Below are 72,089 nucleotides of genomic sequence, written 5' to 3'. Positions count from 1 at the left end.
CCAAGATGGCGCCTGCCGCCAGAGAGGCTGCCCCCCCACCCAGTTTCCCGCCAAACAAAATGGCCACCAGGCCACTTCCGGAGGCAACTTCCCCCAAGATGGCTGCTCCCCTGGGCACTTTGCCAGCACCACGAGCCAGGCCATCCCCAGCTCCACAGCCCAGGCCTACAACGCCAGCCAGTCAGTTCAGCATTCCAGCGGCCCAGAGGACCACTCCGAACCCACAAGCCCCTTGCCAGGCCCCGCCTGCCATGGCAAACATCAAAGAGGCCATAGAGGCCCTGGTCGCTGCCCTGGAACTTATGGAGCAACCACCCACCGGCCCCCCCGAGGTCCCAGACCCAGCTGCCCACTCAAGGAGGGCCCCAAATCCAACCTCCCACCCCCGGAGGAACCCAGATGGACCTGCAGCCTCCCACCCCCCACTGCAGAGGCGCTCACCATTCACTGAATGCTCCAGGGAGGCCCAGGCTGAGGCCTCCGCACCTTTCCGGCCCTGCTGGGATGATCCGGAGCTGCAATCCTGCTCCTCTGATGGAGAAGAGGAGATCCAGAGACATTTCCAGGCCTACCCAGCCCATGGACCTCATCTGATGGGCCTCCAGTCTCCAGAAAGATCTCCAGGCCTTCTTCCCACTCCTCCAAGGCTTCCCCGCCACCCAGATGATGTTCGGGCCTACCCTGAAGCTCCAGCCAGACCTGACTTCAGAGCTCAGAGAGGGAGATTGGAGCTCCAACAAGAAAAGGCTTTGGAGCATGCTCCATTTCCTGCACGTGCCCAGTTGCTTCAAACTACAGAAGGACTACAAAAAGGAGCCAGACCTAAGCAATCGATCCCAGGCTTAGGGATCCCAATGCCATTCACAACAGGCTCTTTTCAGCCATTTGAACAACTCCCCATGCAGTTTAATGGCAATAATTTTGTAACTTTGCCAAATAATTTTGAAAAATTACATTTAAGTGGTCAGAATTTTAAAAAATGGTGTAAAGAGATTCAGATAATTCTCTTAAGAGAAAATACTCTGGACATGATCAAAAGACCACCCCCTTTACCTTGGAGCCCTGAAATTGAGTTCCTGCATAAAAGAGCTTACACAACCCTGTTAAGTTCTATAGACACTGCTCTGTATGCCAGTCTTTCAGACGGCCTCACAGCTCAGGAAGTTTGGACTGCCCTATATAATTTGTTCCATAGTGACAATATGACTGCAACCAGCAGATTGTCAAGAATTTTCCACAACTATAAACTCAAACCTGGTGTCAAAATGGGGGAACATTTGGCAACGCTCAAAGCCATGAGGGATGAGCTTATACAGAGGGGGGAGCCTGTTTCTGAATCCACTTTAATTAGTGTGATGTTGAACTCCCTAGACAAATCCTGGAGTCCCTTTATTATTTCTCTAGAAGGGGTTTCTAGGGAACAAAGAAATATAGAATACTTTTCTGGCCGCTTTATTGAGGAAGATTTAAGACGCAGAGATGAGGAACAACAAGAAATGAAGGAGGCATATCACAGACCTAGGCCTCAGAGGAGGCGCCAGGACACAAGTGAAAGGATTAATACCCTTCCCACCTGCTTTGACTGTGGCATACAAGGTCACTTTAAAAGGGAGTGCCCTCGCTCTAGGGCCAACACGGCTGGACTTAAGTACAATAAAAATAAAAGAGGCCGTGGAAGAGGGGGAGGTGGTCATAAAGGATACCAATCCTGTAGTGTCACTAGTGACAATCACACCTCCCAGGTAAAGGATGCTGAGGGGCTGTGGCTTCTTGATTCAGGTGCATCAACGCATATAGCCAACACGAAGCCACGATTTAAGGTTTTACACCCACTCAAGTCCTCAGTAAAAGTTGCCACTGGGGACAAGGCAGAGGTAACTGGGGAAGGCGTGATCAATGTGCCTGGTATAGGAGATGTCACAGGGGCACTGTATGTTCCCTCAATCAAGAACAACCTTTTAAGCATCTTAAAATTGACTGAGGATAAAAATGTAAAACTGGTTTTTGAGAAGGGTGGAGGTTATGTTTTCGAAAATGGGGGTGTTGTTGGCGATATTGTAAAAATCAACAATTTGCCTTATTTTTCCCCAAAAGCAAAGGTCAAAAGGCACAAGAAACCTAACAAGAGGGCTCAGGGAGCTAACGCCCAGATAGAGCAGAAAGGTTCTGTGCCAGCCCCCAGGTGGTCCAAACCCAAGGACCCTGGACCTAAAACCAATGAAGCTTTTAAACCAGCTCCTAGGACATCCAAAGCCATTAAGGCTGAGCCCATTAAGGTCACAACTCCTCAGCCAACCCTGAGGAACTCTAAGGTGACCATTAATCCAGTGCCTACTCTCATTACTGAACAGACCAAGGCTTGTAATGGTAAGATACATAAGGTTGACAAAGTATGCATGGGTAAACCTTTACATTTGGATTGTGCTCATATATTACACCGCAGGCTCGGCCATGCCAGCTTCCCGGTTATTAAGAAAATGCAAGATTTTTCTGATGGGCTTAAGATAAAGAATTGTAATACCTACTTGGAATGTGCCATCTGTAAGGCAGCAAAATCTAAAACTGCTGCTATACCTAAGGTCTCTTCCCGTCATGCAAGGTACCCTTATCAGCTGGTACACATGGATTTGGTTGGTCATTTTAGACCATCCCTTGGTAGGGGGCGTTATTTTTTAACAGTAGTAGATGATTACTCTCGTTATGGCCATGTATTTATTTTAAAGGACATGTTATGTCCATATAAGGGCATCCGCCCTGATTGGCTGCCAGCCATCGGGCGGGAGATTTGAATCCCTGTCTAGGGGCGGTGCGTCTGCCGGGAGCGAATATAAGGAGAGCTCCGGCAGCGCGCCAGCAGTCTTCTTTTACTTGTTACATTGTAAATAAAGTTGTTACATGTATCGAGCTGGTCACGTCTTCTGTTCCTGCGCCTGATCTAACACTGGCGACGAAGGACTAGAGAAGAGAACCTGAGAAAGACTCACGGCACGATCGCCCAAAGAGCTGAAGTCACTTCACCACAGCGACTTCCAGAATGGCTACCCCGCAAGCCCCGATGACCGCGCTGAACCCGTTCGACCCATCCCGGGAGAAGTGGAGGTCATACATGGTCCGATTCCGGCAGTTCCTGCGAGGCAATGGATACCAGAACCTCGATGATGAGAGGAAAAGAGCCCTCTTCCTGGCTCATTGCGGATCGGACGTCCTAGAGATGGCGATGGACCTCGTGGCACCTAGGGACATCGAGGAGATGTCCTGGAACGACCTGCAGGACGTCTTACAGGAGCACTATGCACCTACAGGCACCCCCATCGCAAACAGGTTCACCTTCCAGCAAAGAAACCAGCGGGAAGGTGAATCCATCAAAGAATTCGTGGCAGCGCTCCGCCAACTCGCTGCCAACTGTGAGTTCGACAATGTGGACAACGCCATCCGGGACCGCATTGTCTTTGGAATGCGAGATGTGGGGCTGCAAAAGAAATTCCTCAGCAGGAAGAGGATCCCGCTTAAAGACGTCCTCGACGAGGCAACAGCGGCGGAGACGTCCGAACAAGCAGCCGCTGCAATGGTAAAAGCAAGAGGGATCCATAAGATCCACAAGTCGGGCCCAACCTCATCAGACGAGGCAACCACTCAATCCGAGTCTGATGAGGAAATGGCCGTCCACAAGGTGTCCCGCCCTCCCAGGCGGGAAACACCACAGCATGGCGACCGGGGAGAGCGATGCGGCAGCTGCAGAGGCGACCACCCCAGAGCAACCTGCAGATGGAGGGACGCGACCTGCCGCCGATGCCTGAAGAGGGGCCACATCGCCGAGGCCTGCAGAGCCACAGACCCAGCCCCGGAGCCGCCCAGACCGCGATTCCGGGAAAATCGCAAAGATAACCAGAGGACATCCAAACGGTCCTCAAACCAGTCCCGGCGCGGGGAGGAGGAATATCCCCGAAACAGAACGGTGCACCAGACCACCACCATCGCTCACACAAGCGACGAGGGAACCACCAAGTTCCACGTGACGCTGCTAGCAGAGGGGTCTCCGTGCAAGATGGAGGTAGACTCCGGATCCGCTTTCTCCATCATGGACTGGCAGCACCTACAACAGCTGAAACCGGCATACAAAAGAACCCAGCTGAAAGCCCCGAAAGACAAACTTGTGGACTTTAACGGAAACCCCATTGAAATCCTAGGCAGAGCAACCATCCATGTGAAATACAACGACTTCGATGGAAAGCTACCCATCACCATTGTGCAGCACAGCCGACCGAACCTGTTGGGCGTGGAGTGGTTCAAGCCTCTAGGACTTTCACTTCAGGGCATCCACGAGATCCGCAGGGACGAACTCGACTCCATCATCGAAGAGTTCAAAGAAGTCTTCGATGGTAAGCTGGGGAAATTTGTGGGGAGGCCAATCTCCTTTAATCTGGACAAGGGAATCACCCCAATCAGGCTCAAGCCCCGCCGAGTTCCATTTGCCCTGCGGCCTAAAGTAGATGAACAGCTGGATAAGCTGATCGCCCAGGGCGTACTGGAACCGATCGATCATGCCTCATGGGAGACCCCCATTGTGACCCCACTGAAGCATGATGGGTCTGTGCGCATCTGTGCTGACTACCGTTGTACCATCAACAAGGCGTTGGCACAGAGCGCATACCCAGTCCCAGTGGTGCAACACCTGCTGCATTCCCTGGGATCTGGATCAATTTTCGCGAAACTGGACCTGGCCCAGGCTTACCAGCAACTGCCAGTGGATGACAAAACGGCGGAGGCACAAACGATTGTCACGCACAGAGGGGCATTTAAATGTAACCGCCTCCAATTTGGAGTCAGCGCTGCCCCTGGCATTTTCCAATCCATGATGGAACGCCTTCTCCAAGGCGTTCCAGGGGTGGTGCCTTACTTCGATGATGTGCTCATCTCCGGTGACTCGAGACCCCAACTCCTTGAAAGGCTCAGGCTTGTCCTGCAGCGGTTCAAGGACAAGGGTTTGAGGGTCAGGCGGGACAAGTGCATCATAGGAGTACAGGAAGTCGAGTTCCTGGGCTTCCTCATTGATAGCACAGGCATACACCCCACCAAATCAAAAGTGGAAGCAATCCATGAAGCTCCAAGCCCAAAAAACAAAACGGAGCTTCAGGCTTTCCTTGGGTTGCTCAACTTCTACGCCATTTTCTTAAAACAGAAAGCCACAGTTGCTGAGCCACTCCACCGCCTGCTGGGGAAATCGGCTTCCTGGAAGTGGGGCCAGGAAGAGGAAGCAGCATTCCGGGCCATCAAGGGACTATTGACGTCCAAAAAGCGTCCTCATCCAATACAGCGAGACGCTCCCCATCAGACTGACCTGCGACGCGTCGCCATACGGGGTGGGGGCAGTCCTCAGCCACGAACTGCCCAACGGCTCGGAAGCCCCAATCGCGTACTTCTCAAAGACAATGTCCGGCGCAGAACGGAACTATAGCCAGCTGGACAAAGAAGCCTTGGCAATCGTGGCTGGAGTGAAGCGCTTCCACGAATACCTTTACGGAAGACGTTTCACCATAGTCACAGACCACAAGCCTCTTCTGGGACTCCTCGCAGGCGACCAACCAACCCCGACCTTCATGTCCCCAAGAATGACGAGATGGGCCATTTTCCTAGCTGGCTACTCCTATCGGCTCCTGCACCAGCCAGGCACAGCCATAGGGAACGCTGATGCTCTCAGCAGATGCCCATCGAAGAAGCCAGTCGAAGACCCAGCCCCCACGCTCCACCTACTCCACATTGATGACGACGCCAGCTGCCCGGTGTCGTCCGCAGATGTGGCCGTCCACACCCAAAAGGACCCCACACTCCGCCAAGTGAAGTCCTGGATCCTCAGAGGGTGGCCAGCAGAAAAGCCAGAGGAAAGATTCAGCCCGTTCGCCAGGAAGCAGGAGGAGCTGTCCACCATAAAGGGCTGCCTGCTATGGGGAGACAGGGTGCTGATTCCAAGCACTCTGCAACGGCGGACGTTGGAAACCCTGCACAAGGGGCATCCGGGCATCGTCCGCATGAAGGCCCTGGCACGGAGTTACGTCTGGTGGCCCTCCATGGACAGAGACATTGAACAATGGGTCTCCAGATGTGACCCGTGCCAAGAAGTTCGCCCAGCGCCGCCGCAATCCGAAGTCGCGAAGTGGGAGACCCCCAGCAACCCCTGGTCGAGGATCCACATTGACTTCGCGGGTCCGATGCAAGGGCGACACCTCCTCATCGTGGTAGATGCCTTCTCCAAATGGCTCGAGGTGGTGCCCATGGCATCTACCACAACTGAAGCAACCATCCGAGCCCTGCGCCGCCTTTTTGCCACACATGGCCTACCGGATGTGCTGGTCTCAGACAACGGCCCCCAGCTCACATCCCTGGCCATGGAGTCCTTCCTGGCAGGACTGGGCATCCGCCACGCCCTGTCCGCCCCTTACAGGCCGGCCGGAAACGGACAAGCCGAACGCATGGTCCGACTGACCAAAGAGGCCCTCACCAAGATGGGCCCGGGGGACTGGCAAGAGCGCATAGACAACTTCCTCCTCACCCAGCACATCACGCCACACGCCACCACCCACAAGAGCCCGGCCGAACTGTTGATGGGCAGAAGGTTGAGGTCACCCTTGGACCGGCTGCACCCCCAATACAGCCCGGAAGTGACCGCAACCGCCAGCCGCCCGCTCCGCGCCTTCAGCAAAGGAGATTCAATCTTCGCGCTGAATTTCAGCGGCTCCCCTAAGTGGCTGAAGGGGAAAATTGCCAGCACAACCGGGCCCAAATCCTACATCGTTGAGTTGGAAGATGGACAGTTCACGAGACGCCACATCGACCAACTCCGAAAAAGGTGGGGGGGGGCACATGAAAACCAGCCTGACGAGGGAGGCCTACAACACCCCGACGAGGTAGGCCTCCAACACCCCGGCGAGGCTGGCCTACCACACCCAGACCAGGTAGGCCTACAACACCCCGACGAGGTAGGCCTACAACACCCTGACGAGGTAGGCCTACCACACCCCTGCGAGGCAGAGCAGCACCACCCCGACAAGGTTGGCCCTGCCCACTACCAAATGCTGTCACACCGGCAGCCCAGCGAGGTAGACCGGGGCCAACCGCACGGGGGATGGCAACACCAACCCAGCCAGGTGGGCACCGGGCACGGCAAGGCCAGGGACCACCAACCCAGCCCGCAGGTAGACCGGGACCTGCCCAGAGGAGGAGCAGCGCACCCCACCAGTTACAGCAGCCTATGCCAGCCCAGCCAGGGAGACTGCAGTTCCAGGCGAGTAGACCGGGACCCAGCCAAGAGGGGCACCCCACGACCCACGGGCGAGGGTGGCACACGAATCACCGACGTGGGGGACCCCCGCCCATCACAGAAGACAGCCAACAAACGACACCCCGACCCGGATGACCCCAGGCACCACCCGACGGTAGACCAGGGACTAGGGGGAAGGGAGAGCCGACAACAACCCGGCCAGGTAGACCTGCACCACCCCGGCAGGGGAGACCTCCGCCGCCCCGCAGAGGTAGTACCGCAACAACAGCCCGACCAGGTCGACCACCACCGACCAGACGGGGTAGACCAACGCCAGCCCGACCTAGCAGACCAACGCCACCCCTGCGAGGTCGGACAACGCAACACGGGCCAGCACCACCCGCAGCCGGCGGGCCGGTCCAGAGGGCACCAAACAGAACCACCACCCACCCGGCACCAGGCCGAACCGCAACCGAACCGCAGCACCCGGGAGACCAGGGAGGAGCAAACGGTGGACTTACCGAGACTCAGACGCTCTTCCCGGGTCGGAACCGAGCCACCGAGACGAGGCAACAGATCCACAGGCCAGGAAGAAGACCATCAGAACCAGCCATCCAAGGTCTGCGGTCCGGCCGGAGGCGCTGGGGGTGACCCCGCTCACTCGACAGCCGAACCAAGCCCGGTTCCGGAGAGGGAGCCCGGAGACGACAGAGCCCCGTCCATCCAGGTCGGAGACGGAGAACAAGTGAGACTGCGCAGGTCAGCTAGGGTGCCGAGGCGTCCTACGTACCTGCGCGACTACGTGACTTTTGTAAACGAGATTGACAGTTCAGACTAAGGGGGGAGGAGTGTTATGTCCATATAAGGGCATCCGCCCTGATTGGCTGCCAGCCATCGGGCGGGAGATTTGAATCCCTGTCTAGGGGCGGTGCGTCTGCCGGGAGCGAATATAAGGAGAGCTCCGGCAGCGCGCCAGCAGTCTTCTTTTACTTGTTACATTGTAAATAAAGTTGTTACATGTATCGAGCTGGTCACGTCTTCTGTTCCTGCGCCTGATCTAACAGGACAAAACTGAAGTCTTTACCAACTTCAAATATCTTTACAACCAGATCCAAACGCAACACAAGGTGTGCATCGCCCAGGTGCAGAGTGATAGGGGGACTGAGTTTACATCCAAGATTTTTGAAAAGTGGATGAAGGAGAGAGGTATCCTCCATTTTAAATCATCCCCTCGAACTCCGTCCGAGAATGGTATTGTAGAAAGGAGAAATGGCGTGCTGCAGAATGTCATGAACTGCCTACTTGCAGATGCTGACATGAGCCAAGTTTTTTGGGCAGAAGCGGTCAAAATGGCTAATTATCTAGTCAACAGGACGTGGAGTAGTGCCATTAACCAAACCCCATACTTCCTGGTCCATGGAAGGAAACCTAGCCTCTCACACCTGAGAATTTTTGGTTCCTATGCCTGGGTCCATATTCCCAAGCACCTCAGAAGAAAGGGGGGCAAGGCATCAAGGAGGCTCAGATTTATAGGTTATGCAACCGACAGCAAGGCCTCTAGGTTTGTAGACAAAAATAACCTTGTCATTGTCTCTAGATCAGCTTCCTTTGAGGAGGGGTCAAATTGGTCAAAAATTCATTCCAATGAACCCGGTTATTCCCCTATTAGAAGCGACACTGAACAAGCAGCACCACCTGAAGAGGATGAACCAACAAACTCCAAGCAACTGACCAGCGAAGATCCAGATGGTGATGAATCCCTACCTGACTCTGACGATTCAGACAAGGAATCCCTGGGTGACTTCACACCTCCTGCCTCACCTAAACGACCATATCTTCGCAGCGCCTGGGACAGAGGCCCGCCCCATTTTGATTGGAAAGATACCTCCGGCAGCTCCAATTCTGACACCGATGCTCCGGATATCAATGATGATGGTGAGTGGCAATTTCCCAGACGGTCAAAACACTCCAATAAAGGGGTGCCACCCAAAAGGTTGGACATTGGCTGTGTTGCCTCGGTCAACAGCGTTACCATGGCCCCTAAAACGTACTCAGATGTCCTCCAGCTTCCCGAGGAAGAACAGCGCAGGTGGAGGGTGGCAATGGAGCGGGAAATGGACAGTCTCAAAAAATTGAAAGTCTTCATCCCCATGGAAGTCCCCAAAAAGAGGAAAGCAATTGGCACCCGTTGGGTCTACAAGGTCAAGCCAATGCCCAACAACAAACTCCTCTATAAGGCCCGGCTGGTAGCACAAGGCTACGCACAGCGCTACTTGCAGGACTTTGATGAAACATACTCCCCCACCGTGAGAGTGGAAAGTGTGAGGGCTGCTTTGGTCACCGCAGCAGCACATGGGGAACACATTTTTCAATTTGATGTGCAAACTGCTTATTTACACGCACATCTAAAACAAGAAATTTACGTCAGAGGTGCCCCCGGATTTCAACGGCAGGAAGGCCACACCTGGCTTCTGAAGAAAAGTTTGTACGGCCTCAAACAATCAGGCAGACTGTGGTACAAATGCCTAACTAAAACTCTCTAATCACTGGGTTTCCATCCATCTCCAGCTGATAAATGTACCTTCACAAGGGATACCAAAGGGGGGCTGGAGAAAGTCCTAATGTATGTCGATGATCTTTTATATATAGGGCCTGACAAGGGGGGAAGTATTATATTTGCCAGGACCCTACAAAAAAAGTTCACTCTAAAGTCTTTAGGATATGTGGACAAGTACCTAGGCGTACAAATCATCACTACACCAAAAGGTTTTGCTCTCTCCCAAAAGGAAAAGATAGAGGAACTCTTGGTGAAATGTAAAATGGAAGATAGCAAGCCAACGGCTATCCCAATGCAGACCGACTATTATGGATTGGCACACAAGGATAGCCCAGAGTTCCAAAATAATACTCTATTTAGGTCAGTGATCGGCTCATTACTATATATAAGTAACTGGAGCCGTCCAGATATTGCCCTGGCCGTAAACCTGCTATCTAGACAAGTGGAACATCCTACCCAGTTCCACTGGTTGGCCATTAAAAAGCTATTAAGGTATCTCAAGACCACAGCAGATTACGTGCTTCGCTTGGAACCTGAGAATAGAGACAAGGCCCAATTAAAATGCTTCGCGGATGCGGACTGGGCCGGAGATACCAAGACACGTAGGAGTACTTCGGGCTTCTTGGTACTATTAAATGAGGCACCCATCCATTGGCATGTGGGGCAACAGAAATTTGTTTCGTGCTCCACCGCTGAGGCCGAATATGCATGCCTATCAGAGGCAGGGAACGATCTGATATGGTTTGATGCCTTAATTTCTAGCATCTAGACACCACCGACTTTGCCCATCCAAATTATAGAAGACAACACCGGGGCCATAGGCATTGCCAAAGCCTATGCAGTGGGAAAAAGGTCCAGACATATTGATATCCGCTATCAAAATGTTAGGCAACTAGTAGAGATGGGGTTTATATCTTTATCACATTGTCAGACCAAATATCAAACAGCTGATATTTTCACAAAACCTCTACCAGCAGATAGGCACAAAGATCTGTGTAAAAAGTTATGTCTCACAGGGTAAAATCTGTTGTGCATTGCATTTGTATGTTTGCATGCCATTGGCTCGCAAGGAGGGGAACTGTCAAGTATTTGCAAGCCATTGGCACGTGTATCATACGGACACTAGTGGAGGCAGAAAGTGCCCCCACCCCTATGTGGAGAGGAGGGGCTTACACTGAGTATAAAACCCCCTCTAACCTTTCCACCTTGCTCTCTTTTACGTTTGTTCTCCAGGAGACATGATCTTTGATAGGGGTAGTCACACATGCTGTGTGCCCCCTATCCTAATGGATATTAAGACAGCCTTTGTATATAGTTAATATGTTTTGTTATATGAATAAATACATTTACCACATTTATTCATGCATCTGCCTTTGGACTCTTCTATGCTCCTGGGTGTTTCTACGATCCCAATTTCCACAGTTCTTTCGCTGGCCACGGAAGCCCTGGCGGGGAAGTGCTACACCCTGTGGCATCTCCAGTCGTTCAACACAGTCTGCCCCCCCCCTCCCGTGGTCTTCCTCTGCCCCTTTTTCATTCAGGCGCGCCCCACTCCCCAGAATCACTCTGGAGACCCTCCTGCCTCGAGTCCCGGCTTCTCCTGCCCCCAAAGAGACAGAGGAGGCAGTCGTGCTTCGAAGTAATCCCGGGGCTCGGACCTCGGAGGAGAAGCGTGTTGGTTTTGGAGCTGATCATTGTTTCCAGTGGCGGTTTGACCCCCAAGTGCCCTTCCTCTCACTCGGGCTGGGTCTCCTCTTGTGTCCCGCCAAAAGGAGACCCCCCCCTTCCTGGGCACAAGGGAGGCAGCGCTGAAGCCCCCTCGCCCGCCCGATTGTGGACCTATTTGGAGAAGGGGGTTGAATGCCCAGTCTGGTCGGGGCAGTGGGCAAACTGGTGGAGGCAGCCTGTGGTCGTTACTCTGTTCAGGGTTGTTGGGGTTCAAGGGGTCTCATCCTTTCATGGTGTTTGCGAGCTGCCCATACCGGCACTCTAAGGCGAGGGTCCCTAACTCCTGGACCACGGGAGAAACGGGCAAGTAAGCATGCGCGAAGCTCTCTCTCTCTCTCTCTCTCTCTCACACACACACACACACACCTGCTCTAGGACTGGGCGGTCAGGTTGGAAAGATTGGGGGCTGCTCCTCTAAAGGGGGGCGTACAAATCTTCCAGCTGAATGATTAGAGGGCCAGTATGTGGGTCAGTTTGGTTCCTTCACAAAACCTCCTTTGCTCGACCTGTCCTAAGCTGTTCCCAGGATCCACAGGAATGTGGTGTGGAGACTTTGGGGAGCAGACAGATGTGATCTGAGAGTAACAGAAAGCAGAACAGGGGAGCTCTCTGGTTTGGCTCTGAGGAGGGGCAGTGGGGGGGGAGGTGTTGGTGCTTTGGAGTCCCCCAATAGCCTTTCCAAGTGCTGTTGTGAGGCTGTGTGTGTGGACCAGAGTTGTAGGGAGCAGCTGGACTCCCTGTAAGCCCTGCCCAGGGCCCTGGACTCTGGGGCAGCAGCAGAGACCCTCAAGATGAGGGTTTAGGGGGGACTTCAGCCTGCCTTCCCTGGGCCCAGAGCTGGAGCTGGCCTGGCACTTCATGGGCTCTTTGGACAACCTCCCTCTCCAACTGCTCCTTTTTCAGCAAAAAGAGGTCATTGGGAGGGGGGCAGCCAGGCCATAGTGCTGGGACAGCATGGACCACCCATCAGTCCTTTGGAAGGCTTGGCATGGTGGCACTTTGTCCATCCTGGCTGTCAGCCTCCGCCTTTACTGCTTTGGCTGTCATGGTAACGGGGGGGAGGGGAAGCTAGCATAAAGGAGTGGAAGCATGCTGGAGACAGAGAAATGAAAGTGATAGTTAAGCTACTGGGCTGCGTCTTTGAAGCTGCTATCGGGTCAATGGTCGTGGCATTCCTGATTGATGACACTGCCAGACGTGTGCTCCCACCTGACCTCTGGGAGACCCTTGGATTGGATGATTTATGATGGACAGTGGGAGGGAATGCTTTCTATCTGTAATTTTCACGCTTTTGCCTCAGATCCTGCTTTTCTTTGGTTGCAATCACTTCATTTTCCAGTAAAAGTACTTGCTTCTATAAACAATGGAGTCTGGGTCATTCTTTCTTGGACTTTGAAGGAAGTATACCTGACATTAAGCAGGATCTCATTTCTCTAGCCATCCCAGATAACTACCGAGGGGGCTGAACCCAAAGTATGTCTGATCAAGAGAGTGATGGAGATCAGATGGGGGCTTCTGGCTCTACGATAACTTCACTTCAAGCAGAAAAGGAAGCTGTGGAGTGGATGGAAAAAATTCGGCTGAGAGAGGAGCCAGAGGAAGCCAGATGGTCCAGGGGAGTAGGAAGGCTGCCGGACCTGGCGAGGACCCCCTAAGGAGTAACCAGCTCCAGACCTCGTAAGGGAGAGGCAGTGTGGCTGCAAGAGCAAAAGGAGAGCCTCATGATTGCTCAAGCTATGCAACTCCTCCACGATGCCGAAGAAAGACAGAAAAACCGCGAGTCTTATGTATTCCCTGTGGGGAAGGGAAGAGACTACCCCAGAGTGGATCCAGAGGAGACTGCTTGTGGGAGAGAGGAAGAGGAAGCTGGGGAAGGAACATCTCAGGCTTCTGGGACCCAAGCAAGGGATGCAGCAGCCCAGGGACCCCCAGCCTTGCAGGCCCCACCCCGGAGACGCAAAAAGCCAAAAATTCCCCCCTAACCGAAAAGTATGGAGGGAATCTGAAGACCTTGGGGCTTTTCCTGACCCAAGTGTGGAACCACATGCAGGAGTGGGGGGAGGACTATCTGTCAGATGCGTCACGAGTGAGATGCGTCACAAATGCCCTAGAGGGAGTGGCAGCTGAATGGATGGTGGTCCTCCACAATAACAACTCCCCCTTGCTGAGAAACTACAACCTGTTCATGGGGGCTCTTAGGAGGTGGTTTGAAGACCACCTAGCTGAGCGGAAGGCGAGACTCCGAATGAAGGGTATCCAGCAGGGCCGGAGATCGGTGGCAGAATACACCCAAGAGTTCCGCGAGCTGGCACCTTTTATGACAGGGTGGTCCGAAGCGGCCCTACTGGAGAGCTTTAAGGATGGGTTGAATGAAGACGTCTACAAAGACTGTAGAGCACGGGGGGTCCCCGAAGATTTGCAGAGTTGGTACGTAGTAGCTGAGGACGTGGAGATCGATCTGGCCCGAAGCCGACTCTGAGGGGGCTGTACAGGGGACCTGTCATCCTCCTACTACCGCAAAGGAGCGCCAAAGATGGCTGGGGGGAGAGTGGAATTCAAACCCAAGTCAAAGCCCTTTACGTGCTTCAAGTGTGGCAAGGAAGGTCATCGGGCCGCTGAGTGTTTCTCCAAGCCAGTGCCAAAATCTACCGGCTCGGGGCCAAAGAAGGCTGATAAACCGCCCGCAAAAGCCCACAAAACCACCCTGAAAGGGGAAGTCATTGAGTTCGCTCCCTGAAACCAGGGTGAGTTGGGAACTCCGACCACCGCGGACGACAGCGAGACAGACTCCAACTCCAACTCCGATGATCTGGTGAGTCACTCAGAGGGCCCCATGCTCGTTCCCGTAGAAATAAGGGTGCCGTCCACAGGGGCACACGCGCAGATGCTAGCCCTATTAGACTCTGGGTGCACCAGGTGCATAATCAGCCCGAAAGTGGTGGAGAAAATGGGCCTGAGGCTAAAAACGTTAAGAAGGCCCATTGCGTTCTGTCAGCTGGACGGATCGATAGCAGGAGGGGGCCCAGCCAGTTTTGTGACTGAACCCATTGAAATGCAATTGGGGGATCATGTAGAGACTCTCAGTTTTATTGTGGCCCCTGGCATGGAACGACCCCTCATACTTGGACTGCCCTGGCTCCGTAGATGGAACCCGCGTGTTAACTGGAAGACGGGGGTTTTGCGCATCCGCACCAGAAACCCAAGACCAGAAAGGGAAGAACCCCCCCTTGAGGACGGAGTAGAACATGAAGGGGCGGAGGTGGCAATAGGTCATATTGAAGGGGAGGAGAAGATTCCAAAGGAGTATTGGGATCTCCGAGAAGTTTTTAGTGAAAGGGCCTCGGATATGCTGCCCCCTCCCCCATAGAGCTACGGACTGTACCATTGAAATACTCCCTGGGGTAAAGCTCCTTAAGCCAAAGATCTACCCTATGACCCCTCGAGAACTGGGGGAGTTACGAAAGTTCATCGACAAAAACCTAGAATGGGGTTTTATCCAACCAACCAGACCAAGGGTGGCGGCGCCGGTACTGTTCCGGGAAAAGAAAGATGGCTCCTTTCACCTGGTAGTTGATTATAGGAACCTGAACGCCATTTGCGTGGAAAATGTCTACCCCCTGCTGCTTTTGAAGGACATGCTAGCCCACCTAGGGAAGATTTTCACCAAAGTCGACTTACGAGAGGCATACTACAGAGTGTGAATTAAGGAAGGGGATGAATGGAAAACAGCATTTAACTGCCCACTGGGATATTTCCAGTTTCGAGTGCTCCCTTTTGGACTACAAGGAGCCCCTGCTGTGTTCATGCAATTGATCAATGAAGTACTGCATGAGCACCTGTATAAGGGGGTACTGGTCTATTTGGATGACATTCTTATCTACTCTGAGAACATGGACAACCATGTGAAATTGGTACGGACTGTCCTGAAAAAACTCAGGGCTGCTGAACTGTATGCCAAGCTCTCCAAGTGCGAATTCCACCAAAGAAAAATTGACTATCTTGGATATCGCATATCGCATGAAGGAATAGAGATGGATCCTGTGGAGGACTTCCGGTCTGGAACCGCGGCGACACAGTCGGGGGAATGGCGGGCTCTAATGAGCCTGCAAAAACCCCAACTGACGATCCATTCTCTGATCGGTCTTGGACCGACCCCATCCTGTAGGGATGGGGGGAGAAGAGGAGCACCTCGCTGGGCCAAGAGGAACAGGAAAGTTCCTCGGAGGTCAGAGGAAATCCTCTAAGTCGGAGATGGGGGGAGGCAGCCATGGCGGCTGTCGCAAAGCTGAGGCGGACCGGGAAAAAGATTGTGCTGGAGAGAAGAGGAGAGAGCAATACCTTGAAGCCAGGTGAGTGACACCAACCCAGGCAAAGCAACAGAATTTAATGGATTGAAAAATAAGACCCCAAGCCTTAAATAGCGGCTGCAGATTTACGGGGCTTGAAGATTAAGGGGAAAAAAAAAACTTTTGGAGACAAAGACTCATGACAGACTTTGAAATTCGATTTGGAATAATTGACATTTAATAATTTTAAAATTGGATTCTATCTTTTTTTACTTATTTGGAGTTGATTGGAGAAATGTTTTTCTGGGAATTTACACCTTTAGAAAGTTAACGAGGCTAATGAAGAGTGACAGACGGGTGGCTACATAATTTCCATGGAGTCTGCGGTGACTAAGCAGGAGAGTGGATTAAAGAGATTTCCCTTTCATTTGGAAAAGAAACATTGTAAATGGCTTTATACCTTGGACTATTTTGAAATTAACATAAAATTTATGGATTTTGAAGATTCCTACTCTGTCCCTGGGTGATTCTATGAAGAAAGAAAAAATATTTTGGATTTTTCACAATGGAATTTAACAAGCCTAGCAAAAAAACTGGGTGCGGCGTAGGAACAAAGACAGGAAGTTGATGCATCACACATGGACTAGACATTCCAAAAGCATTAAAGTGACACACACAATTTTTAAATTGAGCAGATAGACTTTTGAAGTGGAACAGCTGGACAGAAAGGAGAAGGAAGGAAAAAGAAGATAAAATCAAATGTAATTAAATTGAAATGTAATGTTTAAAAGCTTAAAGGTATAAATGATTTTTAGATAAAAACTGGAGGGGTTTTGGAGTAATAAAAATAGAAAATAAAAGATGGTAATCAAAATAGAGGATTGAGACAAAGGTGGCTAAAAATATTAAAGAAGAGTATATACAAATACGGGATAACTTTAAGAAAAATAAATGTTTGATGTAATATGTTTTGACTTTAACTTGTAAGCAATGTTAGATTGGTAAATGTTTAATTATGGTTTTATTGAATGAAACAAGAAGATACACAGACCTTAGTAACAAAGTGTGATTTAATCTAAAATATGCTGGAAATGATTATTATGAAACATATTGAGAACTAATTTGAAAAAGTATGTTGGGAAACTGACATGAAATAGATAATTATATTGCAAGGGAAGATTAAAAGAAGAGGAGAGTAGGAGGAGAATAGGCTGGAAATAAGCCAAATAATGGTGGGAGTTTTGGAGGAGACTATGCTGGAAATCAGCCAAATATAATATGCTGGAAATCAGCCAATAAAATGCTGGAAATCAGCCAAGCAACAGGAGGAGAGTTGGAGGAGATATGCTGGAAATCAGCCAACATAAAATGCTGGAAATCAGCCAAGTAACAGGAGGACAGTTGGAGGAGATATGCTGGAAATTAGCTAAAATAGTGGGTGCTCTGGGGGAGATTAGGCTGGAAATCAGCCAAACACAACATGCTGGAAATTAGCCAAATAATAGAAGGAGGTATGGAGGAGAACATGCTAGTAATTAGTTTAAATAAAATTTTAGGGATGAATGTGGGAATAGTAGTATAGAAATATACCTACATATTAGAATTATCCATAGGCCTTGCCACAGCACGTACAGGGAAATAGGATGTCGACATCATCTGGAAAGTCCCAACTGCTCAGGCCAGGAAATGCCTACCTGATTACTCTCGTACCAGCCTGTGAAAGGCTTATGTAATTATTATCACATGAGTGTACATAACCCGATCGTGTATCCACCCCCAGCCCTGCCTTGCTATGATGCTGTATAATGAGCTTGATGAATTTCTAATAAAAGAGGGTCACGGAGTCAGCTCTGGGCTCTCATCCCGAGATACCTGTTTGCGTGTCTCATTTCTCTCATGGGAGACCACCACAGATGAATCTGTGTAATTTGAAATGTCTAAAAGTAATGATAAAATTTAAGATATCAAGATTTGATGGAATGGGTCAAGAGTCTAAGAAATGTAGTTAGAATTTTGTTGTATAAATGGTAAGAAAAATGGAGATGTATTGAATTTGAAATTAAGATTTGAGGTGATAAAATTGTGGTTAATAATTAGAATAAGAGATTAGAATATTGTTAAAAAGTATTTTGCAACTGATGGTAAAAGAGATGATAAAGACAATGTGGAGAAGAACCAGATATAAGCAGGATTGATACTTAGACACAAATGAGCTAAAGTAAATATGAAATTAAAATTGTATTGATATAATATATATATATATATAGATAAGGATGTTAGAATGTATGTTAAAATTTATTCTTCTTATGTTTTGAACTTTTACCTGTTAAAGATGCAATGGGAAATTGTGAATGGAGTTTGTCAAAGAAATGTAAACGTGGTAACCATCTATGACCGGATCGAGTTTTTGCTCTTGAAAGTTATATTTTATGCTTATGTTTGAAAAATAATAAAAAATATTTACAAAAAAAAAAAAAAAAGAGATGGATCCTGGAAAATTTCGGGCTGTATTGGAATGGGCCGCGCCACACACCCGCAAACAACTACAGAGTTCCTTGGGATTTGCTAACTTCTATAGACAGTTCATCCCCTCATTCTCAAAAATTGTGCTACCAATAACAAATCTCCTGAAAACAAAAGGTGAAGTAAAATCAAAGCCCTCCCGGGCCCTTGAGTGGACTATGGACTGTCAGGTGGCATTCGAAAAGCTAAAACGGTTGTTTGCTGCTGAACCAGTCCTCAAACATCCAGACATGGAAGAGCCTTTTGTAGTACAGGCTGACACGAGTGACGTGGCAGTAGGAGCAGTACTTCTGCAAAAGAATGCAGAAGGGAAACCCTGTGCCTATACATCCCGTAAATTGTCGGAGACCGAAAGGAGATGGGCCATATGGGAGAAGGAAGCTTTTGCAGTACGCTGGGCATTGTTAATGTGGAGACAATTTCTTGAAGGAGCTAAGCATCCTTTTGAAGTTTGGACTGACCATAAAAACCTGGAGGCGTTGAAAACACCGCGTAAGCTGTCACCAAAGCAAGTTCACTGGGCTCAGCACTTCAACCATTTTAATTTCACTCTACGCTACCTTCCTGGTGGAAAGAACTTCATGGCTGATGCACTTTCCAGATTGCCTCAATACAACAGTACCAAGGAGGAAGTGGTTCGCCCGATCATCCCTTCGACCCAACTGGCAGCACCAGTGACTACCAGAGCGCAAGCGAGGGGCAATCCAGCCCTCTTGGGCAATTTGCGTCAGAAACTACAAGAAAGATGATGCAGGAGATAAAAGAAAGAGGAGGCCTGGGCTTACCATGTTGGGAGAATTATTATTCAGCAGCTCTGTTAGTATGGGTAAAAGAATGGATTACCCTAGGTAACAATCGTCTTCTTAAAATAGAAGGTTATGACCTACAACAGGGCTGGCATATGGCTCTCTGGCGAGACAGTAACCCACAAAGTAAATGGTTTACCAGACATTACATAAGAAACATTTTAATTCGAAACTGGGAAAAGGTCAGCAAAAAATATTATATTAAAACACCGTGCTGGATATCACCGGTGGAAGCACTGACATACCCTAAAATCTACAATCCGACAAAGAAATTAATATGCAAGGAGTTATTGAATGCACAGGGAAAATTAAAATCTAAACAGGAATTGAACTCTCTAGGACTACAAGTGGACTGGTGGACCTATCTACAGATTCAATCCAAATTTAAGAAAGATAGAGATGGGAAAGGTATACATGTGGACCTACAAGAATTAGATAAAATTTTGATGGGCCAAGAAAAAGGCATGATTTCGAAAAGTTATAAATTGTTAATGAGATTAGAGATAGGTGATGAGATAATCAAAGATACAATGATCGCTTGGGGGAAAAACTTCGGTTACTCAATTCATTTAGACAAATGGTAAGGGATTTGGTGGGAGAATATGAAGTCAGTAGTATCCACGGCATACAAAGAGAATATTTATAAGATGATATACAGGTGGCACCTTCCCCCCGATAGATTGGCCAAAATGTTCACTGGACAATCGGCTGAATGTTGGAAGTGTGGGCTGGAACGAGGCAGCTACTATCATCAATGGTGGACATGCCCGGAAGCAGTTAAGTTCTGGGGAAAAATAAAAAAATGGCTTAATGAGATTTTAAACCAAAAGATTGATTGGGCACCAGAGACATGCTTGCTCGGCTCCAAACCGGATAATATAAAAAAAAGACTTATGGTACTTAGCCCTACACATTATCACAGCAGCAAGATTGATATACGCACAATTTTGGAAAAACAAAAATATCCCATCGGAGGAAACAATTATAAAAAAGATTTTAGACTGTGCGGAAGCAGATAAATTGACTAAAAAATTAAAAGATAAAGATCAAACTCAAACATGTTTATCCTGGGAAAAATTATATACTTGGCTAGCGAAGAGAAAACTACAACCCAATTGAAAAGAGGAAAGGTATCTACTGAGAAACCTATATTATACTAACAAAGTGAGGTCGGATAGACCTAATTGATGTATAAAGAGATATAAGTTGTTCTGTCTCCCTCGGAACATAATGTACTTGCAGATATATTTGTTATTTGTTATGCTGTCTTGTATGTTATTTATATGGTGTGTTGTTATTTTTTGTTTTTTTTTATGGAAAATGTAAATAAAGATTATTTAAAAAAAAAAAAAGAAACTACAAGAAGCTCTGAAAACTGACGAGTGGTTTGAAACCCACTCGAATGAATGTACACTTTGTGATGGACTAGCTTGGGTTGGAGCCAAATTGTATGTTCCTGCCAGTTTGAGAGTAACAGTATTGCAGCATGCTCATGATGCCAAGGTGGCGGGACACTTTGGATTTGTTAAAACTCTCCATCTTGTTAAAAGACAATTCTGGTGGCCCGCACTCAAAAAGGACATAGAGGCATATGTAGCTAGCTGCCCAGTGTGTGCCTCAGCTAAGAGACCTCCGGGGAAGCCACCTGGTCTACTTCAGAGTGTGGCAAGGCCAAATGCCCCTTGAAAAGAGATATCCATGGATTTTATTGTAGACCTGCCGGATAGTGGGGGGTGCACAGTCATATGGGCAGTAACTGATTTGTTTTCCAAACAAGTGCATTTCATCCCATGTCCTAAGATCCCTTCAGCTAAAACCCTTGCAAAAATGTTTATTCCACATGTTTATAGGTTACATGGTGCTCCGAAACGTATAATCTCCGATAGGGGTGTACAATTTACATCCAACTTTTGGAAGGAGTTTCTAATGTTGATAGGCTCTGCCCAGGGGTTAAGCTCCGCCCACCACCCCCAGACAAATGGGGCTTGTGAGAGAACCAATTCCGTGTTAGCACAGTATCTGAGATGTTACATAAATTATCAGCAAGATAACTGGGTGGACTTATTGCCATTTGCGGAGGTGGCGTATAATAACTCCATACATAGCAGCACAGGGTTCACTCCGTTCAAGGTGGCTTCTGGCCAAGAGTTTGTACCAATCCCAGAGCTACCTCAAAATGACCCACAGAACCCCTCTTTGATTGATTGGATCGACCAGTTACGAGGGACTTGGGCAGTAACTCAAAAAGCCCTAGATGAAGCGCATCAAGCACATAAAGCCCAAGCCGATAAAAAGAGGTGCCCGGCACATGCTTATAAAGTGGGGGACATGGTTTACCTCTCTACCAAGTATTTACAAACACCCCAAAAGTCAAAGAAGCTGGGACCCAAGTATGTGGGCCCTTTCCCAATTACTCAAGTCATTAATCCAGTCACGGTTGAATTGGAATTGCCAAAAAAAATTGCGACGAATTCACCCCGTGTTTCATGTCAGCTTGCTGAAACCGGAACATTCATCCCCTTTACATCCAGACCAAGAGCCTCCTCCTGTCCCCATACTGATTGAAGGGGAACAACATTTTGAGGTTAAGGAGATCTTGGACTCCAGGAAGCATCATGGTAAAGTGCAATATCTGGTGGCCTGGAAACATTTCCCATTGTCTAAAGCTGAATGGGTGAACAAACGTGATGTCTGAGCGCCAAAGAAAGTACAATTGTTTCACACCAAATATCTTGATAAACCTTAATTTATATGTTGTGCTATTATCTCCTTTCCCCTTTTCTTTTCCCTTTTAGGACTAACATCTCTTCTGAAGGGGGGCCGAATGTCAGCCTCCGCCTTTACTGCTTTGGCTGCCATGGTAACGGGGGGGAGGGGGAGCTAGCATAAAGGAGGGGAAGCGTGCTGAAGAGACAGAGAAATGAAAGTGATAGTTAAGCTACTGGGCTGCATCTTTTTTTTTTTTTAATTGAAAAAGTTTTTCAAATACAGATTTTTCCCCCTTTTTTCTCCCCCCTTTTCATGTATTCAATCATCTTTTAGATAACTGGCTTTGCTGTTGCCTAGTTTAAAAATTTTTGTTTTTGTGAGACCTATTTCTTTTTTTCTTGACTTTTTGTGGGTTTGATCTCCATCCTGGTTTCCTTTCTATGAGTTGTATATCAACTGTTTGGTTTTCATTCTGATCTATAACTTGATCTTGTTGGTTTTGCTTTTGTGGCTTAGATCGCCATTCATGTTTCTTTTCTATAAATTGTGTATCAACTGATTGATTTCCATGCTTGTCTGTGACTTGATGAGTCATCACATTAGAATCCAACACCGCTTCTCTCTTATTTATAGGTAGTCCAACTGAAACATCTAAAGGATCCAAAGGCGATTCATCTACCAAGACCTATGTAGCTCGATATTTTTCCATTATTTCCAGCTCCTTCTGCTTATCTTGTGTTGTGCATGAAAATGTTGAACTCATTTTCAAAGTCTTATAATAAAATTCTTCCGCTTTTTCAACAGTATTTAATTGGTATCTTTCTCCTTGATATCTCAATATTATTCCAACTGGAACATCCCACCTAAATAAAATATTTTGTTTTTTAAGCTCAGTCACCAGGAATCCAAATTTCTTTCTATCTACTAGCATCTTAGGCGGTAGTTCTTTATATATCCAAATCTTTCTTCCATACAGTTGTAAAGTAGAATTAAAAGATTTTTGCACAATATCATTTCTTATTTCTTTGTCTGTAAAATAAATCACCACATCTCTAGGCAGTTGCCTTTGCTTTGCAATCCAAGAATTTATTCTGTAGACTCTATCAATCCTGCAAAATACTTCCTCAGGATGAACCTTTAAAATCCCAGCCAGAATTTCAGCAGATATTTTCCTTAAATCATCCCTATTATTTTCCTGTACTCCTCTCATTCTGATAGCAAATTCTGTGAACCTGTGTTGCATCATTAAAACTTCTTTTTCAATCCGTTGTTTTATATTTTCTACATTGCAAGTCTTATAATCAACTTCCATTTTAAATTTTTCTTCTGAGCTATTGTCTTGAGTATTTATCAAATCATTTTCAATTCTTTGTATTTTATTATCCAAATTATAAATCTTGTCATCAACTTCCTCCATTTTAGACTCTAATAACTTAATATTATCATCCATCTTTATAAATAGTTCTGAAAAGGCATGATATAATAATCACTGTTATAATATTTTGTTTCAAATTGTCATACTTTGATTGTATCAATTCTTTAATTTCCTGCTTGAATTTTTCAAGATTCTGGTTCACAATCTCATCCCTTCTTACCATCTCCTCCAAGAGAAATTCAATTAAGTTAAAATCATTTTTCTGAGTCTGTAGGTTTGAAACTTGTTCACATAGTTTGTAAATGGGGGAATCCCCCCCCCCCCCGCTGCTTGTTTGTCTGGCTTTGTTAGGTTAAACGCCATCCTTCCACACAGACAAACTCTATTTTAAGAAAAGAAAGCTTCTTTCCAAACAAGATCAATATCAAATCTCCAGGAAGAAAGAAACATAAAAGTAAAACTTTTTCTTCTCAATTGTAGCCAGCAGTATTTATTCCGCTACTTTGTGGCTTGTTAAACTATTGAAACGGAAGGACTTTCTCTTTCAGCTTTCCCTTCTCAAGCCTCGGCAGTCGCCATTTTAAATTTCTTTTTTCCTTTCTTCAATATCATTTATAAAGTCAATGAAAATACTTGCGATTTAGGGTCCCAGGTCCAGATCTCATCCTCTTTGATTAAACAATCTGTTAGTTTTCATTAAAAAGCTTGTTCTCGTCGCCTGGCTCTGCAAAAAGGCAGAGGTCTCCCGAAGCTCGGAGCGGCGGCGAGGGAAATAGGGAGCCTCATCTGCTTCGTCCCCAAGAGTAAAAAAAAACTCTGGGGGCTTCGCAGAGAGCTCTACCTGCCCTCACCTGCTCTGTCTCACATTTCCTTATGGAAATGGAGTTTTTCAAGCCGCCTTTCAGATGTAAAGGCGGCTCTTTACAGGCGACGGGGCTGGCGATCCCGAGGGACCGTCTGGCAGCGACAGAGAGCAAACAGGAAGTCAACTGGGCTGCATCTTTGAAGCTGCTATTGGGTCAACGGTCGTGGCATTCCTGATTGATGACGCTGCCAGACGTGTGCTCCCACCTGACCTCTGGGAGACCCTTGGATTGGATGATTTATGATGGACAGTGGGAGGGAATGCTTTCTATCTGTAATTTTCATGCTTTTGCCTCAGATCCTGCTTTTCTTTGGTTGCGATCACTTCATTTTCCAGTAAAAGTACCTGCTTCTATAAACAATGGAGTCTGGGTCATTCTTTCTTGGACTTTGAAGGAAGCATACCTGACACTGGCCCTCTGGAGTCCCTCTGCAGCTTTTGACACCATCAGGCTTGGGACCCCAGCCAAGGGCAACCCCGAGACTCATCCTGCATGTCAGTGAATGAATACAGCTGCTAGTCTCTCTCCCTCCTGCCTGGCATTCAGGGCTGGAGTGGAAAACCGGGGAGACCTCCTGGCACATCAGAATCCCAACCAAGACCTCAAATTAGCCCCCCAATTATTGATCTAAGCTGGAGGCGCTTGGAGGCTTTTTATGGCCCCAATTGCTCCCGTACTCGGATTTCAGGTTCACCCTCTCTGTACCTCAGACTTTGTCCTTGGGTGTATGGGCATTTGAATCCTTTTTGAGGGACCCTGTTTCCTACCCCACCTGTTTTGGGTCTGAGTTCCCCTTCTTCCTTATCATTTGTTTGATTAGTGCACACAATATCAAAAGCCTGATTTTCTTTAACTGCAGCCTCAATATTCTTTCCGTTGATTTACCGATGGCCGCTTGAGAACAAGAGCCTGAGTGGTGCAGCAGACTAATGCTACTGTTAAAGGTAGTATTTAGCTTCCAGCTGCCTGCAATTACTGCGAGTTCAATTCTCACCAGGCTCAAGGTTGACTCAGCCTTCCATCCTTTTTAAGGTAGGTAAAATGAGGACCCAGTTTGTGGGGGCAATAAGCTGACTTTGTATAAAATATACAAAAGTATGAAGGCTATTGCTTAATGCATTGTAAGCCGCCCTAAGTCTCTGGAGAAGGGCGGCATATAAATAAATAAAAAAAAAAACAAGGAAGGATTCCCACCAACATGGTTTTAGTGATAGAAAGGATGAAGTATCACACTCACAATCAGCCACCCTGGCAATGTTCCCCAGTGCTATATGGGAAGGGGCAGAACAGGTCTTATAAACAGCCGCCACCCTTGTACGAAAGGCAGATGACTGATGAACTCTGTTTACAGCAAAGAAAAAAACTGAGATAAAGCACTAAACCCTGAAGACATTTTTATTTCAGCAAGCCGGCCTGGTCTGAATAGGTTTTATGGGTTAGTTTTTTAACTGTATTGCTAGGGGTTTTAAATTGGGGCGGCCGTTTAATTTAATTTATTTTTAATTATTTTAACTTTTATATTGTATGTTATTTTAATTCTTGGCTGTTCACCGCCCTGAGTCCCTTCGGGGAGAAGGGCGGTGTTAGATCGGTGCTGGAAAGAAATGTGACTCAGCTCTGGTCCGTTCAGCACTTTATTAGAATGGTGAAAAAACAGACTGCCGGCAGTGGCTCCTGAGCCTCCTTATATTCTGCTCGGGCCAGCCAGCCGGCCAATGACAGCTGTTCAAACTTCCCGCCGGTGGAAGTGACCAATCCCCCGGCGGATGTCCTTATAAGGACATAACACCCCTCCCCTCTTAGTCCTCAGTCAATCATTCCGTGGCGTACGTGAGTCACGTAGTCGTGCAGGTAGGCAGGACGGACAATGGTCCTACCTGACCTGCGCGGTACAGTTCGTTCTCCGGTGCTGCTCCCAACGGGTCTGGCTCCTGCTGGTTCTCATCCCCCCCGGTGGGCAGTCCCGGAAATCAGCTGTTGAGTGTGCAGGGCCTCGCCTAGCGCCTCCAGCTGGAGTGGCCGGCTCGCCCCGCGGCTGGTGGATTACCTCATCACTGCTAGGATGATGTTGGGTCGGTTCCTGTCGTTTGTCGCAGAGTCGGACTGGACAGCTGAATCCCGGTAGGACCCTTGGTTGTTTCTTTTGGTCTCTGGCTTGCTTCTGTGGGCTTCCCCGGTCGATGGTGGCAGGGTCCCCCCCGGCTGGGGACCCCTGCTGGGGTGTTGTAGTCCTCCCCTGCAGGGCTGGCATTGGGTCCCCTCGGTGTGGTGGCGCCAGTCGACATTGCTGGGGTGGTGGTGGTTGACTCTGCCAGGTTGGTGTGGATGCGGGGGATGGATGGTTGATGTCCTACCTCACTGTGCCGGCGTAGGTCTCCCTCGTCTGGCTGGCTGATGTCGACTCAGTCAGGTTGGTGTTGGTTTTCCGGGTCGGGTTGTCCCCGGTCTACCTCGTCCTGGTACTGGTGATGCCATGTCTCGGAGGGTCACTGGCCATCATCACCGTTGGCTTGGTGCCTCGTCCCGTTGGGTCGGCCCCGGTCTAATGGGCTCTGGCTGCGCTGCTGGCAGTCGTCCCCTTCGCCGTGAGGTTGCGGACCTACCCTGTTGGGGTATGGCAGGCCTACCTCGCTGGGGGGTGGTAGGTCTACCTCGACGGGGTGTTGTAGGTCTACCTCGTCGGGGTGGTTTCCTTCGACTCCCCTCACCCTTTTGCGGAGTTGGTCGATGTGACTTCTGCATGACCGGCCGTCATCCAGCTCCACCTCGTATGATCTTGGGCCCGTCACTCTCCTGATCTGACCCTTGATCCACTTCGGCTGGCCCTGAAAGTTGAGCGTGAACACCAAGTCTCCGCTAGCGAAGCTTCACGTCGGTGGTGGGTTGATCGGCTTGTCTTTCGGGTTGTACTGTGGATGGAGTCTATCTAGCGGTGAGCGGAGCCTTCTCCCCATCAGAAGCTCGGCTGGGCTTTTCTTCATTGTGGCGTGCGGTGTGATGTGTTGTGCCAGCAGGAACTTGTCGATTTGTTCCTGCCAGTCTCCTGGGCTCATCCTGGTGAGCGTGTCCTTCATGAGCCGTACCATTTTTTCTGCTTGTCCATTTCCAGCTGGCCTGTACGGGGCGATGAGGGCATGCCGGATGCCTTGGCTTGCCAGGAAATCTTCCATGGTCTTGGCTGTGAGTTGCGGGCCATTGTTGGAGACCAGGACGTCCGGCAGCCCATGTGTGGCGAATAGGCGGCGGAGTGCCCTGATGGTGGCCTCTGTCGTGGTGGATGGCATCGCAATGACCTCCAGCCATTTTGAGAATGCGTCCACGACGATGAGGAGGGACTTTCCGTTCATTGGCCCAGCGAAGTCGATATGTATTCTTGACCACAGGCCGCTGGGCTGCTCCCACTCTGTCAGCTGGGCTTGACTGGGTGCTGGTCTCGTCGCTTGGCACGGGTCACACCTAGTGATCCACGCCTCTATGTCTTTGTCCAAGGTGGGCCACCAAACGTAGCTCCGTGCCAGTGCCTTCATGAGAACTATGCCCGGATGGCCACTATGGAGGGTTTCTAAGGTGCTCTTCTGTAGTGTGGGAGGGATCACGACCCGGTCACCCCAGAGGAGGCAGCTGTTCATGGTGGCCAGTTCGTGCTGCCTCCGTATGAATGGGGTGAATTCTTCGCCCACTCTTCCGGTCGGCCAACCCCTCAATGTCCATGAGAGTACCTGTTTGAGGGTCTTGTCCCTCAGTGTGTGAGTCGCCACCATTGCAGATGACACCAGGCACATCTGGTCATTGTCTATGTGGTGAAGTCCGAGGGTAGGTGCCGGGTCAATGACTGGTTCTCGCAGGGGGCATCTGCTGAGGCCATCAGCATTGCAGATGTTCTTGCCGGGGCGATGGATGAGTCTGTAGGCATAGCCAGAGAGGAAGATGGCCCAGCGTGTCATCCTGGGCAACATGTAGGGTGGCGTTGGCTTGTCCCCGGTGAGCAGTCCAAGTAGAGGCTTGTGATCGGTGACAATTGTAAACGACCTTCCATACAGGTATTCATGGAAGCATTTAATGCCGGCTACGATGGCGAGGGCTTCCTTATCGAGCTGGCTGTAGTTCCGCTCCGCTGATGACATGGTTTTGGAGAAGTAAGCAATGGGGGCTTTGGTGCCGCTGGGCAGCTGGTGGCTGAGGACAGCTCCAACTCCATACGGTGAGGCGTCACAGGTCAGGATCAGTGGGAGCAACTCATGATATTGGATGAGGACGCTGTCGGAGGAGAGAAGACTTTTGATTTTCCGGAATGCTGCCTCTTCTTCCTCTTCCCACTTCTAGGGTACCACCTTCCCTAGCAGGTGGTGGAGCAGTTCAGCAATGGTGGCTTTCTGGTTCAGAAAAACACTATAAAAATTCAGCAGACCCAGAAAGCCTGAAGCTCCGTTTTTGATTTGGGGGCTGGAGCCTCGTGTATAGCCCTGACCTTGCTTTTGGTGGGGTGGATGCCCTTGCTATCGATTATATAGCCCAGGAACTCGACCTCCTGGACCCCAACAACACATTTGTCCCTTCTAACTCTTAGGCCCTTCGCCTGGAACCGCTGTAGGGCAAGCCTGAGCCGTTCCATCAGTTGGGCTTCCGAGTTTCCAGAGATTAGTACATCATCGAAGTAAGGTACCACCCCAGGAATGCCTTGGAGAAGGCGTTCCATCATTGATTGAAAAATTCCCGGGGCGGCGCTGACTCCAAATTGGAGACGTTTGCACTTAAAAGCCCCCCTGTGTGTGACAATTGTTTGTGCCTCCGCAGTCCTTTCGTCTACTGGCAATTGCTGGTAAGCCTGGGCCAGGTCCATTTTCGCGAAAATGGTCCCGCTGCCACGCGAATGCAACAGATGTTGCACCACTGGCATGGGATATGTGCTCTGTGGCAGTGCCCGGTTGATGGTACACTTATAGTCGGCACAGATGCGCACAGATCCATCATGTGTCATGGGAGTCACAATGGGGGTCTCCCATGCCGCATGATCAATCGGTTCCAGAATGCCCTGGGCAATTAGTTTATCTAGCTGGGCATCCACCTTAGGCCTGAGGGCAAACAGAACTCTGTGGGGCTTGAGCCGAATGGGTACAATTTTGGGGTCTAAATTGAAAGAAATGGGTTTCCCCAGAAATTTACCTAGGCTCTCATCGAAGACGTCCTTGAAGTCCTCTAAGAGCTGGTCAAGTGCGCTAGCCTGAATTTTGTTGATTCCACCAATTGTGAGCCCTAGGGGCTTGAACCACTCCACGCCTAGTAGGGTTGGACGGGCTTCCTTGACGACGGCGATGGGGAGGCGTCCTTTGAAGTCCTTGAACTTCACCCAGATGTTGGTCCATCCCAGGATGCCGATGGAGTGCCCTCCGAAATCCACCAACCTCGCTTGGAATGGCTCTAGCTGTTTCCTGGATAGCCGCGGTTGAAGTCTTTTTAGCTGGTCCCAGGCTATGATGGAGTATGGTGAGCCTGAGTCTATTTCCATGGGGCATGGGGCCCCTTCCACGTGTCGAGAGCCCTCGACACCTCGTCGGGTAGCAGCGGTCCTGACCTTACTCCTGGACTCGCAGCCTGGGCTCGTTAGCGGATCAGCGGCACAGCTGGGGGGGGGGGTTTGGGCGACGATGCCATATCACGGTGGTGGAGGGGGGTGTTAACTTCAGGAACTCAGGCGGTCAGTCACTCCTGCGGCCGGGATAGGGCTGGTGCCTTTAACGCTCTCCGCCCTCGCGGAGCCATGGCGCATGCGCTGTAGTCGCCCAACCCGGAAGGGTGTGTGCTTTGACGGCGCAAATGTTTAAAAGGCGTTGGGAGGCAGCCGCTCCCAACGTCGACTTTGTGCACATCGCGCCAATGTCACCTACCACTACCGTTGTGGCCCAATTGGATTAAAGACTTCATGCACACCAGAACTGGCATTCGAGTTATCCTTTCCTTTTGGGTGAAGCAACGTACGGGGGGTTTGACACCACGTAGACGGTCACGTGGAACTTGTCGGACCCCTCTGCTGCAGCGTGTGCAATTGTTGTCTGGTGGATCCCTCTGCTCTTGGGGTGGCCATTGCCGTCTCGCCGCAGGTACTGGGACCGTTTGGATGTCCTCTGGTATTCGCAGTCCGTGGGTCTGGGAGGCTCGAAACTTGGCTCTGCTGCCCTGCAGGCTTCCGCAATGTGGCTCTTGCTCTGGCAGCGTCTGCAAGTTGCATCCCGCCAGCGACATCTGGCACATGGATGGTCCCCTTTGCAGCTGGCACAACGTTCCTCCCATCGCCATCTTGGGGTTTTTCCCACCATTGGGGTCTTGTGACCTTATGGACAGCCATCTCAGAGTCAGAGTCTGATCCCGTGGAGGTATCGTCCGATGATGGCTGTGGGTTCCTGCGGACCTTGTGGATCCCCTTGGATCTTCTCATTGCGGCTGCTGCCCTATCAGAGGACTCGGCAGCTGTGGCTTCCTCGATGACCTCTTTTAGGGACACTTTCTTTCGGCTGAGGAGCTTTTTCTGGACTGTGCTGCCCCTCATGCCGAAGACGATGCGGTCCCGCAGCTGAACGTCCACATTTTCAAATTCACAGCTGGCCGCGATCTTCCGGAGTGCTGAAACGAATTCCTTGACCGATTCTCCTTCTGCTTGATTTCTCTGGTGGAAGTCGAATCGGTTGGCCAGAGGCGTGCTTACTGGGGTGTAATGGTCCTGGAGCACTTCCTGCAGCTCGGACCACGGCATCTGCTCGATATCCAGCGGTGCCACGAGGTCCATGGCCATTTCCAGGACCTCCGACCCGCAGTACTCCAGGAAGAGAGCCCTCTTTCTGCTGTCATCTAGGTCTGTGAAGCCGCTTCCCGCCAGGAACTGCCTGAAGCGAACCATGAAGGACTTCCATTTCTCAGTGCTCGGGTTGAATGGAGCCATTGAGATTTGTGGTCCAGACATGGTAGTGACTTAGCTCGTGCTTCAGCTCTTTGCTTAAGGTGGCAGTTGGCTTGCAGCTCTTCATCGGTTCTTCTCTAATCCTTCGTCGCCAGTGTTAGATCGGCGCTGGAAAGAAACGCGACTCAGCTCTGGTCCGTTCAGCACTTTATTAGAATGGTGAAAAAACAGACTGCCGGCAGTGGCTCCCGAGCCTCCTTATATTCTGCTCGGGCCAGCCAGCCGGCCAATGACAGCTGTTCAAACTTCCTGCCGGTGGAAGTGACCAATCCCCCGGCGGATGTCCTTATAAGGACATAACAGGCGGGATATAAATTTAATAATAAATAAAAAAAATAAAAACAAGCCCTCTTCACAACCGTCACACGAGGGAAATATGGAAATATGGGCTAGGTTAGGAGAAAGCAAGGGAAGGCTGGACAATGGCCGGGGCCCTGGGATCCCTCCCTCCCCCACTGGCCAGATGCCCATCAGTTCCAGAGAAATCACGAGGTTCATCTTGGAGAAGAACCGAAAGTGAAACCGAGCAACAGATAACAGGTGGAAAGGCTGGCCTGTCCCTGCTGCGCCCAGTTTTGGACAGGACAAGGTCCCAGGAGGTGCACCTGCATTTTATGGCCCTGTTTATATACCTGGATCCAGGATGTGCTCCCCTGCTTATGAAGGTTTGTCATTTCCAGCCTTCAGGGAGGGGGGTCCTGGAGCTCCTCTAGGGCCGGTGGGGCTGTTTGGGACCTGGGGTTTTCTTGTAATGACCCAAAGGATTTTGGAAACTGAAAGATAGCCCTGTCCCCCTTTCCCACAATTTGGGGGGCCCTCAGTTCCACTAGGGCTGACCCTGACCCCAGCCTCCCCAACTCATTTTTGGAAACCCGAATTGCTGGGCTGTGACTCAGGATGTGTTGCCTTTGTGCCCTTCCATCAGAAGAGAGCTGGAAGGGAGCTTGGAGGTCTTCTAGTCCAGCCCACCTCCCACCCAAGCAGGACACCCTACACCATTTCTGACAGAGGGCAGTCCAGTCTCTTCTTGAAAGCCTCCAGTGATAAAGCTTCCACAACCTCTGAAGGCAACTTCTGTTCCATCGGTTGATTGCTTTCACTGTCAGGAAATTTATCCTTATTTCCAGGTTGAATCTCTCCTTGATCAGTTTCCCTCCATTATTCCTTGTCTGGCCTTCAGGTGCCTTGGAAAATAGGTTGACCCACTCCTGTCTGTGGCAGCCCCTCGAGTATTGGAAGACAGCTATCATGTCTCCCCTGGTCCTTCTCTTCAGTAGACTAGCCATGCCCAGTTCCTGCAACCATTCATCGTACAGTATGTTTTAGCCTCCAGTTCCCTAATCATCTTGGTTGCTCTTCTCTGCACTCTAGCATCTCAGCATCTTTTTTATAGTCTGGTGACCAAAACTGGATGCCGGATTCCAGAGGAATATCATCAAGATCACGTGAAGTGTTAGGACCACTTAATAAGACCTTGGTAAGAGGCAGTATATAGTGGGATATTGCCTCCAATTTTGGTCACCACGGTATGTAAACTCTAGAAATTCACTATGGGTTCTCAAAGAGTGCAAGAAAGAGCAACAAAGATGATTAGAGGGCTGGAGGCTAAAACATATCAAGAATGGTTGTGGGAAACAGGTACTTAATGAAAAGAAGGACTGGGGGGGCTTCCGGTTTGCTGCTTGTCCCCGCTGGACGCTCCTTCGGGATCGTCGAACCCACTGCCTGTAAGAGCCGCCTTTTTCAGCGGAATGGCGGCTCGAAAAAACTCCGTTTCCATTAGGAAACGGAGATAGAGCCGGCTGGGGTGGGTAGAGTCCTCTGCCTAATCCCAAAAGTTTTTTATTTACTTTTGGGAGGGAGCGGAAGAGACTCCCCGTATCCCCAGCCGATGCTCCGGGCTCTGGGAAATCTCTGCTACACGCAGAGCTAGGGGGCAAAAGCAAGCCTGTAAATCTGTCAAATAAATTAATTAAAGAAGATATGAGTTGGACCTCTGATCCTGAAGCGCAAGTATTCTTTCTATTCTATTTTGCCTAAGAAGTGAAGTGAAGGGGAAAAAAGTTTTTTTTTAAAATGGCGATTGCTGCTGCGGTTTGAAGAGAGGCTGAAAGGGAAACTCCTTCCGTTTTCAATTACAAAGTAGCGGAATGAATACTTTTGGCTGTAACTGAGGCAAAATCTCACTCTCACTTCTGTTTTTTTTTTTCTTTTTTTTCTTCTCTTTGAGGATCTGATATTGATCTTGGTTGGAAAAAAGTTTTTTTTTCTCTCTCTTTTCCAGTAAATTTTGTCTGCGTGGAAAAATGGCACTGAGACTTATAAAACTAGACAAACAGGCAGTGGGGGGGGGATTCCCCCATTAATAAATTACATCAACAAGTTTTAACTCTCCAGTCTCAGAAACCTGACTTTAATATAATAGAATTTCTTCTTGAGGAGATTGTAAGAAGGGATGAGATTGTGAATCAGCAACTTGAAAAATTTAAGTTGGAAATCAAAGAAATTGGTGAATTGGTGAAATCTAAGTTTGGCTTTTTGGATCGAAAGATTTTAAAAGTAGCTAAAGGCTTAGCAGACTTTATGACTCAGTTGGAAGCAAATACTAACTCTAAAATGAAAGAAACTGAGGAGAATTTGGATGACAAGATCCAAAAAATTAAAAAGGATTTGGCAAACATTCAGGATAATAGTTCAGAAGACAAACTTAAAATGGAGGCTGAACAAAAGTCTGTTAATGAAGAAAATGTACAATGTACAAATGTACAACAGAGGATTGAAAGAGAAGTTTTAAGGATCCAATACAATTTTACAGAATATGCAATTAGACTGAGAGGTTTGCAGGAAAATGACAGAGATGATTTAAGGAAGATATCTTCTGAAATTCTGGCTGGGATTTTAAAGGTTCAACCTGATGAAGTGTTTTGCAGGATTGACAGAATTTATAGAATAAACTCCTGGTTGGCAAAACAAAGGCAATTGCCTAGAGATGTGGTGATTTATTTTACAGACAAAGAAATTAGAAATAATATTGTCCAGAATTCTTATGATTCTGCTTTGCAATTTCGTGGAAGAAAGATTTGGATTTTTAAGGAACTCCCGCCCAAGATGTTAATGGAGAGGAAGAAATTTGGTTTTCTAGTGAATGAGTTAAAAAAAAAGGAATATTCTATTTAGGTGGGACGTCCCAGTTGGTTTAATATTGAGATACCAAGGAGTAAGATACCAACTGAATACTGTCGAAAAAGCGGAAGAATTTTATCAAAAAATTTTAAAAATAAATTTAACATCTTTAGGCATAACACAGGACAAGCAAAAGGAGTTGGAAATAAAGGGAAAACATCAAATTACAGAGGCTGTGGTAGATAAACTGTCTTTGGACTCCTTGGATACACCAGCTGGATTGTCTATAAATTTGAGAGCAGTGTCATCTGATTCTAATGTGATGAACTATCAACTTACAGACAAGTGTGCAAATCAATTAGTTGATATACAAGTGATGGAAAAGACATATGAGATAATAAAACAAAACCAACAAGATCAATTTACAAAGCAGAATGACAACCGAACAGCTGATACACAACTTGTAGGAAGGAAATCTGGATGGAAATGCAACCCGCAAAAGAAAAAGAAAAGAAACAGATCTCGTAGAAATAGTAGTTTCTAAACTAAGCAACAGTGAAGCCAGGGATTTAAAAAAAAATAAATGAATATGTGAAAAGATATTGGAGGCGAATTATCGTTTAATACTATCTTGAGGAAAGTGGCAGATCTCTGCAATGCTGTGATTTTGGGATGTGGAAAGAGCCTTACACTGTTGGATTTGAACTATCTATTTTGGATTTCTTTTACCGATAAATATATTATATCTATTTCGAGTTACAAGGCAAGAGAGTCATGCTGGGGCATGCAGAAGATCTGGCTGTTACCCACTAAGATGATGGGGATTTATAATCCTGATGAAAACCACAATTACAACTATATGGAATATAATTATAATGTCACTCGGGTGGTTGTTTTTACTTTTATATATACATGAGGATATTCATTATTGATGGGGGCAGAAGATGACTGAAGATTTTGAATAAACTGTTGCACCAGGATGCTATGTTACCCTATTATGGATGATGGATTTAACAATCTAGTGGAAAGACATCAAAGAAGATACTAAATGAATTATAAATTTAAAGTTATTGTCTTTTCTTTTTTTATAAAATGGAATGTATATATAGACATATGTATATTTTAGCAGAGTGGGCAGTGGATTATATTTAGAATTGTAGTGCATGGTAATCTTGCAGGAAACTGGGTTGAAATAGGTTAGTTTAGTGATTGATTAGTTTAAGAAAAAGGATTTTTAAGTCATATACTTCGGGGAGTGGAAGAATTGGATAGAACTGAATAAATGTTAAATTTGGAGAAGGCTGCTTTGAAATGTTAAATTAATATATATAAAAGTAAAGGTTATGTTGTTGTAATAATAATAATATTTTATAAGTTTGGGGGAGGAGAAAAAGGGTAGATTGTGAAAAGCGGAGAAAAGCGGAGTTATAAGAATACTATGCTAAGGGTCAGCATTTTGAGGAGTGAGTAAGGGCATGGTAAAATATTATGTAATTAATTATGAATTAGTTTATTGTTGTGAAGAAGAAGTCACAGGGGGGGATGGGTGGTGAGGGGGGGTTAGGGAAGAAGGGAGGAAAAGGGGGAAAAACTTGTATTTGAAAAACTTTTTCAATAAAAAAAAAAAAAGAAAGAAAAGAAGGACTGGGGGGACATGATAGCAGTCAGAGGGGTTGCCCCAAAGAACTGGGGTGGGGGGGTAGCTTCCACCTATTCTCCAAAGCACCCAAGGGAGGACAAAAAGCAATGGATGGAAACTAATCAAGGAGACAAGCAACCTGGAATTATGGAGAAATTTCCTGACAGTGAGGACAATTAACCAGTGGAACAGCCTGCCACCAGAAGTTGTGGGTGCTCCATCACTGGAAATTTCTAAGAAGAGACTGGACAGCCCTTTCTCTGAAATGGTGTAGGGTTTCCTGCTTGTCCAAGGGGTTGGACTAGAAGACCTCTAGGGTCCCTTCCAACTTGGTTATTCTGTGATTCTTTATTTCAAGCTCACAGTGCTAGAATTGGGAGCATCAGTTGCTTTAGTTTCCCTGTTTCCTTCCTGGGAAGGTCTAAGGCAGGTCCAGAAATTATTCCCGTGTCCTGGTATTTAGCAAATAATTAATAAAGCAGATGGAAACGGCAGGGATGTAATTACTGATACGCCCTAGAAGTTACAAGACACAACTGGCATTTAATGCCCCCGCCAGCTGTCCCAAATATTAGCACAAGGAACTGCCCAACAGGAAAGGGAAAAATAAGCAGCGAATATTCATGTCGCTCTGCTTGGGGGGCACAAATCAGGCTGGTGAGGTTACCCCCAAATACCGACTGAAGGTTTTCAGTCGGTATTCAGAAGGTTACGCCCTAGAAGTTACAAGACACGACTGGCATTTAATGCCCCCGCCAGCTGTCCCAAATATTAGCACAAGGAACTGCCCAACAGGAAAGGGAAAAATAAGTAGCGAATATTCATGTCGCTCTGCTTGGGGGGCACAAATCAGGCTGGTGAGGTTACCCCCAAATACCGACTGAAGGCTTTCCCGCTGTCTCCATTGGCACTTTCTACATAGAAAGGCACTTTCTATGTTTCCCCAGCCGTCTCCGAATCGCACGGACCAGTTTCATCTTCTCCAGAGCTCTGATGAGGCTGAGCCTGGGGCAGCTGGGTTTTGGTTCTGCCCACTTCCCCCTGGCCCCCCTTTTACTGGTTGTTCTGGCTGAAAGGAAGCACTGGGCATGCCCACTAACCTCCTGGTTTACAGACTGTCACCCTGCATTTTTTTAGGGGAGAATCTTTGTAGCTCAGGTGGAACTGTGTGGTCCTTGGTGCTCTATGAGCTGGGTGGTTTCCTTGCAGACGTTTCCTGACCCAACTAGGGAACATCATCAGTGCTAGAAGGGAGGGGATTATGTGGGAGAGGAGGAGGAGGAGAAGGAAGAGGAGGAGGAAGAAAAGGACTGGGGGGTTCTCAGTGCTCTGTGAGCTTGATTGTTTTCTTGCAGACGTTTCCTGACCCAACTAGGGAACATCATCAGTGCTAGAAGGGAGGGGAGTATGTGGGAGAGGAGGGGGAGGAGGAGGGGGAGGGAGAGGGAGAGGAGGAGGATTGGGGTCCTTGGTTCTCTGAACTGGGTGGGTTTCCTGCGGACGTCTTGTGACCCAACAAGGGAACATGCTGAATGCTAGAAGGAATTTAGAATAGAATAGTGTTGGAAGGGACCTTGGAGATCTTCTAGTCCATCCCCCTGCTCAAGCAGGGGACCCTAAATCATTTCAGACAGGGGACTGTCCAGTCTCTTCTTAAAAACCTCCAGTGATGGAGCACCCACAACTTCTGGTCTCAAGCTGTTCCACGGGTTAATTGTCCTCACTATTAGGAGGTTTCTCCATAATTCCAGGTTGCTTCTCTCCTTGATGAGTTTCCATCCATGGTTTCTTGTCCTTCCTTCAAGTGCTTTGGAAAATAAGTTGACCCCCCTCTTCTTTGGGGCAGATCCTCAAACTATTGCAATCCTAGTGATAGGATAGTGATCATCATTTGGAACTGGATAGAAGCCAAGGGGTCCCATCCTGACCAGTCCTGGGCTTGTTTCAAGCTGAGGGAATGGCAGCTGCAACTCAGATCAGAAAGAAGTTTGGGAATGTTAGGTGTTTTGTGCCAGCCATGGCAGTTTCTTCAAAGGCCACCAGATGGGAGCAAAGAGGCACCTTCACACACCTTGGTAAGGGAGGGGCCAAGGGCCCCTATAAGAACCCCTGCACAGGGGCTGCTCTATGGCTCTTGTTCTTGCTCCCTTTTGGGACTGACCCATGGGCTCAATCCAGGCATGGATGCCTCCATGCCAGGGAACTCATGTTCCCTACTTTATTTCTAAATAAAGATTTAACTTGATTGCATCCTTGCGTGCTGCCTTTTCTTGGAAGCGCCCTCAACGAACCATCAATCTTCGTGAGATCCCTTACAAAGTGGTAGCAGACGATGGTTCGAGGCAATGCTTCCAAGCCAGCAGAAGCAAGATGCCTGGAGGTTCCAGCAAGAACCCCCGAGAGATGGATGGCAGGAAATCCCCGATTGTGACCAGAAGTCTTCAAGCAAGGATGGCAACCCTGCATCCAGTCCCTGACGCAAGCTTCAATCCAGAGGAGGGCTCAGATGATCTCTATGCCCCCAGAGGACTCAGTGGAATGCCAGGGACCCCTTCGTATGCTTCCCTGCAGCTGCAAGCCACAGAGGGAAGCATGGAAGGCCAGCAGTCCACCCAGGACTGCCAGGACACCGGTGAGACAGCCAGGGACCAGGCCACCCCCAGCGTAGACCAGCTCACTGGCAAGCAATGCAGAGAGCTGCTATGAACGCTCCTACCAGCCCGAGGGACGCCACTAGCCAAGCCACGTGGGACACCAGCGCAGGGGGCCTCTGGACACTGGGTAAGTCCCTCCCCAGCACCCAGGAGGCCCCCTAACATGGCGCTGGCCACCCTAGGGCCCCCGGGGCCCCGGAGCTTTTGGCAGGAAAATTCACGACCTGCAGCTTCCGGGGCCAACTGGAAGCAACATGGCGGCACCCAGGCTACCTACTCCAGCAAGGCTTGGCGGGCCTCAGCTAGGCCACGAGGCCCAGCAACCGGTAGCAGCTAGCCGAAGCAGCATGCTAACTGCTCCCCCCCCCCACACACCGGCAAGGCTCGAAGTCTGCCTGGACACACCTGCTGCAGCGGGCATCAGAGCCGCGATCCAAGTCCTGGTCATGGCCCTGGAGGCCACAACGAACACGACCTTAATGTCGGGGGTAGCCGGCCTCCCTCGCTACCCCCAGGAGACCAATGGGGGGGGGCGTCCAGTCCGGAGCCCCCCAGCCAGGACCCGTGACTCCAGAGAGTCTCCAAGGAACCCCTGGGGGCTCCAGCCTTCCCAACACCCCCACCGAGGCAACGGAGGACTCACCTCGACGTCTTCAGGGGGCCTTCAGCTGAGCCTCCCACTTCTGATGATGGCTGCCTCCTCCGGAGTCTTCAGGACCAGCGGTGGGCCCCTCCAGGTGATCCTCAGCATTTTTTGGCCTTTCTGGCCCCATCCTGCAGCCTTCGCCCCCCGGTAAGTGTTCCAGTACCGGGAGGGCTTCCAGAGAAATCTTCAGAGCTCCACAGGCCCGGGCCCGGGCCTGGCCCTGAAGCACCGAGAGAGAGGTCCGCTCCCATAGCTCCTGGGCTGGAATGAGCTCTGAGCATGCTCAGCAGTACGAGCATGCCCAGGTCGCTCCATCTGAAAAGGAGAAAAATAATCAGAGAAAAATACCTACATCCACCAGCAGAGGGATCAGGCACTCAGGGCAAAACTGGTGCTTAGGGACTATCCCGTGACTGAGGCCAACATGACTGCTATTATTCTGGCATCCCTGGACAAAAGTTGGGGCAATTTTATTGTCTCACTAGAGGGAACCAGGAAGGAAGCCATGACTCTGTCCTACCTCACAGGGAGGCTCAATGAGGAAGACAGGAGGTGTAGAGATGCAGGAGAATACACCAGGGCCACAACTCAGTGCATCAACAGGAGGCACCAGAGTTCAGAGCAGGTTAACGCTCTACCCAAGTGTTTCTTCTGTGGCTCTGAGGAGCATCTGAAGAAGGACTGCCCCCATTACCAGCAAGGACCTAAGCGTGGTTCCAATCAAGGAAGGGGCAGGGGGCAGAGAAGGGGGCCTGGCGAGGGCAAAGGTGGTGGTAAGGGCAATTTCGTGTGTACTACTTACCTCACCCCCGCCACAAAGGCTGATGGCCCTACTGGCCTCTGGTTACTGGACTCTGGGGCTTCATCTCACATTGCTAACATGAAGCAAGGCTTTAAGAGGTTAAGGAGAATTAACTCCTCTGTCAAGGTTGCCAATGGTAACAATGCTTTGGTTGTTGGGGAGGGCACTGTCTCTGTACCAGGGCTGGGCAATGTTGAAGGTGTGTTACATGCTCCCTCTATCGCCAATAACCTGTTGAGTATAACCAAGTTATGTGATGATGGCAGGGTGGAGGTATCGTTTCACAAAGGGGGAGGTCATGTCACTCGAGACAAAAAGGTCATTGGGAGTGTTACCACTATAAATGGTTTGCCATATTTCTCCCCCGAGTACCCAGCTACAGGAGACAGCTCACAGGGTGCCACCTCAGAAGGGGCCTGTGCGCAGAGAGAGAGAGAGGCCCCACAGCCAGCCCCCAAGCTGTCAAAGGGGCGCAAGGCCAAAGAAATCGCGTCCATACCGCCTCAGCCAGCCCCACGGCCTTCCAAGGCCAATGCGGGCAAGAAACCCGAGCCTCAGCAGGCACCTAAGGCAGATAAGCCCAAAAAAGGGCCTAAGGTGCCAGCACCGCCCAAGGCAACCAGAGCCAAGGGGGTGTCAGTGGGGAAGCCACTTCATACCAAATGTGCCCACCTCTTACATCGGAGGTTAGGCCATGCAAGCTTCCCAGTGGTTAAAAAGATGGAGGAATTCGCTGAGGGGATTCACCTTCAGGATTGTGAGGTGTTTCTGGACTGTGCCATCTGTAAGAGGGCAAAGAGGAAGGCTGCCCCAATACCTAAGGTGTCACTGCGTAAAACCCAATACCCATATCAATTAATACATGTTGACTTGGTTGGGCCATTTACACCGTCCCTAGGGAAAAGGCAGTATTTCTTCACTGCCGTCGATGACTTCTCGAGGTACAGCCATGTGTATACCCTCACAGAAAAGTCTGAAGCCTTTGATGCCATAAAATCACTGTACAACTACGTGGAAACCCAGTACAAGACAAAGATCGCGAAGCTGCAGAGCGACCGTGGGGCCGAGTTCATGTCCTGAAAGTTCCAGGACTGGGTAAGGCATAAGGGCATACACCATTTTCGAACAGCGCCTTTTAGTCCTGCGCAGAACAGTGTGGTCAAAAAGTGAAACGGTGTCCTGCAGACTATGGTGTGTAGCCTGATTGCGGATGCTGGAGTTGCGGAATCATACTGGGCGGAGGCGGTACACTACGCCCACTACACCCTGAACCGCACCTGGAGCAGCGTTGTGAACCAGACCCCATATTTTCTGGTCCATGGTAGGAAGCCAAGTTTGGGACACTTGCATGTAGTTGGCTCCTACGCTTGGGTGCACATCCCCAAGCAGCTGCGGAAGAAGGGGAGATCCATCCCCCAGAGACTAAGGTTCTTGGGCTATGCCCCTGGCTCCAAGGCCTACTGATTCCTGGGAGAAGGGGGCAGGATTGTGACCTCCCAATCTGCCTCCTTCGAAGAGGACTCCAATTGGACCCAGATCACTCAAATGATCTGGGTCCATACACCAACCAGCCCAGCAAAGCCGCACCGACCATGACACCGCCTGAGACAACCACAGACCCTGCCACCGACGAGAGCGAGGAACAGGATGAAGAGGTCAGCCTACCTGTCCCAGATGGGGAGGATGAACTGTCCAGTCCTAAGGGGAAAGACACACCATCTTCACCCGACTCTTCACCTCCAGCGACACTTCAGAGGCCCATGATGCCCAATGCCTGGGACCGAGGGCCTCCACATCCCGGTCGTGAACAGCCAGTCGACAAGGAACCCGCAGAGGAAAAGGGCGGTGAGTGGCAAGAGGTCAGGAGATCAAAGCGGTCCAATAAGTGGGTCCCACCAAAGAGAATCAATATTGGGCACATCGCATCCGTCAACAGCATCATGGTCACCCCAAAGACTTTCTCTGACATCGAGGAGCTGCCCATCGAAGAACAGGAGAAGTGGCAGCTCGCGATGGAAAAGGAGATGGAGAGCCTGAGAAAGCTCAAGGTCTTCACCCCCGGAGCAACCACCAAAAGAGAAGAAGGTCATTGGCACAAGGTGGGTTTTCAAGGCCAAACCACTTGCCAATGGCCGCTACCTGTACAAGGCCCACTTGGTAGCACAGGGGTTCACCCAACACTACATGGAAGACTACATAGAGACCTATTCTCCGACCATCCGGGCAGAAAGCATCAAGGCCGCCCTCGTAACTGCAGCTGCTCTGGGAAAGGAAGTCTACCAATTCGACATCCAGACAGCCTACCTCCACGCCAACTTGGACCAGCAGATCTATGTGAGATCCCCTCCTGGTTACCAGCAGGAAGGGGGAAACACATGGTTGCTCCAAAAGGGATTATATGGCCTCAAGCAGTTGGGGAAACTCTGGTACGACTGCCTCAAAAAGGGTTTAGAGCGAATTGGCTTCAGGGCATCTCATGCAGATGAGTGCGTTTTCACACGTGACACCAAAGGTGATACAGAACGGGGTTTGGTTTACGTGGACGACCTCCTATACATAGGGCCTGGCAAGGAAAGGTGTGACAAATTTGCCAAGGCCCTGGGGAAAACGTTTACCCTGAAGTCCTTGGGACGGGTTGACAGGTACATGGGTGTGCATATCTTGGCCACTAAAAAGGGATTTGCATTATCCCAGAGAGAAAAGATTGAGTAGTTGTTGTCCAAATGCAAAATGGCAGAGTCTAACCCAACGCGTAGCCCCATACAAAGTGACTACTATGGCCACGATCACAAGGACAGCCCTGAATTCACAGATAATAAATTATACATATCTGTGATTGGCTCCTTGCTATACATTAGCAATTGGAGCAGGCCTGACATAACTTTAGCTGTGAATCTATTGTCCAGGCACGTGGAAAACCCAAAGGAATTCCACTGGAATGGTGTCAAGAGGGTACTTAGGTACCTCAGGGGCACGGCCAATGCCCTTCTTATGCTGGAGCCAGAGAAGGGGAAGCCAGCCCAGCTCTCCACTTACTCGGACGCAGACTGGGCTGGTGACACCAAGAGTAGACGGAGCACCTCTGGTTTCCTCATACTGCTAAATGGCTGTCCTATTCATTGGCATGTTAGGCAGCAAAAATTTGTTTCTTGCTCCACGGCCGAGGCAGAATATGCCAGCCTATCAGACACTGCAAATGACTTGATTTGGTTCAATGCTCTGATAACGAGCATCTGGGCACCTCCTACTCTGCCCATCCAAATTCAGGAAGATAACACGGCCACAATTGGAATCTCTGGGGCATACGCGGTGGGCTCTAGGTCCCGCCACATAGACATCCGCTACAAGAATGTCAGGCAGCTTGCCAGAATGGGGTTTGTACATATCAAACATTGTAATACAACCGACCAGTTAGCTGACCTGTTCACAAAACCTGTACCCATTGACCGACACAACCTTCTGTGCAAGCGTTTGTGTTTGGTCCTGTAAACGTGTACATGTCTATGACACCTGCTCGCCCTCTCATATATACTCTCTGGTACCTGTCATTGGCTGGCAAGAAGGGGAATTGTTAGGTGTTTTGTACCAGCCATGGCAGTTTCTTCAAAGGCCACCAGATGGGAGCAAAGAGGCACCTTTGATCCCACTGGTGGGTCAAGGGGCTCCAGCCCCTGCAGCCCCATTGGGGAGAGTTAATGGCCCTCCGGCCCCCTCACACACCTTGGTAAGGGAGGGGCCAAGGGCCCCTATAAGAACCCCTGCACAGGGGCTGCTCTTTGGCTCTTGTTCTAGCTTTCTTTTGGGACTGACCCATGGGCTCAATCCAGGCATGGATGCCTCCATGCCAGGGAACTCATTTTCTCTACTTTATTTCTAAATAAAGATTTAACTTGATTGCATCCTTGCGTGCTGCCTTTTCTTGGAAGCGCCCTCAACGAACCATCGATCTTTGTGAGATCCCTCACAGGGAAGTCCTACCCTCCATTTCTACCTCTGGGGCTGCCAGAAAGACTCTGGCTGCTCGCTATGGGGAGAGACCCATCCAGCGCAGGTCTTTCTTGGAACTGGCATCCACTGCCCCCCCCCAAGAAGCTGCCCTGTTGGGCCCCCCAGGGCACCCCAAATGCCAGATGTGGCCATATTGCTTCCAAGGGTGGCCTTCTTCTCTGAGGCTCCCTGGAAGATGGAAATGAAAAAGGGATCAGACCAGGGGTGAAATCCAGCAGGTTCTGACAGGTTCTGGAGAACCGATAGCAGAAATTTTGAGTAGTTCGGAGAACCGGCAAATACCACCACTGGCTGGCCCCAGAGTGGGGTGGGAATGGAGATTTTGGAATATCCTTCCCTTGCCACGCCCACCAAGCCACACCCACAGAACTGGTAGAGAAAAAATTTGGATTTCACCGCGGATTAGACACAGTTGTGTAAACCTCCCTGTACAACAGAGGCATAGATAACATTTCCACCCGTCCTCTGGTGCCCGCTTTCACTTTTGGCTGCTTCTCAAAGATGAACCTTGCAATTTCTCTGGAGCTGCTTGGTGTGTGGCCAGCGGGGGAAGGAGGGAAGGGTCCCCGGGTCCACGTCCTTGTCCACCAGCCCCGCCAGCCCTAGAAGAGCTCCGGGACCCCTGTAAGGCTGGGAACTTTGAACTTTCAGGTGAGCACGTGCTGGATCCCAGGTACAAACAGGGCCATAAAATGCAGGTGCACCTGGGAACTTGTCCGGTTCAACCAGGATGCAGCAGGGACAGGCCAGCCTTTCCACGTGTTATCTGTTGCCTGCTTTCACTTTTGGTTCTTCTCAAAGATGAACCTCTTGATTGATGGGCATGTGGCCAGTGGGGGAGGGAGGGAAGGGTCCCAGGGTCCAGGTCCTTGTCCAGCCTTTTCTTGCTGTCTCCTAATCTTTCCCTCGTGTGATGGTTGTTCAGAGGGTTTGTTATCTGCTTTTTCTAATGTTTTCCTTTGCTGTAATTTGCGCTGCAGAGTTTGTGAGCCATCTGCCTTTCGTACAAGTGCATTCTGGTGGGGTGGGGGCTGCTTTGGAAGGCCTGTTCTGTCCCCTCCCACCAAGAACCAGGGAACATTGTCCTTCATCATCATCCAATGCTCCCAAACAGAACAAACACACCACCTGCTAAACGACATTGTCCCCGGGATCAAATTCACATGCCAAAAGGAAACAGGCAACAGACTCCCATTTCTAGATGCCGACGTAAGGAGACAGGACAACAGAGAACAGAGATCCTCAGCTTTGTAAGCAACCCCCCCCCCCACTGCACACAAAAGAAGCTGTGCCCACACCCTCTTCCGAAGGGCCAGGACACAGTAGAGCACCACAAAACTAAGAAAAGCGGAAGAGAAATGGGTGTTGACGTCTTTCGCTGTAACGGCTACCCAAAAAACTTCATATTGTGACACACAGCACCCACACCATAACACACCAGGCAAAAACTAACCCTATCACACACAAAAATGGTGTCAGAAATGACAGCCAGAATCTGCCAACCCCTAGGAATAGCGATAGCCCACAAACCCACAGCCACACTGACTGACAACCAGCCTACAAACCCCGTAGAACCCAAATCAACCCCACAGCCAACAGGAGATGGTACCCGCCCTCAACCAACCCACACAAGCCCCCTCCCCCCAGCAGTTCACCCTCCAATGACCCTGACCTGAAGTAACTTTACCATCACAAGACCCATCATAAGCCTCTCTCTGATGACTCATGTTATGTCCTTATAAGGACATCTGCCCGGATTGGCTGCCAGCCATCGGGCGGGAAGTTTGAATTGCTGTCAGGGGCGGTGCGTCTGCCGGAGCGAATATAAGGAGAGCTCCGGCAGCGCACAGCCAGTCTTGTTACTGTATCTAATAAAGTTACTAAATGTATCGAGCTGGTCACGTCTTCATTTCCTGCGCCTGATCTAACACTGGCGACGAAGGACTAGAGAAGAGAACCGGAGCAAGACTCGTGGCACGATCGCCTAACTGAGCTGAAGTCACTCAACCGCACAAATGGCAACCCTGCAAGCACCGATCGCTTCGCTGAACCCATTCGACCCGGCAAGAGAGAAATGGAGATCGTACATGGTCAGGTTCCGGCAATTCCTCCGAGGGAACGGCTACCAGAACCTCGACGATGAGCGCAAGAGAGCCCTGTTCCTGGCCCACTGCGGTTCCGACGTCCTGGAGATGGCCATTGACCTCGTGGCACCCAGGGACATTGAAGAGATGTCCTGGAGTGACCTGCAGGAAGTCCTGCAGGAACACTACGCACCCACAGGCACCCCGATTGCCAACAGATTCACCTTCCAGCAAAGAAATCAACGGGAAGGTGAATCCATCAAAGAATTCGTGGCGGCGCTTCGCCAAATCGCTGCCAATTGCGAATTCGACAACGTGGATAATGCCATCCGGGACCGGATCGTCTTCGGGATGCGAGATGTGGGGCTCCAGAAGAAGTTCCTGAGCCGCAAGAGAATCCCGCTCAAGGAAGTACTCGAAGAAGCCACAGCCGCCGAGACATCCGAGAAAGCGGCCGCCGCGATGGTGAAGGCCAGAGGGGTCCACAAGATCCACAAGTCGGGCCCAAACTCCTCAGATGACTCCACCACGCCATCGGAATCTGAGGAGAAAATGGCCGTCCACAAGGTTTCCCGCCCCCCCCAGGTGGGAAAATCCTCAACATGGCGACCGGGGAGAACGATGCGGCAGTTGCAAAGGTGACCACCCCAGGGCAAACTGCAGATGGAGGGACGCGACCTGCCGCCGCTGTCTGAAGAGGGGACACATAGCCGAAGCATGCAGAGCAGCAGATCCAGCCCCGTAACCACCCAGACCAAGATTCCGCGAAAACCGCAGAGAAACCCAGAGGACATCCAAACGGTCCTCGAACCAGTCCAGGTGCGGAGACAATGAATATTCCCACAGCAGAGCAGTGCACCAGACCACAATCGCCCACACAACCGACGACGGTGCCACCAAGTTCAATGTGACACTGCTGGCAGAGGGGTCACCGTGCACAATGGAGGTAGATTCAGGTTCCATCTACTCCATTATGGACTGGCAACATCTGAAGCACCTGAAGCCATCCTGTGAAAAGAACCAGCTAAAACCCCTGAGGTTGAGGCTCGTGGATTTCAGCGGAAACCCCATCGGAGTCCTGGGCAGAACCACTCTCCACATCACCTTCAAGGACTTCCAAGGCAAGCTTCCCATCACAGTCGTGGAACACAGCCGATCGAACCTGCTAGGAGTGGAGTGGTTCAAGCCGCTAGGGTTATCGATCGGAGGCATCCATCAAATCCAGAGGGATGAACTCGACAACCTCATCGAAGAGTTCAAAGAAGTCTTCGATGGTAAGCTGGGGAAATTTGTGGGGAGGCCAATCTCCTTTAATTTGGACAAGGGAATCACCCCAATTAGGCTGAAGCCCCGCCGGGTTCTGTTTGCCTTGCGGCCAAAAGTAGACGAGCAGCTAGATAAGCTGAACGCCCAGGGCGTTCTGGAACCTATCGATCATGCTTCATGGGAAACCCCCATTGTGACCCCAATGAAGCATGATGGATCTGTGCGCATCTGCGCCGACTATAAGTGCACAATCAATAAGGCGTTGGCACAGAGCGCATACCCAGTCCCAGTGGTGCAACATCTGCTGCATTCTCTGGGGACTGGCTCAATTTTTGCCAAACTGGACCTGGCCCAGGCTTACCAGCAGCTGCCAGTCGATGAAAAAACGGCGGAGGCCCAAACAATAGTCACCCACAGGGGGGCATTCAAATGCAACCGTCTCCAATTTGGAGTCAGCGCTGCCCCCGGCATCTTCCAATCAATGATGGAACGCCTTCTCCAAGGCGTTCCAGGGGTGGTGCCGTACTTTGATGATGTACTAATCTCCAGAGATTCCAAAGCACAACTCCTTGAAAGGCTCAGGCTCGTCCTGCAGCGCTTCAAGGCCAAGGGCTTGAGAGTCAGGAGAGATAAATGCATCTTAGGAGTACAGGAGGTTGAGTTCCTGGGCTATTTCATAGATAGCACTGGCATCCACCCCACCAAATCAAAAGTTAAAGCTATCCATGAAGCTCCTAGCCCAAAAAACAAAACGGAGCTTCAGGCATTCCTTGGATTGCTTAACTTCTATGCCATGTTCCTCAAACAGAAAGCCACAGTTGCTGAGCCACTCCACCGCCTTCTGGGGAAAGCGGCTTCCTGGAAGTGGGACCAAGAGGAGGAAGCAGCATTCTGGGCCATCAAAGGACTCTCAACATCCAAAAGCGTCCTCATACAATACAACGAGATGCTTCCAATCAAGCTCACCTGCGACGCATCACCATATGGGGTGGGGGCAGTCCTCAGCCATGAACTCCCTAACGGCTCAGAAGCCCCAATAGCCTACTTTTCCAAGACGATGTCCAGCGCGGAACGCAACTACAGCCAGCTGGACAAGGAGGCTCTGGCCATCGTCGCAGGGGTCAGACGGTTCCACGAGTACGTCTACGGGAGGAGCTTCACCATAGTGACCGACCACAAGCCGCTCCTGGGACTCCTCGCAGGCGACCAACCAACCCCGACCTTCATGTCCCTGCGGATGACAAGATGGGCCATCTTCCTAGCTGGCTATTCCTACAGGCTCGTGCACCAGCCAGGCACATCCATAGGAAACGCCGATGAGCTGAGCAGATGCCCATCAAAGGATCCGGTGGAAGACCCAGCCCCCACGCTCGATCTCTTCCATATCGACAATGACGACAGCTGCCCAGTCTCATCTGCAGATGTGGCCGTCCACACTCAAAGGGACCCCACACTCCGCCAAGTGAGATCCTGGATCCTCAGGGGGTGGCCGACAGAAAAGGCAGAGGAGAGATTCAGCCCATTCGTCAGGAAGCAAAAGAAGCTGTCCACTATGAGAGGCTGTTTGCTATGGGGAGACAGGGGGCTGATTCCCAGCACTCTGCAAAGAAGAACGCTAGAGACTTTGCATAATGGGCACCCCGGCATCGTCCGCATGAAAGCCCTGGCACGGAGTTACGTCTGGTGGCCATCACTGGACAGAGACATCGAAGAATGGGTCTCCAGATGTGACCCATGCCAAGAAGTACGCCCAGCGCCGCCCCAAGCCGAAACAGTGAAGTGGGAGACCCCCAGCAACCCCTGGTCGAGGATCCACATCGACTTTGCGGGTCCGATGCAGGGGCGCCACCTACTCATCATCGTCGATGCCTTCTCCAAGTGGCTCGAGGTGGTACCCATGGCATCTACCACAACGGAAGCGACGATCCGGGCCCTATGCCGCCTTTTCGCCACCCATGGACTGCCGGATGTGCTGGTCTCCGACAACGGGCCCCAACTCACGTCCCTGGCCATGGAGGCATTCCTGGCTGGACTGGGCATCCGCCATGCCCTGTCCACCCCTTACAGGCCAGCTGGGAACGGACAGGCTGAACGGATGGTGAGACTCACCAAGGAGGCACTCACCAAAATGGGCACGGGCGACTGGCAGGAAAGAATTGACAACTTCCTCCTCACCCAACACATCACGCCGCATGCCACCACCCACAAGAGCCCAGCGGAGATGTTGATGGGCAGAAGGCTGAGGTCACCACTGGACCGGCTACACCCACAATACAGCCCAGAAGTGACCGCGACGGCCAGCCGCCCGCTTCGCGCCTTCAGCATAGGAGATCCGGTTTTCGCACTGAATTTCCACGGCTCTCCGAAGTGGCTGAAGGGGAAGATAGAAAGCTCAACCGGCCCAAAGTCCTACACAGTGGAGTTGGAAGATGGACAGGTCTGTAGACGTCACATCGGCCAGCTCCGGAAAAGGGGGAGGGAAGTAGGACAAAACCAGCCTGATGAGATAGCCTTGCAACACCCCAACGAGGTAGGCCTACAACACCGCAACGAGGTAGGCCTACAACACCCCGACGAGGTAGGCCTACAACACCCCAATGAGGTAGGCCTACAACACCCCGACGAGGTAGGCCTACAACACCCCGATGAGGTAGGCCTACAACACCCCGACGAGGTAGGCCTACAACACTCCGGCGAGGTAGGCCTACAACACCCCGGCAAGGCTGGCCAACAACACCCCGGCGAGGTCGGCCCACCAGACCCCAGCAAGGCAGGCCAACAACACCCCGGCGTGGTGGGGAAGCAAAGACCCGACCGACCAGGACAGCGGGATGCCAGAAAAGTAGACCGGGGACTTCTCAACCAGGGCAAACCCCGGCCGCCCGGCTGGGGCAGCAGACAGGCCCAGAGCAAGGAGGACTGCCAGCCAAGGACCGCAGTAGACCGGCGACCGCCTGAGGTGGGCACACCACAGCTCATGGGTGAGGATGGCACACAACACCCCGGCGAGGGGGACCTCCACCCAGCACAGAGGGCAGCCCAGCAACAACACCCCAGCCCAGAAGACCCCAGCCACCGACTGGCGGTAGACCAGGGACTAGGGCGAAGGGAAAGCCGACAACACCCCGACCAGGGAGGACAGCGCCACCCCAGCAGGGGAGACCTCCACCGCCCCGCGGAGGTAGCCCCACAACAACAACCCGACCAGGACAACCACCGCCGACCCGACGGGGTAGGCCAACGCCAGCCCGGCAAGGAAGGCCTCCGCCACCCCGACCAAGGAGGCCTGCACTACCCCTGCGAGGTCGGACCCCACGACCAAAGTCAGCACCACCCACCGCCGAGAGACCGGGCCTGAGGGCACCTATCCGAGACACCCCCCCCAACAACAAGAAACCGAACCGCAGCCGAACCGCAGAGACCGGGAGACCGGGGAGGAGCACGTGACAACCAGGGACTTACCGAGACTCAGACGCTCTTCCCGGGTCGGCACCAAGCGGCCACACCGAGACGACCGAGGCGCAGGCCAGGAGGAAGACCATCAGAACCAGCAGTCCGAGGTCCACGGTTCGGCCGGAGGCACTGGGAGTGACCCCGCACACTCGCCAGCCAAACCAAGCCCGGTTCCGGGGAGGGAACCAGGAGACACAGGAGCCCCGTCCGTCCAGGTCGGCGTCGACGAAGAAGTGAGACTGCGCAGGTCAACTAGGGTGCCGAGGCGTCCTACGTACCTGCGCGATTACGTGACATTCATTAACTTTGAGTGACTGTTTTCTAACTAGGAGGGGAGGAGTGTTATCTCCTTATAAGGACATCCGCCCGGATTGGCTGCCAGGGGCGGTGCATCTGCCAGAGCGAATATAAGGAGAGCTCTGGCAGCGCACAGCCAGTCTTGTTACTGTATCTAATAAAGTTACTAAATGTATCGAGCTGGTCACGTCTTCATTTCCTGCGCCTGATCTAACAACTCACATCTGACCCATCACAAGACTCATCAGAAGACCATCACTTGACACACCCTCACCCAAAGGCCTTATAAACAGAAGGACCCTGACACCCCCTAAACTCTGCTGAAAATGTTACCTAGCCTGGTAACGAAACGTTTGGAAACCAACCCACAAGCTCAGAGAACGAACCTTCACCATTATCTGATGTATCTCTGTGTCATGGCCCCATCAGAGCCTGGTTCGGAAAAGGAGGAGGAGGAGGAGGAGGAGGAGGAGGAGGAGCAGCAGCAGCAGCAGCAAGCGGGACCCTCCAAAGGTGATGGCACGTCTCCCTTGGCCTGTGTTGACCCTGCTGTCCCAGGCCCCTCAGGCATTGGAGGAGGGGGTTGACCGGATGGAGAGCTGTCTGCCTTCACAGACCCAGGAGAGGATCAGCAGTGAGGCTGATAGGCAGCCAATCCCCTCTGAGGAGGAACAGCTGCCTCCCCCACTCGATCCGAGAGCACAGAGAGCAGAGCAGAGGAAAGGCCAGAGAAGGGCTGCATGGCTACTCAGCAGGAGGTCACCCCATCCCTCCTCACAAGGAGTACCCGGAGGGGAATAATGAAAGGAGAAGCCGTGGGGAGTTGGTCTTCGCCAGGAAAAATCAGTTCTTTTGGCTTACACTCCCCCGGCTTTGACTTGTGCCTTATGCCTTTTCTTGAAGACTAGTTTGCCTCGTGGAGTCACTGAGCTGGATGGACTGGACGTGGAACACCAGAGCTTTCCCTGTGAGCAGACTCCTACTCTGCCGGTGTTCTTTGTAGTACTGGGGCTGTTGTTTGGGGGACTGAAGGTGGCTGCCTTCAGGGGTGGTGCCTTACTGGCCATTGGAGGGCCATTTCCTGAGGTCTCTAGAGGCCTTCCTTGCCTTGACCACCTGAGGGATAACACTCTGAACAACACAGGCATTTGCTTACTGCACTGACGGCCGCGGCAACTGGGATTCCTGTTGTATTATCATTGGGAACCCTACCTGAGAGGTTGGAGACCCTTCCCGTAGGATTTTCTGGGCAGGTGTTTGGCAGAGCAGGTGGCCACATCTTTCTCCAACCCTGTAACTTGCTTTTCAACAGCTGCCCGGGGACAGCAACTGCCAGGGCCCTTGACAAGATGGGTGACCACTGAGCCAGTTTTGGAGTCTTTTTCTGTTGTCTCATCATGGTTAATGGGTTTGAGGCAGGGGTGAAATCCAGCAGGTTCTGACAGGTTCTGGAGAACCGGTAGCGGAAATTTTGAGCAGTTCGGAGAACTGGCAAATACCACATCTGGCTGGCCCCAGAATGGCCATACTACGCATGTCCATCCACCCACATTCCTTCACTCACTTCTTCCCTTTGTTCTCTTGCCAGAGGTCCGGCTGGACCGGCAGGAGATCTCGCTTGCCAAAATGTAACAATTTATTTTTCTTAGTTAGTGAGGTGTTTTATTTTCTTTATAACAAATAAATGAGTTTTATTAGAAACCTTTCTTCGCGTTTCTTTTTCAGAATATTGCAAACAAGGAGGAGCCTCGATTCATCTCCTCTAATTAATAGGGTAATTAGTCCCAGATCCAAACATGGGATTAATAAATGCCCTGAACACGCACTCATCAGTTTCGGACTTAATAAAGCCCATTGAATTTAGTTTGTCAGTAAGACATAAATACCACATTAAACCAGATTGTTTCAGACCATAAAGACTTTTGTTTAGGAACCAGGTATCCCCTTCTTGCTGTTGGAATCCTGGAGGACTTCTCACGTAGATCTCTTTGTCTAGGTCTGCATGTAGATAAGCCGTATCAACATCAAACTGGAAAACTTCTAAACCAAGGATAGTTGCAGTTGCTAAAGCAATTTTTACACTCTCAGTTCTGACTGTCGGTGAGTAAGTATTTGTGTAGTCCTCAGGATAACGTTGAGCGAAACCCTGAGCTACAAGTCTGGCCTTGTACAGTGACTCACCATTTGGTTTCTTTTTGATTCTGTAGACCCATCGAGTGCCAATGACCTTTTTGTTTGCTGGAGGTTTTGCAGGTGTAAATACTTTAAGTTTCTTTAGACTGTCCATTTCAACCTGCATTGCTTCATACCATTTGTCTTGCTCTGAATCAGGGAGCTGCTTGATTTGTGTGAAATTATCAGGTGGAAGTGTGACATTGCAAATCAAAGGCAAGGGTGCTTTTGTCAGTTGCCAAGAATATCGTTGTGGAGGGATCCCTTTTGTGGCCCTCTTGGAACATCTCGGGACAACTGTCCAGTCTTCTTCTAGTTCGTCCTCGTCCTCACTTTCGTCGCTAGCATCAGCATCCGCGGCTTGCGAAGACGGAACATCGGGTTGAGAAGAATCAGTGGAATCTTGATCATCAATCTGCGTAGCATCAGCAGTATCATCTCTAGGAAAATAAACTCCAGGATCATTGGAATGAATCCTGGACCAGTCAATATCTTCTTCAAAATTAGCAGATTGGGAAATCACAATTGCATGTTTAGAGTCAATAAATCTGCTCCATTTTGAGTTATCATCAATACCCATAAATCTCAGTCTCTTTGCTGCTGGACTTCCTTTTCTTCTTTGAGCTAAGGGAATGTTCACCATAGCGTATGAACCAAAAATATGGATGTTTTTAAGATCGGGCTTGTAGCCATACAACATGAAGAAAGGAGTCTGATTTGTTACACTGCTCCAAGTATGGTTGACAATGTAATTTGCATACTTGATAGCTTCACCCCAGTATATCTTACCAAGGTTGGCGTCTTCTAGGAGACAACGCATCATGGTTTGCAGTACCCCTTGTCTTCGTTCTGCGACTCCATTATGAGCCAGTGTGTAAGGGGCTGAAGTCTGATGAATAATTCCATTCTTACGCATCCAGTCCTGGAAACGCTGAGACATGAACTCGGCACCACGATCACTCTGGATTCTGGCGATGCGAACTTGGTGTTGGGTAGAAACAAGGGTTGCAAAGTCTTTAAAGATCTGAAAAGTCTCTGATTTTTCTTTCATAGGATATACATATCCATATCTAGAGTAATTATCAACAATTGTTAGAAAATATTTTCTACCACCAAATGATGGCGGGAAAGGACCAACTATGTCAATGTGAAACAAATCAAAAATGCGTGTTGACGGGCGTGTAGCGCGTTTGGGAATGGCTGCTGCTTTGGATTTGGCCTTTTTGCAGACAGCACAATCCAAAAACACCTTACACCCCTTTAGATCCAAACCTTTTGCGAACTCCGGCATCTTCCTAAGAACACGGAAACTGGCATGCCCCAATTTTCTATGCCATTTGTGGATACACCTGGAATGCAAAGGTTTACCTGTTAGTGAATTCTCAACATTAACATTTTTATGCGGAACCTCAGGCTTGCTCTGAGCAACCTGTTTACCAATTCTCTTTTTGTTGGCTCTAGGAGCCTTAGGGGTAGCAACAGGATCTCTCTCTGGAGCATCTCTCTCTGGGCCTGTGCTCTCCCTTTTTGGAGTTTGCATACTTGCCTGTGTTTGTGGTTTAGGCTTTGGCTTTAAGTAATAAACACCACCAATTAATATGGTTTCAGCAACAATATCTCCATCTTTAACTATGTAACTTGCTTTTTCAAGGTGGTGAACTTGGAACTTTAACATTCTAGACAAGTGACACTGACTAAGCAAGTTACTGGTTGCTGTTGGTATGTAATAAACATCAGGAATGAATGCATCGAGCTCTTCAACATAAACAGTTCCTTTTCCTTTGACCTGACAAGGATGATTGGAAAAAGAATAAAGTTCACGTAGTTCTGGTTCAGGCTCGTGCATTTCTGTGAAAAGTTCCTTTCTGTAGGTAACATGCAATGCTGCACCACTGTCCAAAGTCCACAGGAGTCGTCTGTCGTACTCTGGTTGAGGTTGTGGATCATTGGTTAAAGCCAATGTGGCGAGTGGAGTTTGTGGATCACGCTGGGGACCACGACGACCTTGTCTTCCGCCTCTGCCTCTGCCTCTGGAATCTGTTCCTCTGGGCTGGTACATGACAGGAGCTGGAACTCGTTGGGGACAATCCCGGGTGGCATGTCCCACACGATTGCAGGTGTTGCATCTTGGCATCCTTGGAGCGTAGGTCCTTCCTTGGAAGGGGCGCCTAGCTGGAGCTCTTGATGCGGGTGGTCCTCTCAAGTGTGGCGTGGCCAACATGAATGCCTCTTCTTCAATTAAAAGTCTACAAACGTTGTCCACTGTGCATTGAGCAATAGGGACTTGGTTAATTTTTGTAACAGCATCTTTCCATTCATAATTCAAAGAGTTAATAATGATGCTGATCATTTGAATATCTTCAATGTTATGGCCTCTTTCTCTCAATTCTGTTCTCAGACCTTTCAGTTTGGTCAAATGTCCTCCAATTTGTTCACCAGGTTTCAATCTCGAACCGTGGAGTTCAGACATGAGTAAACATGAAGATTCAATTGAGATAGGCCTGTAGCAATTTTCCAATTCAGCCCAAATTTGACAGGCTGTTGTATTTGGTGGAAAAGTGACCTGCAGTTCAGTATCCATGGACATCAATAATGTTGTGCGAGCCCTTATCTCTAAATCTCTTATTGCATAAGTCCAAGGTTGAGTAGGAGGATTAAAAACCATACAGTGACTGCCTTCTCTAAGAAGCAATAGTGTAATCTCACTGACCCAGGCTTTATAATTGTGTCCTGACATTTTTAGTTTTGACTCACCAGTTAGTGGAGAGACAGAAAATGCCTGGTGAGGAGCCTGCATTTGGTATGCTGGCTGTGCTGGCAGAAATGCCTGTGGTATTTGCTGTGCCTGTTGTGGACCTAAAAATGGTGCCATTGGAGGTGGGCCAGGAGCTGGCCCTATTTGCATTTGTGGCTGGGGCATATATGCAGGCATTTGTGCTTGAGCTGCGATATTGTCATGACCTGCTGGAGATGCAATCATTTGCCTTTGCTGCACTAAGCGTGGTTGTGTTCCATCTAAAAGGACACCAACACCACCAGGGGGTGTTTGAGTTTGGGCCTGTGGAAACACTTGTGGCATTTCAGCTTCCTGTAGTAAATTACTTTCGCCAGCAGATGGTGCTGCACGTTTAGCTTCGGGCAGCCCAGTTACAAGAAATGGCTGCGTGGCAGGTTTATATGTAACTTGATCAGGGAGACTTTCATGTGACGTATGCAGTGCTCTTTGCCTTAATTGGCCTGACACAGAATCCACCAGGGGGAGTGTCTTTGGCTCTGGAGAAGAAGGCAATATGGCGCTTTTTGAAAGCCTTAAGTTATCTCCCTTATCTTGCTCAAGCATAGATATAGCCATTTTTGCCTGGGATAGCTCCTGTTCATAGAATTTTATACGGTCACGAAAGGCTTTCATAGCCAGCTCATCCAGGGTGAGCTTAGAGCTTCGAGGAGAATAATGAATTGTTTCTCTCTCTGCGTGGGAGGAATTTTGCTTAGCAGTTTGCTTTAGCCTTGCACCGAGCGTTACAAATTCAGAAGGTTCTGGGGAGACAGTTTGAGAGCTGGCATAATTAGAAGGGGGAGTTACTGACCTCAGTCGTAGTGTTTCTCCTTCAAAAACAGCTTCTGTGTTATCTCCCTCCATTTCTGTTCCCACGGCTTTTTCTTGTTCCAGGCGTGTGGCTGTAGTAAGGGGCTGGAAATCTGAAAATCTCCTGTCTGCCACCTCTTCGTTGGAAAGATCAATCAAATCATTTACGAAGAGTGGTCTTAGTTTCATTTTGCCTTTTTTCTTCTGTTTCGGCATCTTAGCAAAATAATTAGCATACCTCAGTAGCTAAAAACTAATTGCCTATGCGCTCTTATCAGAAATAACAAAACAAGGGAAAAAAAGCCATAAATCAACCGTCCGGGTGCTACCAGATGTCAGGGCATTTATTAATCCCATGTTTGGATCTGGGACTAATTACCCTATTAATTAGAGGAGATGAATCGAGGCTCCTCCTTGTTTGCAATATTCTGAAAAAGAAACGCGAAGAAAGGTTTCTAATAAAACTCATTTATTTGTTATAAAGAAAATAAAACACCTCACTAACTAAGAAAAGTTAATTGCTACATTCTTGAAAGTAATTCTTGCCGGCTATCTCAGCCGGACCTTGCTGCAAAGAGAACAAAGGGAAGAAGTGAGTGAAGGAATGTGGGTGGATGGACATGCGTAGTAGCTTTTGATAACAATTCTTGGCAAGGTACGGAAAGTCAGATAGTCCAGAAATAATTGGCTCAGCTGGTAAATAAAATAACGCAGTGACACTCCTGTTGAAGGGATCGTCCATTCGGACTCTGAGGTCCATCTGTCTGTTACCACAATTGAGTCAAGGACCACCTATTCTGTAACTGTGCATTTTGCTTCTCTTGCCTAAGTGTAAAACCTTATTTATCTCACCATGGTAGGGGTGAAATCCAGCAGGTTCTGACAGGTTCTGGAGAACCGGTAGCGGAAATTTTGAGCAGTTCAGAGAACCGGTAGTGGAAATTTTTTTTTTTATTGAAGAGTTTTACAAAAAAAAAAAAATTACAAATATTTCCCCATCCCCCCCCCCTTCCTTACCCCCCCAACCCCCCCCCCCGAACTTCCCAGAACAAAATACAGGGTATAACAATTAACAATCATATACTAAACTAAGCTAACTATCTATGGATTCCTATCCCCCCTTCACACTTTAACTCCCCTTTTACTTAACTAAATATGAATACTCTTAATTTTTCTATTCATTCATAAGCTATTTGATACTTTTTAGTCCGATATTTGTTTTGAATATAATCAATCCATCTTCTCCATTCCGATATATATCTTTCTTGTGAGTGATCTTTCAAATAAGCTGAAATGTTTGCCATTTCTGCTAAATTCGCTACTTTTAATGTCCATTCTTCAATAGTAGGCAAATCTTCCTTCTTCCAATCTTGCGCCACCAAAAGTCTAGCTGCAGTTATTAAATTTAAGATCAATTTAGTCTCTATAACCGTACAATCTGTGATTATACCCAACAAAAACAACTGTGGAGTAAACTTTATCTTCTTTTTAAGAATATTTTGGATAATCCACCATATTTTAATCCAAAATGCTTTAACTTTTTTACAAGTCCACCATATATGATAATAAGTGGCATCATCACAATCACATCTCCAACACTTAGATTGCAAATTCGGATACATACAAGCTAACTTTTTAGGATCTAAATGCCATCTATAAAACATTTTATAAAAATTTTCTCTTAAATTTTGTGCTTGTGTAAGTTTCACATTTCTAACCCATATTTTTTCCCAAGTTTCCATCATTATTGGTTCCTGAATATTTTGTGCCCATTTTAGCATACAATCCTTAACTAATTCCGTTTCTGAATCTATTTCTATCAATATATTATATAATCTTTTTATATGCATTTGGCCTTGATCTCTAATTTGTTTTACCAAATTTTCCTCATTCTGCATGATACCAATTCTCTGATCTTCTTTCCATCTAGCTTGCAACTGTCCATACTGAAACCAAGTTTGAATTATCCTTTCCCGGTAGTGGAAATTTTGAGTAGTTCAGAGAACCGGAAAATACCACCTCTGGCTGGCCCCAGGAGTGGGGTGGGAATGGGGATTTTGCAACATCCTTCCCCCAGGAGTGGGGAGAGAATGAGGATTTTACAGTATCCTTCCCCTGGAGTGGGGTGGGAATGGAGATTTTGCAGTATCCTTCCCCTGGAGTGGGGTGGAAATGGAGATTGTGCAGTATCCTTCCCTTGGAGTGGGGTGGGAATGGAGATTGTACAGTATCCTTCCTTTGGAGTGGGGTGGGAATGGAGATTTTGCAGTATCCTTCTCCTGCCATGCCCACCAAACCAAGCCACACCCACCAAGCCACGCCCACAGAACTGGTAGTAAAAGAAATGGATTTCACCCCTGCACCACGGCCTTGCATTGTCTTGCACAGGGCCCAGTCTTTCAGCCCTTCAGCCTTTCAGCCTTTGGGATCTCCAGCCTATTTTCCAAAGTGTTAGCTATTCCCTCACGATTGCTCTCATCTGCAAACTTGATATGTTACGTACGGATGGATGTGAGTTAATTGCATGACCGCCACTGATTGGTTAAAATTGCGGTGGGAAAAATAAAGTGCTGTCAGTGGCCGGCTTGCATGCCGGAGCTCTATAAAGACCGAGTCCCAGCAGATTGCCTGTTGTTTGTAAAGTTAGCTGTTACCGAATAAAGGTGCTGAATAGTTCCACGGCTTGCCTCTTCTTTTCCTGTGCTTCTAATCTAACACTGGTGATGAAGGTGAAGGACAAGGGCAAGGAACTGACCATCCACCTCGTGGCAGCCGCGGCCATCTTACTGCTCGGAGAAAACCGCATCGGCCAACCTGACAATGGCTGCCCACACATCACCCGCACCAGCAATCTACGATGCACACACAGAAGAATGGCACACTTACATGAGCCGTTTCAGAATGTTCCTGGAGGCAAACAACTACCAGGACCTGCCAGACAACTGAAAAAGGGCTCTTCCGGTTGGCACCATGGGGATCCAGACGGGGAAATGGCGAGCTCCACGGAGCTCTGCCAAAACCCCGTCTGCCAAGCTGCCGCCGACAGGTCTTTGGATCTCCCCTGTCTTGAAGGGACAGGGGGACAAGAAGGGACCCCTTGGGCGGCTGAGAGGAACGGGCAGGTTCCTCGGGGTCAGAGTCTTCCCCTTCACGCCAGCGGCAGTGGAACGACAGCCATGGCGGCTGTCCCGAAACCGTGGCAACCGGGAACAAAGATCGTGCTGGAGGAGAGGAGGAGAAGTGAGAAGCGGAGAGCAGAACAGGGAGTTTGAAAGCCGGGTGAGTTGACTTCTGCCCAGGCGAGAACTGCCCGTAAATGCTGGATTACAAAAAGTGTGCCCCAGCCTTAACAGCGGCTGAGAAACATCGGGGCAAAAGGACTGAAATGAATGGTGGAGAAAAGACCTGTTGACAGATAGCGTTAATTATAGACTCTTTGGAAATTATTTTATTACAGATTTGGTTTTCTTTTTTTACTTTTCTGGCTATTTTTTGTTGCTAAACAAGATTGGATTACGTTTGAGAGAGAGGAAGGAGAAGAGGAAATAAATATGCTTTTAAAAGTAAAGATAAAAGACAAAAGGAGATGGAAAAGATGGCTGCCAGCTGAAAAATGAAAGTGTAAATTCCAGACTGCTTGTTACTTGAAAGAGAAACTTTGTTGCTTGTTACTTAAAGTGGATTATTTTGAGAAAAATTTCAAGAGGTTTGACTTTGGACATATAATCTGTGTATTGGAGGATATTGAAGACCAGAAAGAAGAAACTAAATGGAATAATGAAAACTGATTTACTAAGCATGGCAACAAGAGAAAAAGGGCGTGGCAACAAAAGAAGAACATGATGATACCATATATGGAATAGTCAATTCAGAATTAACTTTATAGAACCTACAATTTTGAGGACATTGAAATGGAAAATAAATATACTCAGAGAGATTGGAGAAGGAAAAAAAATGGAATATAAAGTAACAAGATAACATAATACCATAGTTTGAATTAAATGGATGTAAGGGTGTCTGGGAGTTTGATATTTGAATAATTTTGGGAGATACCTTCCTTCTTCTCTGGGCTCTCTCTCAATTCTATTTTATCTTTTTTTCTTTCCTTTTTTCTTTTTTTCTTTTGTCCCTTTCCCCCTCTCTATTTTTTCTAATTCTCTTTTCAATTTCTTTTGTTATATTTCTATTCTCTTTCCTATTTTTATTCTTGTTTTTTTTCTTTTGTTTTTTATTTTAACTATTATTAATATTGTTACTATTCTCTCTCTTTTCTCACTATTATTTTTATCTAAGTTGATTTTATGAATATACAACAATTTGACTTTGAAAAAATGAGTATAAATGATTGAAAATTATGATTTTTGGATGTTTTAATACTTTTTTAAACTTGGAATTTTTAAGCTCTATTTACAGACCTAATAATTTAGAAGAAAATGTTTTCTAAGGTGCTGGATATTAAGAAGAATTAATTACAGACTTAATAATTATAGAAAATTGATTTTAAAGTGATTTAAAATGTTGATATTCACTGGAAATAAATATGGCACAGGTGAAAGCCTAGGAGAGAATAGGAGCTAAGATATTTGTTGATATATTTTTTTTATTTTTAATCAGTTAAAGACATGGAGGAGAATGGATTAAAAATGAATATGAGTAATATATTGTGAATTAATTTAAAGTTAAACAATTGAATAAGAGATGTATAAATGGAGGAAAACATAAAGCTGGACAATAATTAAAATAAAATGTTATGAATTAGTTAAACAAATGAAGTTAGGAGTGGAGGGAAGCATGATTTTGGAGAACAGTGAAAGTAAAGCTGTGATCTAGTCTTACAAATAAGGTAGGAGTGGAGGAAAGCATCATACTGGAGAACAGTTAAGGCAAAACTGAGAACCAGTTAAAAATAAAAACAAGAGTTAGGAGTGGAGGAAAGCACGGGCTGGAAAACAACCAAAGTAAAGCTGTGAACCATCCATTAGAGTTAGGAGTGGAGGGAAGCATACGCTAGGTAACAGTTAAAGCAAAACTGTGAACTAGCCAAAAAATAAAAAGTTAGGAGTGGAGGAAAATATACCTGGAGAGCAACTGAAATACAGTTGTGAACCAGTTAAAAATAGAGGTTGGAGCGGAGGAAAGCATTGCTGGGAAGCAACTATTTGAGTTGCAAACCAGTTTCATAAATAGATTTAGGAGGATCGAAGGAGATAATGTTGGTATGCAGTTAAAATTATACTGTGAACCAGCTCAAATAAGTAAGGTCAGGAGTGGAGGAAAGCATCGCTGGAAAGCAACTGATTAAATTGCGAACCAGCCAAAAAATAAACTCAGGAAGAAGTGGAGGAGACAATACTGGAGAATAGTTAAGCCAAACTGTGAACCAGTTAAATAAATAGAGATAGAAGTGGCAGAAAACACTGTTGGGAAATAGCTATTATGAATCAGTTAAATATTAGACTTTAAAATAAAGTATTTGGGGAGTGACAAATTTTAGATGGAAATGTTGATTGATTTAGAAACAAGAGAGGAGGAAAATATTCTTTGTCAAGATTATGGATACTAGTTGCCACTTAAAAGAGGTACAATATAGACTCAATGTAATGGGTCTTAGAAATGAGGAATATATATGAAATATTGATTGTTAAAATGACAAAGATTTGGAATGATGTCTATTTGGAAATATTTGATTAGAATTTAGGATGACATAGTAGAATGTTCAATTTAAATGTTTAGAACAAGATTTCTTTTTCCTTTCTTTTTCTTTTTTTTTTTAAAGAGGTAAATGGATAAATTTGGAACAAAATTGGTTGAGGGAATGTGAGTAATTGTATTTACTTTATACCGGATCAAATCCTTGCTCTAAAAAGATGTATTTTATATTTCATGTTTTAAAAAATAAAAAAAACTTTTCAAAAAAAAGAAAAGAAAAAAGAAAAAGGGTTCTTTTTCTTACCTACTGCGGGACAAAGGTATACAAGATGACACAGACCCTTTTCGCTCCAGCCGACATCGAGTCCATTTCATGGACAACGTTGCAGAGCACCTTGAAGGACCACTATGCCCCAGCTGCAACCCCTATGGTGAGCTGAAATGAGTTTTACCATCGGCGCCAACGAGAAGGGGAAACGATAAATGAGTTTGTGGCCAACTTGAGGGAGATCGCGTCGAAATGTGAATTCATCAATCCCAAAGAAATGATGAAAGACTGAATCATCCTGGGCATGAGAGACCTGACCCTCCAAAAGAAACTACTGGTGAGACGAGGGGTGTCGTTCAAGGATGCCATCGAAGAAGTGAGACCCACTGAATCTTCAGACAACTCTGCCGCAGACATCCGGAGAACCAGCAGAGTCCACAGAAACTATAGAGAGACCGAGGAAATGACTGAGGGGTCGGAATATGAGGATGATGGGGATAAGGACGAAGCTGCACACAGGCTGTATCCAGACAAATGGGTAAGCCACAGAGACACTGACTTTTCGCAAACCCGTTGTTCTGGCTGCATGGGATTCCATGCAAGATCAGCTTGCCATTTTAAAGAAGCCATTTGCCGCCACTGCCAGTGGAAAGGCCACATCGCCAAGGCCTGCAGAGCCACGCAACCCACCCCATCCCAATCCAGACCACTGTCAGCCCCGAGGCGGCAGGGCCCAGACAAGCAAGGGGAACAAGCACCGGGAGGACCCCTACCCAGATCACCCAGGCATCAATCAAACGACAGTGGGGCTCTCGGCCTTTCTGCTCCGGGTCTGTGCGATTCAGATAAAAGACCAGCAGATGGCGATAGTTGCAAAGCTTTAATTGCCGAACACAGCCAACAGGCAGGACAAGGCGAGTAATCGGGTCAAAGTCAGCACTGAGAGCAACCACCTCTCAGAGCTATTTATTCACTTAGCTCTGGTTAGACAGCATCTGGCGTTCGAAGCCACACACACACACCCATCATCTGTCCATCAGGTCTTTTGTAATTCCCGCCCTTCCGCGGCTCTTTGAAACGTCATCACAAGCTGCCAATCCATGCTGGGAGCCGGGGACCTCTCCGCAGTCATTGGTGGCCTCCTGCTGCTTTGCTGATAGCCTCTTGATGCCAGTCATCCTCTCGCCTCACAGATTGGCCTCCCACCACCGTCCCAGGCTCTTTACAGGTAGCTGTAGCAGTGTCTCCCACTTTCCTCCCTCCAAGTGTGTTGAGTCCTGGCCAGGGCTCGACAGGCGGCTCCCCTCTACCAGGGGTCCATCTGTAAGGGAAAAAGCAGAAGGGTTAGTATTGCCAGTTATGTGATTTGGTCCCCCTGGCTTGTTTGGATATTTACGGTGAAATCGCTTCAGTAGCCTGCAGTGTGGATGTCTGGCACTGTTCTGCCCCAGCTACAAACCCCAAAGAATGCAGCACACACAAAGTCTGTACAAACCTTAGTTTACTAAATTAAATCAGTTTTTTTTCAAACAAAGGCTGTTAATTAACTTTCTTAACAGCCTACAAGAATCCAAAGAATAAATAATCTTAATCTTACTATGGTTGGCAGAAAGCCCAGAAGCAATTTGCAGAGAACTAAGATCAATGTCAGTGTTTCGACGCTGGCATAGAGAGCAGAGGAGAGAGAGAGATAAGCTCTGAACTTTTGCCTGCTAAATCCCTTTGATGTCGGGTTGTCGTGGAAATGAAGGGGGGAGACATTCCTGGGAAATGACAAGACAAGAAGTCTGAAGAATGACTTGGAAGATAGCCAATGAGAAGCAGAGATTTGGGGATCGGAAAGGGAGGGATTGGGGGGCAAAAGGTCAGTCTTATCCGCATCGAGTCATGATCCGGTTGCTGTGCTCAATTAAAGAAAAGATTTCCTTAAAGATTGGCAGTTTGGAAATTCATTTATTTTGAGATAGCATCGAAGTCTGACAGACGGACAAGACTCAACTTTCCAAGCCAAACTGGCAAACCTCCAGCCCTCCAGCTCCCTACCAGATGTTTGGACGAATTGGAGGCAACGTTCTGAAGCCATGGCAGCAAGCCAGCTCTCTACTGAAAGTCTACTCCAAACGGCTGTGAACCAGCCACCCCTCCCTACTCCAGCCAGCTTGGATGCAACAGGGCCACCCCCTCCCCCAGCAAAGTTGCAACCCCCCCTCCCCCCCACTGCCACAGAATTACCAAGGACAGACGATCGTGCTCCAGCCCAAGAGAATAAAAAATGATGAACCTTGGTGGACTTTGCCAAAATCTGCAGAAGCTGAATTCCCCTTTCCAGATGCTAAAGGTAAGGGGAAGCCCCTGAGTGAATTGGGAAGGGCGGATTGGTTATGGGATTGGCAGAAGGCCAGACAGAAAGAAATTTCAACCCTGCCACTTGAAAGCCCCATGGAGGAGTTAAAGCAAAATTTTGAACGTGCCATCAGCATGGAAGACGGTCCATCCTGCAGGCCCAAAGATAGAAGGAGGCCAGCTGACCCTGTTGAACTAAGTCACCATAGAAGGGGGCCCAGCCCTTCCCCCTCCCACACCAGAAGGAAGGAAAGTCCCAGTTTGCATCCATGGGTTCCTCCTCTGCCCAGCAAACATACCAGCCTACGCAAGGCATCACCCCCCCGCCCCCGAATGAGAGATGAGGAAGAAGCCCAACGATACCCCAGACAGGCACACAGAGCCCGGCCATGGGAGGACGGGCCACTGAGGGCAGAGCCACCCCGGTTCAGAGGGAAATTTGATGGGGATCCAGACCAGGTGGCGCAGTTCCTCGATGCAGCTGAGGTCTATATCGAGAGCTATGGGCACCTTTACCCATTCCCCAGAGCCCTGGTCAATGCCATTTCAGAAGGGCTGGAGGGAGAAGCAAAGACTTGGTCATCAGCCCTCTACAAGAATAGAGCCCCCCAACTGTAAGACGCAGATGATTTCTTGCAACTACTGCGGGCGAGGTACGAGGAAGTAGGGGAGGACCCATATGTGGAAGACGAACTCAGAAGCCTAGTCCAGAGAGGGAAGCCCATCAAGGAACACATTCGTGAATTCCGAAGAGTCGTGGGCACCTTGCCTCCCCTACCTGAGCGACTGCTAGTGTATTTTTTCAGAACGAGCCTAGATAAGCGGATCACTCAAGTGACCGCTTATCGGGACATCCCGAACCGACTCTCTGAATGGTTCCGTATGGCGATGCAAGTTGAAAGGGGACTGTGCACCAACGACATGCTAAAGCAATCAGAGGCCAGGGAGAGATACCAATCGGACCCGAGGCCACAAACCAGACGAGGAACCAGGGCACCACGGCCTACCCAAAGGCCTTTTGTTCCACGGAGCCCAATGAGATGCTACAGATGTGGAGGAATGGGCCATCTAGCAGCAGCCTGTGGAACCCTGGGCCTGAGGCCAAACCCTCAGCCAAAGGCACGACAAGAACGGGGCCCCAAGCGAGCCACTGATGCGCCATGAAGTCTCCTCCCCGGCACAGAGGTCTTCGCCCACCTGATCGAGACAAAGGGAGTCCCGGATGATGGAGACCAATTCCCCGACTCGTATGACAGCGAGGACAAGGGTGAAGACGACCCAATGGTGAGTGGACCCATCCACCCTTTCCTTTTCCCCATACGCCTAACAGCCCCAAAGACAGGTACCCAAGAGACTTTCCAAGCCCTGATAGACTCGGGCTGCACTAGGTGCCTGATTAATCTACCCACAGTCCTAAAATTGGGGATCCGAGCTAAGAAACTCAACCACCCAATTCGATTTGAGCAAGTTGATGGGACCCTAGTAGGTGGAACTTGCTCCACACACCTGACCAAACCAGTGACGCTAGAACTAGGGGATCACTGGGAGACGATACGGTTCATAATAGCCCCCAAGATGGCCGATCCAGTCATACTGGAACTTTCCTGGCTAGACAAGTGGGGTCCAATTATCTGGTGGCAAGAGGGGACCCACAGATTGAGGATAGCCAAAGGGCCCCAACCTCTGCCGTTCCAACCAGAACAAACACCCCTCACACTCGGGCCCCAATGTCTCCCGGCTGAACAAAAGAAAATGGCACCGATGCAAGGGCCCCTCCCGAAGGGCACCGCGAAGCAGCTGGGGCCCACATCCAACAGCACCCATGAAACAGAGCAGATCCCAAAAGACTACCAAAACCTAGCACAGGTATTTAGCAAGACCGAGTGCGACGTCCTACCTCCCCACCGCGATTCTGACTGTGCCATCGAAATCATCCCTGGGGCGAAACTACCTAAACCTAAATTGTATGCCATGATGCCCCGTGAAATGCAAGAAATGCGGAACTACATAGACAAAAACCTACGAAGGGGCTTCATCGAGCCAGTCAAACCGCGGGTCGCGGCACCGGTCCTCTTCAAAGAGAAGAAAGATGGCTCTATGCGTCTGGTAGTTGACTTTCGGGGATCAATGCGGTCTGCGTACACAACTTATACCCCCTCCCCCTCATGAAGGAAATGCTAGCCCACCTGGCCAAGGGGAAGATTTTCACCAAACTAGACCTCCATGAAGCCTACTACCGAGTGCGCATCAGGGAAGGAGACGAGTGGAAGACAGCGTTCAACTGCCCCCTGGGAAGTTACCAATTCAATGTGATGCCATTTGGGCTACAGGGAGCCCCAGCCGTGTTCATGCAATTGATAAACGAAGTTCTGCATGACCACCTGTACAAAGGGGTCCTCGTCTACCTAGATGACATTCTCATTTACACGGAGACCATAGACGAACACATACCCCTCGTACGCAAAGTGCTGGAAAAACTGCTGAAAGCGAACCTCTATGTCAAACTGTCAAAATGCGAGTTCCACCGATCGCGTCTGGACTATTTAGGTTACTGAGTGTCAAACGAGGGGATAGAGATGGACCCGGCTAAAGTACAATCAGTCCTAGACTGGCGACCCTGGACTTCCTGGGGTTCGCAAATTTCTACAGGCAATTCATCCCCTCCTTTGCAAGAATTGCCAAACCTCTGATGGACCTCCTAAAGACAGGAAGTCCGACAACGAAACCCCACCCGGGACAGCCTCTACAATGGGACTCGGCCTGCCAACAGGCATTCGAGACACTAAAGCAAATGTTTGCAAAAGAACCGGTCTTGAAGCATCCTGAACCCGAACAACCCTTCGTCATCCAAACAGATGCCAGCGATGTAGCAGTAGGGGCAGTCCTACTCCAAAAGAACAGCCAGGGGGACCTGCAACCTTGTGCCTACACATCCCGCAAACTCACTGACACAGAAAGATGATGGGCGGCATGGGAAAAGGAAGTGTTCGCGTTGAGATGGACGCTGTTAACCTGGCGACACCTCCTAGAAGGAGGCCAGACACCGTTCGAGGTCTGCACTGACCACAAAAACCTAGAGGACTTCAAAACCCCACGGAAGTTATCGTCCAGGCAGGTCCGGTGGGCCCAATACTTCCAGGCCACCCCAATGATGCCCTTGAAGTGATGTCCCAGTGCCTGGAGGCTGTGCGGATCTGGATGGGGAGGAACAGGCTCAAGCTCAACCCTTCCAAGACTGAGTGGCTGTGGCTCCCGGCATCCCGATATAGTCAGTTGACTCCATCACTGACTATTGGGGGCGAGTCTTTGGCCCCCACTGAAAGGGCTCACAATCTGGGAGTCCTCCTGGATATGCAGCTGTCCTTGGAGGAACATCTGACGGCTGTAACCAGGGGGACCTTTTGTCAGGTTCGCCTGATTCGCCAGTTGCGGCCCTTTCTTGATCGGGATTCCCTGTGCACAGTCACTCATGCCCTCGTCACCTCTCGCCTTGACTACTGCAACGCTCTCTATATGGGGCTCCCCTTGAAGAGCACCCGGAGGCTCCAACTGGTCCAGAATGCAGCAGCGCGGGTAGTGACGGGAGCAGCATGGTGCTCCCATGTAACACCGCTCCTGCACGAGCTGCACTGGCTCCCAGTGGTCTTCCGGGTGCGCTTCAAGGTGCTGGTTATCACCTTTAAAGCGCTCCATGGCATCGGGCCTAGCTATCTTCAAGACCGCCTGCTGCTACCGATGACCTCCCATCGTCCCGTGTGCTCCCACAGAGAGGGCCTCCTCAGGGTGCCATCAGCCAATCAATGTAGGCTGGTGACCCCCAGGGGGAGGGCCTTCTCTGTGGGGGCACCTACCCTCTGGAATCAGTTGCCCCCAGAGATAAGGAGAATCCAAGACCTTAGTGCCTTCCGCCGTGCCCTTAAAACCCACTTTTTCCAGCAAGCTGGGCTGGCTTAAGAAGAAATTTTAAATGTTTTAATTGGTTTGTATTTTTAATTTTGGGCCAAATTTATATATATTTTAATTGTTTTTTAATATTTGTATTTTATGTTTTTTAATTCTGGCTGTACACTGCCCTGAGTCCTCAGGGAGAAGGGCAGTATATAAATTTAAAATAAATAAATAAATCATTTCAACTTCGAGCTGAAGCACATCCCAGGGTGGAAGAACTTTCTGGCCAATGCCCTCTCCCGAATGCCTCAATACAACAGTGAACGTGAGCAGATAGTGAATCCTATCATCCCTTCTGCCCAAGGAGTGGGCCAAGTAACCACCAGACGGCAGCATCGAGACCAGCAGGGCCAACCCACGAGTGACCTAATGATGAGGCTCAAGGCAGAATTCATAGGGCCATTTCCAATAGTAAAAGTAATCAACCCGGTTACAGTACAATTGCAGTTGCCCTGGTTACTAGGGAGGATACACCCCGTTTTTCACAGTAGCCTCCTGAAGCCTGTAGTAGGGTCAACTTTAAGTCCAGTGCCACGTGATCCCCCAGGGTCCTTAATTGTTGGAGGCCAGACCCACTATGAAGTACAGCGAGTTCTCGATTCAAGGTGGCACAGAGGGTGCCTCCAGTACTTAATTAAGTGGAAGGGCTACCCTTTGTCAGAAGCTTCCTGGGTGAAGAGCACAAACATCCAAGCTGACCGCCTCATAGCTAAATTCTATGCAGATCACCCGGACAAGCCGGGAGGGGGTGGGGTACCCCCTCGGAGGGGGTGAGGTACTAAACTTGTTGTTTATCTCACGCAGGCCCCACTGGGAGAGTGAAAGGAGAGGGGCCGGATGTCAGTGTTTCGACGCTGGCATAGAGAGCAGAGGAGAGAGAGAGATAAGCTCTGAACTTTTGCCTGCTAAATCCTTTTGATGTCGGGTTGTCGTGGAAATGAAGGGGGGAGACATTCCTGGGAAATGACGAGACAAGAAGTCTGAAGAATGACTTGGAAGATAGCCAATGAGAAGCAGAGCTTTGGGGATCGGAAAGGGAGGGATTGGGGGGGCAAAAGGTCAGTCTTGTCCACATCGAGTCATGATCCGGTGGCTGTGCTCAATTAAATAAAAGATTTCCTTAAAGATTGGCAGTTTGGAAATTCATTTATTTTGAGATAGCATCGAAGTCTGACAATCAAAGCATGAAGGAGAGTGAACGGTTGTTCCCTGCAAATTGCTTCAGTCAGCGGTCCTCCTTAAATAGGCTAAGGGAGTAGCCAATTATCCCCAAGCCTTACTCTCGAGGAGACCTCCTCCTGAGGAGCCACTCCTGCCTTTTGGCAGCTCTGCGCGCCCGTGCATCGAGAAGAGGCTCCTCCTCTTCGTCCTCTTCACTTAAGGGAGCTTCTGGAGGTTCTGAAGGCCCTGGCTGAATCCCTGCCTCTGGCACCACATCTTCTCCAGCCTCATTGTCCGACTCGAGTGCCAGCTGCACAGGCTGCTGGTGCAGCACCACACCAGCCTCCTCACTGTCCGAATCAGCCACCAGCCGCACAGGCCGCGTACGGGCCACAACAGGCGCTGCCACCCAAGTAGCATCAGTGAATGGGTACCCCTTCCATTGCACTAGATATTGGACCTTGTCCCTATGTATTCTGGAATCCAGTATTCTGTCTATTTCATAGTAGTCTGTGTGTACTGGACCCGGCAGATTAAGGGGGTCCCTGCTTCGTTCTGCTGCTATGGGTTTCAACAGGCTACTGTGGAAGACAGGATGGATCTTCCCCAGTAGTGGTGGTAGTTTTAGGGCAACTGTTATGGGATTGATCACCTGGGTTATCGTGAATGGTCCCAGGTATTTCGGTCCCAGTTTTCTACTTGGCATTCTGAGCTTCAGGTATTTTGTGGAGCGGTAAACCCGATCCCCCACCTGGAAAGGTTTATGATCCGCGCTCTTCTTGTCTGCTTGCACTTTATATTCCTCCGCAGCCTTCCGTAAGGCTTCCTTCACCTGAGACCACACCCTGCGAATCTTATCCCCCCATCCTGTTGGGGTTTCTGTGGTTTGAGGGTTTTGTTCTAGTTCAAGGATCGCCAGGAGTTCCATACCATACACCACCTGGAAAGGGGACAGACCAGTACTGCGGTGCACCGTGTTGTTGTACGCCACCTCTGTGAACAGTAGGAGGTTTGACCAGTCCGTTTGCTGGTATGACATGTATCACCGCAGGTAACGTTCCACCATAGCGTTGGCTCGTTCAACCGCCCTGTTAGTGCTGGGATGGAATGCTGAACTCAGCCCTTGTGTTGACCCTATCAGATGCATAAACTCCCTCCAAAATCTAGTGGTGAACTGCACACCCCTGTCAGATACAATGCGTCTTGGCACTCCGTGAAGGCGGTAGATGTGTTGGAGAAACAGGCTTGTTATTCGCTGTGCAGATGGTATCCCTTTGCATAGCACAAAATGAGCCTGTTTTGAGAACAAATCCACCACTGTCCATATTACCATAAAACCGTTGCTACTTGGGAGGTCAACTATGAAATCCATAGCAATTTCATCCCATGGACACCGAGGATCAGCCACTGGTTGTAATAGACCAAGGGGCCTTCCCATCCTCAGTTTGGCCACCGCGCATGTTGGACACCCCTTCACATATTCCTCAATCTCCACCCACATCCGGGGCCACCAAAACTGTCTTCTTACTAGATGCAATGTCTTTAGAAAACCGAAATGGCCAGCTGGTTTGGCATCATGGCAGCATTTCAATACAGTAGTCCGTAGGCTGCTAGGGATATATAATTTGTCCCCCTTCCAAGCCAAATCCTCCTCGAAACTTATCAGATCTCGATTACTAGCTAACCACGGATCAGTTATCAATGCTGTTCTTAATTCATCCTGGAACGGGTTGCCTGACGTGTTATCCGCTGATATGCTGTTCACCGGCTGCCCAGATGGTATGAGAGCTTCCACTACCTCCTCCCGTTTGCTGTTATCCGGGATAAGGCATCAGCTAGGAAGTTTTTCCCAGCTGGAACATACTTTAGATGAAATGAGAATTGCTGGAAGTACTGCGCCCACCTCACCTGTAAGAGAATGGCACCTACAGCC

This window comes from Pituophis catenifer, unplaced genomic scaffold (genome assembly GCF_029215685.1).
Source record: "Pituophis catenifer annectens isolate HBS135680 unplaced genomic scaffold, rPitCat1.0.hap2 SCAF_5, whole genome shotgun sequence".
NCBI classification, from domain to species: Eukaryota; Metazoa; Chordata; class Lepidosauria; order Squamata; family Colubridae; genus Pituophis; species Pituophis catenifer.
This window is presented reverse-complemented; position numbering follows the sequence as displayed.